The sequence below is a fragment of the Sciurus carolinensis genome, chromosome 11, assembly GCF_902686445.1.
Source record: "Sciurus carolinensis chromosome 11, mSciCar1.2, whole genome shotgun sequence".
Lineage (NCBI taxonomy): Eukaryota > Metazoa > Chordata > Mammalia > Rodentia > Sciuridae > Sciurus > Sciurus carolinensis.
This window is the reverse complement of record NC_062223.1, coordinates 16,377,251-16,441,063: the sequence shown is the minus strand read 5'-3', so window position 1 is coordinate 16,441,063 and position 63,813 is coordinate 16,377,251. Positions and strand designations below refer to the sequence as shown.

At 36.5% G+C, this 63,813-nt stretch overlaps 3 protein-coding genes and 1 pseudogene across 3 annotated transcripts; all 4 read right to left on the bottom strand.

Moving 5' to 3' along the window:
* Positions 1-18,767: 18,767 nt before the first annotated feature.
* Positions 18,768-19,841, bottom strand: LOC124959044 (DNA topoisomerase 1-like; annotated as a pseudogene).
* Positions 19,842-25,184: 5,343 nt separating this feature from the next.
* On the bottom strand, positions 25,185-26,108 carry LOC124959961 (olfactory receptor 5B3-like). Its single transcript, XM_047518465.1, has one exon. It carries the CDS (start codon positions 26,106-26,108, stop codon positions 25,185-25,187), a length of 924 nt encoding a protein of 307 aa, XP_047374421.1.
* An 8,547-nt stretch (positions 26,109-34,655) lies between these two features.
* Positions 34,656-35,579, bottom strand: LOC124959714 (olfactory receptor 5B2-like). Its single transcript, XM_047518052.1, has one exon. It carries the CDS (start codon positions 35,577-35,579, stop codon positions 34,656-34,658), a length of 924 nt encoding a protein of 307 aa, XP_047374008.1.
* A 23,050-nt stretch (positions 35,580-58,629) lies between these two features.
* LOC124958965 (olfactory receptor 5B3-like) lies at positions 58,630-59,562 on the bottom strand. Its single transcript, XM_047517587.1, has one exon. It carries the CDS (start codon positions 59,560-59,562, stop codon positions 58,630-58,632), a length of 933 nt encoding a protein of 310 aa, XP_047373543.1.
* Positions 59,563-63,813: the final 4,251 nt, after the last annotated feature.

Below are 63,813 nucleotides of genomic sequence, written 5' to 3'. Positions count from 1 at the left end.
GGGGAGATAGCTGATTTGGTAGAGTGCTTGCCTTGCAAGCACAAGGCCCTGGGTTCAATCCCCAGCACCGCAAAAAAAAAAAAAAAAAAAAAAAAAAAAGATTCACAATTAAAGCCAGGTCCCCAAGAATAAGCCTGAGACTATGGTGAAAGATCCCAAATGAAGTTCAGAGCTGTTTAATTCCTCTAGAACTTTAAAGAAGGACCATTTTATTGTTCTGGGTTGTTTGTTTTTTAACCTCTGATGAGATCCAAGTGTATAGTGATCGAGATAGTGTTACACTTAGCCTCCCAAAGCATTGTCTATCTTGCTTACCTGCATTGTGGGATATGAATTGTCCTATAAATCACTAAAATCCTTAGAATAGATATTTGACATTCATACCTGAATTCACTCACCATTTTAGATGTAGCTTGAAAGTGTGCCTTTTCATAAGTATCTCATGGCAGATAGAGTTGTCTAGTATATATAGTCGCTTACTATGTCTACTTCTTTTGCATAATTACACTTCCAACTAAAATGTTCATGTGTTGTAAAAGTTTGTCAGTTTGCTAGAAAAGTAGAAGGAGTCAATTCAGAAGAGTCAGTCTGAAAAACAATATCATCAATGGAATATTGCGTACATGCAATTAGAGGATGTGTCTCTCTCAAGTCCTGGTCCATAGGTTCTGACTTCTCTAAGGGAGGGAAAGAATGGAGAAGACATTGACATGGATCAGGTTCTGCATTTACCCTTAACTTTTTCTGCTCCTTTGGAAGGTCCACTTACCTCCTCCTTATGGGTAAAATAAACATAAAAGATTGTTTCTCCGACACAATTCATGGCTAGTATCTGTAAATAACAAGAGAAGTCTGTAACACATGCTGTGAAGGGGTCATCATTTAAAAGTCAGCAGATGTGATTTGAATCTATTTCTTTTTATTAGTGCAGGGTAGTTATTATACTCAAGAGCCGGTTCCTTTGGACCTGTTCCTAAACGCAAATAATAGTTTGCTTTATTTTCATTCCCAGCACTTCCACGTACCCTCCTTTCTTTCTTCCTGCTGATGCCCTTTCTCTTCTGTTCTTCCTTCTGTTTACTTATTGCTTTTTTTAATCTGTACACGATAATCATACATAAAAGAAGAATTCATTCTGATATATTCAGACATGCACAGAGCACAATTTGGTCAATTTACTTTCACATTTCCTTCCTTTTCCCACTCCTCCTCCCTCCCCTTCCTCTACTCCACTGTATTCCCTTCTATTTGCTAGAGATTCCCCCTTTTTAATTCCTTATTTCATTCTAGCTTCCCCATGTGAAACATTCGACCAAGTTTGGTTTATTTCACTTAATGTGACTTTTACTTTTGAGGTTTTCTCCTGACTGTGGTTGACAGTCATAGCAAATCCTCAGGTCAGAAGAAGTCCTGAGGATGATGACCAGAGGACAAAATGGTGCCCGGTGGCTATGGCATACCAAAGATGGTGTATTCCTCTTGAGTCTTTGGGATTTCACGGGCAAATACATAAAGATCTGGAAAGAAATTATGGGAATTTGGAGATCTCTGGAGATTTCTCCTGTGAGACTAACTATACCTCCTGATCCTACTTTACCAAGGAAGAAGCAATTAAACTGCCTGTAGGGACCAAGCTGGTTAGTACATTTTTATTTTGCATTTTTTTTAACTGATAAATGATAATATAAAATTTTAGATCTTAAATTAAGTACTATGAGATGTTTCTATGTGTGTATGTGTTGTATAATTTTAAAACCAGGTAAAACATACCTGTCCCTTCAAATGTTCATCATTTTCTTGTGCTAAAACTTTAGTATTTCTTTCTTCTGCCATCATGACATGCACAGTACGTGTTATCTATGTTCACTTTATTATGTAATGCACACCAGAACTTCTTGCTCCTCTGTAACTGTAAATTAATGCCCAATGGTCAAACTTTCCCCATCTCTTCTTCCTCCCTACTGTCCCCAGCTTCTGGTAACCACCATTCAATTCTCAACTTCAATGAGAACAAATTTTCAACCTTCCACCTATTGGGGAGAACATAAATATCTTTGAAGCCTGGTTTATTTCATTTAACACAATGACCCTTGGTTCAGTCACAAATGACAGGAGTCCATTCTCTTTTATGACTGACTAGTATCCTTGTTGTGTATGTGCCACGTTTTCTTTATCTATCTCATTTGATGGACACTCAGGTTGCTTCCATCCCTTAGCCACTGTCCATGGTGCTGCAGGCACAGGAGGGCAGACATCTCTTTGACATGCAGATTCCATTTCCTGGGAATTCCTTCTCAGCAGGGAGATTGCAGGATCATGTGGTCATTCTAGTCTGCATTTCATGAGGACTCTCCATACAGCTTCGCATCCTGGCTGGCTAAGTCATTCCCAGCAACATTGAACAGGAGTCCCTTCTCCAGAAACTGTGGTTTTAATTAGCATTTCCCTGATGATTAGTGATTTTGAGGATTTGTGTGTGTGTGTGCATGTGTGTGTACTGCTTGACCATTTGTATCTTCTTTTTTTCAGAAATATCAATTTAGGTCTATTTTACACTTTTTAATAAGGTTATTTGTCCTTCCTTCTTTCCTACCTTCCTCCTCTCCCCCTTTCCCTCTTTCCTCTCTTTCTTTTTTCAATTATATTTCCTTTTTCTTTCCTCTTGAAATCTGAATTTGCTTCTCACTTCTCATATCAACTCCCTTTCAAGTGTACAGTTTTCAACTATCTCCATCCATTTCCAGTGTGTCTCTTCAGTCTGTTTATTGCTTTCTTTGTGCATAGTAACATTTTTTATGATTGCATTTTAAATTTTCTAACCACTTGTACATAACAGTAGAAGGCACTTATTCATTTTTACAGATCATACAAAAATGGAGTACAATTTCTCATTTTTCTAATTATACATATTGTAGGATCACATGGGTCATGCAGTCATAGGTACATGAGGTAATAAAATCTGATTCACTCTATTATCCTTCCTACCCCAATAGCCCAAACCTTTTACTTGGATGTAATCTCCTTTGTCTATTTTGCTTATGTTTCCTGTGCATTGAGAGTCTTCTCCAATAAACATCTTCGCCCATTTCAATACATCGAAGCATTTCCCCTATTTTTTCCCAAGTAGTTTGATAGTTTCAGGAATTTCATCTAAATAGTTAATGCATTTTAAATTGATTTTGAAAACACTGAGAAGTCCTGGTCTGGCTTCACCATTGTGCATGTAGATAAGCAAATTTTCCAGTACCATGTATTGAAAAAACTGCTTTCCCCAGTGAGTGATCTGAGCACCACTGTGTCTGTAGATGTGTGGGTTTACTTCTAGACTATTTTGTTCCATCAGTATAAATGCCTGCATTTATTACCACGCTGAGTACCAAAGTTCTGCAGTTTATTTCCCAGTCAGGTAATTTAAGGTTTTCTGTTCCACTCCTTGTGGTTCTCGATGGTTTTGTCTATCTGGGGTTTTATTCTTGTTCCCTAAAACTTTTAGAATTGCTTTTCCTAGTTCTTTGAAGAATGCAATTGGTATTTTGAAAAGAATTGCATTGAATCTGTGGACTGCTTTGGGTAATACAGACATTTTAACAATACGAATTCTTCCAATCCTTCACATAAAATGTTTCTTGATTTTTCTGTCCTGTTTTTCATCAGTGTTTTATAATTTTCATTCAAAAGAAAAAATTCTTTGTTTTAATTCACTTCTGGGTATTTTATTTTGTAATTATTGTGAATGAAATTGTTTTATTTTTCCTTAACATTTCCATTTATTTTTATTTGTTCCTTTTAGTTGCACATGACATATTATGACTTATTATACATACATAGAGTACAACTTCCCTTTCTTCTGGTTGTGTACTCATATTTGATCATAGGAAAATCATATACAATTCATTCTATGCTCGTTCCTCTTCCTTTTCCTCCTCCCTTCCCTTCATTCCCTTTGTCTAATCCAATGAACTTGGATTGAGAGTTAGCATTCACATATCTGCAAGAACACTTGGCCTTTGCTTTTTTGGTGTTGGCTTATTTCACTTAGCATGATATTCTCCAGTTCCATTTATCAGCAAATGCCATAATTTCATTCTTTTTAAAGGCTGTGTAATATTCCATGGTGCATATATACCATATTTTCTTTATCCATTCATCTGTTGAAGGGCCCCTAGCCTAGTTCCATAATTCAGCTTTTGTGAATTCAGCTGCTATAAACATTAATGTAACTGCATCACTATAGTATGCTGATTTTAAGTCCTTTGGGTATAAACAGAGGAGTGGGATAGCTGGGTTGAATGGTAGTTCCATTCCAGGTTTTCTGAGGAATCTCCATATTGCTTTCCATAGTGGTTGCACCAATTTGCGACGTGTGAGTATACCTTTGTCCGTACATCTTCACCAACATTTATTGTTATTTGTATTCTTCATAATTGCCATTCTGACCAGAGTGAGATGGAATCTGTATGTCAATTATTTGGAATAATGAGTCTCACTGGGCACATTCATACATGCACAGAACATATTTTGATCATTTCAAATCCAATTATCTTCTTTAGCTTCCATTCTACTATGGCCCTGATCCCCTTCCTATTTTACAATTGTCTCCCTCTACTTTCTACTTTTTTTTTTTTTCTGTCTAGGTCTGACATATGGGGGAAAACACACTATAACTGTCTTTCTGACTCTGGTTTACTTTTACTTGACAGGACAATCTCCACTTCCATCCATTTTCCTGAAAATGTCATGATTGAATTCTTCTATATAGCAAAGGAATCTTTTGTATGTGTGTATGTATGTGTGTATACATGTGTGTGTATGTATGTGTGTATACATGTGTGTATGTATGTGTGTATACATGTGTGTATGTATGTGTGTATGTATGTGTGTATACATGTGTGTATACATGTGTGTATACATGTGTGTATCATGTGTGTATGTATGTGTGTATACGTGTGTGTATACATCTGTGTGTATGTGTGTATACATATGTGTGTCTGTGTGTGTGTATACACACAATATTTTATATCTTTAGACATAGTCTCACTGAGTTGCCCAGGCTCACCTTGAACTTGTGATCTTCTCACCTTAGACTCCCAAGTAGCTGGGATCAGGAGTATGTGCTACCACACCTGGCATGTCATTTTGATGGAAGATGCTCTGAATCTGGACATGGATTTCTGTGATATGGCCTATTAACAGAATCAGTTCTGCTACCTACAAACATGGGAGGCCATCCCATTTGCTAGTCTCTTCTTCAATTTCTTTCTTCATTGTTCTGTAATCTCACTATAGAAGTCTTTTAGCTCCTTGGTTAGGTTTGTTTCTGTAAACTATTGTCAAAGGAATTATTTTCTTGATTTATCTCTCATCAGGTTCATTATTGGTGTATAGAAAACCTATTTTTGGATGAAATATTCTGCAGATGCTTATTCCATTCATTGATCTGGAGTATAGATGAAATCAGAAGTAACTTTGTTGACTTTATGTCTGCATGATCTATCTACTAAAGAGAATGATGTATTACAGTCACTATTATTATATAATGATTTTGTATTCTGCTTTGCTCAATTTGTTTATCAGATCGAAATGTCTCTCACTGAAGTCCTTAAGGTCTTGTAAGTTTAAGATCACATCATCTACAAACTGGGTTTTAGCTTTCTTCCTTTCCTATTTGTATCCCTTTTACTTCTTTCTGTTTCTAATTTCTCTGGCTAAAATTTCAAATACCATGTTGAATAGAACTGGTGAGAGTAGGTAACCTTGTCTTCTACCTGAGTTTAGAGGAAAAGCTTTCAGTTTTTCCCCTATACAGAAGAATTGTTTTGTTATATACACTTTATTGCTTCAAGGTAGGTTCTTCCAAACCTAGTTTCTTCAAAATTTTATCATAAAGGATGTTGAATTTTGTTGAAGATTTTTGTATATCTTTTAAGATGATCATGTGATTTTTATCCTTGATTCTATTTCTGTGGTATATATGCTTACTGGGTTGCATATATGCCATCCTTGTGGTCCTAGAATGAAACCAAATTTAATGTGTTGTTGAATTCACATTGAAAGTATTTTACTGAGGATTTTTGCATGCATGTTCATTAATCATGTTGATCTTCAATTTTCTCTTTTGTTTTACCCTTACCAGTTTTGGTATCAGGCTGATTCAGAATTTTTAGAATGAGTGTTGAAACGTCCCTTACCTTTCTATTTCTTCAAATAGCTTGAGAACATTGGTATTAGTTCTGTTTTAAAGATCTTGTAAAATTTAGCTGTAAGTCCATCTAATCCTGGATTTATCTTGTTGGGAGACTATTTATTACTCATCCAACTTCATTGCTTGATATTACTCTATTTAGGTTTTCTTATATCTTGTTGGTTCTATTTTAGTAGATCATGTGTTTCTACAATTTTAATCATATCCTCTAGATTTTCTCATTTATTGGAATACAAGTTTTGAAAATAGTCTTCATGATCATTAGCATTTCAGAACTATCCGTTTTAATATCATTTTTTCCTCAAAAATTTTATTAGTTTGAATGTTTTCTGATTCTTTTTATTAAATTGTCTAAGTTTATATCAATTTTGTTTCTTTTAAAGGAAAAAACTCTTTGCTTCATTAATCCTATGCGTCATTCTTTTTTTAAACTAATTTTTTATTTTTACAGACTGCATTTCAATTCATTGTACACAAATGGGCTACATCTTTTCATTTTATGGTTGTGAATGATGTAGATTCATACCATTTGTGTAATCATACATGTACATAGTGTAATGATGTCTGTCTCATTCCACAATTTTTCATACCCCACTCCTCCCTCTCATTTCCCTTTATGTAATCTAAAGTTCCTCCATTCTTCTCTCACCCCCAGCTCCCCAACCCTCATTATATATCATCATCCACTTATCAGGGAAAACATATGTCTTTGGTTTTTTGGGATTGGTTTATTTCACTTAGCATGATATTCTTCAATTCCATCCATTTATCTACAAATGCCATAATATTACTCTTCTTTATGGCCAAATACTATTCCATTGTGCATATATACCACAGTTTCTTTATCCATTCATCGGTTGATGGGCACCTAGGTTGGTTCCACAATCTAACTTTTCCTCAAGCACTTCAGATAGAGCGCTAATCTCCAAAATTTATAAAGAACTTACAAAACTTTACACCAAAAATACAAAGAACCCAATCATTAAGTTGGCCAAGGAATTGGACAGACACTTTACAGAACAAGATAAACAGGCAATTAGTAAATACATGAAATAGTGTTCAACATCCTTAGTAATTAGAGAAATGAAAATTAAAACAACTCTACGATTTCATCTTACTCTAATTAGAATGGCTATTATCAAGACACAAACAATAATAGATGTTGACATGGATGTGGGGAAAAAGGCACACTTTTACATTGCTGGTGGAGTTGAAGATTAGCACAGCCACTCTGGAAAGCAGTGTGGAGAATCCTCAGAAAACTTAGAACAACCCACCTTTGGATCCAGTTATCCCACTCCTTGGTTTATACCCAAAGGACTTAAAATTAGCATACTGTAGTAACACAGCCACATCAATGTCCATGCATCATTCTTTTAGTCTTTATTTCATTAAATGCAGCTCCAATCTTTATTACTTCTTTACTTCTCTTGGTTTAGGGTTCTTGTTTTTCTAAGATATTGAACTATATCATTAGGTTATTTATCTCTAATTTTAATGTATGCACTCACAACTATAAAATTCCCTCTTAGAACAGCCTTTGCTATATCCCACAGATCCTGACATATAATGCTTCCGTTTATATTTTACCTTCTATTTATATTTAAAAACCCCCTATGACCCACTGATCATTCAAAAATGTATTATTCAATCTCCATATTTGTATAGTATTTCTAATTTCATTCTGTTGTAATATGATCAGATGTAAGAAATTGGTTTTTTTTTATATTTGTTATGACTTATTCTATGGCCTAAAATAAGATGTATTTTGAAGACAATTCCATGAGTTGCTGAAAAGAATGTGTATTCTGATGTTGAATGGAATTCCTGTAATCACCTGCTCAGTCTATTTGATCTGTAATACTATAGTTTATCTTGCTGTTTCTGCTTTCTACCTTTGGTCCCACTACCAGTCAGTGGGCCTGTTTTGATATTTATTTAATATTTTATTCAATATTTTTATTACTGATCCCATATCATTCCTTTTATTGAATGCTTCAGATTTTCTGTTTTTTCACATTTGGCTTGTGTATATATCTAGGAGTGTGTCCATTTCTCTATGTTATGAGATTTGTTTGCAAATAATTGTTCCTGATACTCTCTGTCTTTGTATTTCTGTGGTGTCAATTGTGATATCACCCTTTTCCCTTCTTTCTTATTTATTTGAATCTTCTCACTCTTTTTATTAGTTATTCTAGCTAAAGATTTGTCGAAGAACCAGCTTTTCATTCTGCTGATCTTTTGCATTGTATTTTTGTATTGATTTCATGTATTTCTGCTCTGATCCTCATTGGTTCTTTCTTCTGTTTTCTCTTTCAGTTTGTCATCATTTTTCAAATTTCTTTAAATTTGAAAGCTTGGTTATTTGAGGTCCTTTTTAGTGTAAAAAATTTTTTTTATTACAAACATTCCTCTAAATTCTACTTTTGTTGTATCCCATAGGTTTTGGTATTGCGATGCTCCATTTTCATTTATTTCAAAAATTTGTCAAATTTCCACCTTGATTTCTTTCTTCACCTCACTGTTAGTCAAAAGTAGGCTGTTTAACCTTCATATATTTGTATCATCTTCAAAGATTTTGTTGATTTTCATTTCCTTTTCATTGCATTGTGGTCAGAAAAGATATTTAATGTGACTTCAATTTTAAAAAAATTGGTAATTCTTGGTTCTGTGGCATACGATATGATCTATCCAGGAGAATATTTCTTAAGATTGCTCTGTAGCTGCTTGATGTAGCTTTTGGATGGCATGTTCTGCATCCATATATTTAATTTATTTGGTCTAGAGTGTGTTTAAGTCTGTTGTGTTTTTTGCTTATAATCTGTCTGGATGACCTGACTATTGTTGAAAGTAGGCTGCTAAAGTCCCCAAGTATTACTCTATGGGAGTCTATATTTCCCTTAAGGTCAATAGGTTTATTTTAATATACAAAAGCAAGAAAACTGATGAAAGTAAACACATAGGTAAATTTAAAAATGAGTATTATTGTATTTTTGTTTGTAACATCTTCATTTTTCCTACACAGCATGGAAAAATGCATAAAATTAATTACAAACTCATGTTAGTAATCAAAAATACATAAACATTTTTGTGGCAAAAGCATTAATTATTTTCAGGATATAACTATATAAGAGTAAAGAAATTATGTACCATTGAAACTTCTTTGGAAATACTAAAACTGGGCAATGATCATCTCTCCCAGGGCTTGAGCATAATTCCCAGTTGCAGATTTGAACTTCTGTGACTTCATAATCACATGATCAAATTCCTTATAGTATACATGTATCATGTACATATGTGTAGAAAGTGTGTGTGTGTGTGTGTGTGTGTGTGTGTTGTGTGGGTGTATTCTATTAGTTCTGATCATCGTGGGAATCTGGCCCAACCGAATTTTAGTAGTAAAATTGTTTCTAGAAGAATAAACTCTTAAGAATTAGCTTTCCAATCTGGTTTGTAGGTTTCTAGCATTGGGTCTCTAACTGCTGAACCCAAATGTCAGTATAGTCCATAGTAAAGAGAGCCTGGGAGTTTATATTATCTAGCAATAAAGATACACAAGTATCACCCATAAAACACTAAAATTAAGAATCTAAATAGAATGGGCTCTTTGAATGTGTGTATCCACCCAAATTCTGTGACTAAAAGTTCGATGTTATGATATTAAGATGTGAATCCTTTAAGAAGTGACTACGTAAATATTGGGTGATTAAGCCTCATCCCTAGGATAAGGTACAGTGCCCTGTGAAAGGGAACGAGGGAAGTGCTCGACCTTTTCAGCTTCTTTGCCTTCCACAGAGAGAACGTAGGCCTCTGCTATCTTGTCTTGTGAGAATGCAGCTGCCTTCCTCTCTTACCTTCTGTGTCAGTCTTCTTCACATAACCGTGAGTGAAACACCTGACAAGAACAACCGAGAAGAGGGAAGGTTTATTTTGGTTCATGACTCCAGAGTTTAAATCCATGGTGGACTGACTCTATTATTCTGGCAGCACATCATGGTGGAAGGGCTTGGCAGAGGGGAGCTACTCAGGACACAATGGCCAGGAAACAGAAGAGAGAAAGGGTTTTAGGGAGATGAACCCATCCAGGGTCTCCCCCAGTGGTCGCCCTCTTCTAATCATGCCCCCCCACATCCCTGCCTACAGGTACCACCTGGTCCATTCAGACTAGGATGAAATGAGGAGACTACAGCTCTCACAACCCCGTCATTTCACCAGTGAACATTCCTGTCTTAACACAGGAGTTTCTGGGGGAAACTTCATATCCAAACCATAACATCTTCACACCATGTAAAATTTTAGCAAAAGTTTGCCTTATGAGGAACCAGACCTCTCCAGGAATTAAATTTCTTTGCAACTAGATTACAGATTTTCCACCCTTCAAAAATGTAGATGAAAGAATTCCAATTCCTTGTAAAAGATCACATCAAAGGCATTTTGTGAGAGCAGTACAAACAAACTAAGATACCATCTCTATGATTCTTTTGAAATTTTTGTCAAACTGTTGAATATGATGAAATTGAATAGTTATTCCTCATGTTACTGGAGAAAGTACAGGAAAAATATGAAGAGTTCATGTATTTAAATTATGACCTTGACTGAACAAATAGTCTGTGATCTTCCTTGTATGTCCTGAAAGACACCCTTATGCCCTGTAGCTGGAGTGCTGAGATCTTTGAAGCCAAGGCAATTCTGTGAGTGGTTGACACAAGAAACAAATTGAACTTCTGGAAAAGCAGTTTATCTGCGATAATGGTGATGGTATGGATTGTGAAGAAATGGGATCCTGAAATCTGGAATGGAGATATGTGGGAGGACCCTAGTGATGCTGGAGACATTGACTCCCTACCTTCTCATAGTCTTTTTTTTTTTTTTTTTTTGCGGTGCTGGGGATTGAACCCAGGGCCTTGTGCTTGCGAGGCAGGCACTCTACCAACTGAGCCATATCCCCAGCCCTCATAGTCTTTATTATAGGAGAATGAGTCTTCTTTCTAGAGTAGAATTAACCTCTACATGTTGTCTGAGGGGATTAAGCCTACACTAAGGGACGTTTAAGGGAAACATACATTGTCCAGGGAAATTTTAAAAGGCTACCCTGAATCAGTAGCCCTCAAAGACAGGATGATTCTCTTCAGAACCCATATCACTACTTTTTGCTCTGAATCTCTAATTAGTACCAAGTCCCACAAGGTCATTCAATGGTATATTGTAAATGAAGAGTTATACAATTTCCAGAAGAGGTATTGTGTTTTATAATTACACAGAAGGAAATCTTGGCCATCTGTATGGGATTAGATACCAAAATTATGGACTTTGTGAAGGGGAGAGAAAGCTGGATTGGGTACAGTTGAACTCAAAGCTTTATTCATTTTTGATTTATTTGATAAATATTTGTTGAGAATCTACAATGAAATAGACATCTATTCAATTACTGATGATCATGTTTCAACACAAAAAATAAAGTCATTGCCATCATGGAAATTACATTCTAGTTGGGCAAGGTAAATAGAAATGAGTTAACAAATACAGCCGGCAAGGGTTCACAAAGTCTGTGAAGAATGATGCAGGATAAGGGGACAGTCCATGTGGTGAGTGGAAAATGAGTATTTTAAACAAGTGGGCAGGTGAGGAGACACGAGGTGCTAACATTTCAGAAAAAATTGGAATGAATTAAGGGCATTTCTCATGGGAATGCAAAGTTCAAAGCACTGAGGCATGAACATAATTGAAGTTGTGAAAAGTGAGCAAGGAGATAAGTGAGTGCAGACTGGGGTAAAAGATTAGGGAAGTTGCAACAGACAGTAGAACTCAGAATAAAGAATGTATGGGAAACAAATAATTTCAAGGCATTTGCATAAAGAAAAATGTATGGTATTATTGGTTCTGCATAGTAATTTTTAACTAATCTGAAAATTGTATTTATAAATATAGTAAATCTGCTTTTATTTGTCTTCCATATTTTTAGTAATCTGGTTATTTCATCCCTTTGAAAATTAGTACATGAGAATGTTGGTTGTACAAAATGTCTTAGTCCAACAGGCATATTAATTCATTTGAGGTGCAAGATTTATGTATCTCTAAAACCTTCAATGAAAACGCATACTCTGATTTAATAGTACATCATTGTTTTATGAGGAATCTTAGAAGAGTAGAGAAATGAAAAAAATATGATATAAATTTTTATTTTAATATCCAAATTGAACATTAAATTATTATTACTAAATTCTGCTCTATTATTCAGGGCTATCCTGAAACAGAGTCAACAGCATATATTGATAGATAAGAGATTTGTTATGGATATGGGCTCATGTGTTTATGGAAGCCAAGAAGAACTTTGTTGTTCTGTCTGCAAGCTGGAGAACCAGAAGGGCTGAGAAGATGGGGTCAAGGTGTCACTAGTGAATGTCTGGGAGACCAAGGTCCTGAGAACCAGTATCTCTGAAGTACAAAGTGAGAGACATGGATGCCTCAGTTTAAGGGAAAAGAGAAACAGAGAGAGAGAAATTGATTTTCCTTTTCCTATCTTTCTATGGGATATCCCTGATTGAAAATGGTTAAGGAACTTCCACTCAGTGGTCAGTTCTTTGGGCAGTACATATAGTACATTTTGTTTGGAAGAAGAAATAGCCAAGTACAAAATAATATACCAATTCCCAGGCTTTAGGATGTGGTTTGTTAGTGGAGTAAGAGATGAGAGAAATATGATTGAAATATTGATAAGAAAGAAACTTGGAGGTGAGTTCTGTGGACAGACCTTCCAAATACATGAAAACCTGGAACAGGGTAGGCCTACTGCCAATGTCCATGAAAAGGGTATTTACAGACTGGGCAAGTTTAATAATCAAGTGGGTAGGATAATTCATTCTGTGGATACCTGTCAGCCTCTCAGCCATCACTTCTGCTATTGTACCATGGGATAATGATGAAAGTTCTCTCAGTGGTAGAGTTGGATCTTTATGAATAGGAAGTATATACAAGCATTTGGTTTGACTTCCTCAAACCAAAGATGGCCTGACAGCCATTGCTGAATGCTGAATCTACCAGCAGCTGAGAGCAACCCTGAGTACATGACACAGCACCATGCTTGAAGTGATCGGCCAGTTATCTGATAGAAAGTTAATTACTTGAATCATGTCCATCATCAGAGGCTAGCATTTTGTTATCACTAGAAAAGACACCGTGTATTAAACTTTGCCTTTTGTACTTAATACTTCTATCAGAACTACCATTCGTGAATTATAGAAAGTCATACAAACACCACCATGGTATTCCACACAGTAATGATTTTGACCAAATAATTCATTTAACAGAAAAGAAGTGGGGAAATGGCTGCAGGATCCTGGACTTTACTAGTGAATTATGTCTCCCATCATCTTGAAGCAGTTGACTTGAAACAATGGCTTCAAGGCTTTTGAAGTCTCAGTTATAATTTCAACTGGTGCAATATTTTGAAGTACAGCAAAGTTCTCCAGGAGGCTGTATAAACTCTGAATCAGTCAAAACATGGTTCTTTTTTCTCTAATTGCCAGGATTTATGGTTCCAGGACTCAATGGGTGGAAATGGGAGTGATATCAATGATTGGAGGAATGTTTGACCAGGAGATACACAAGGCGGCTGTTGAATTATAAGTTTGCTGCATATCACCTCTGGGTCAGCCACCAAAGAAAAGCAATATGAAAAACCAAGGGAACACACCATCCCAAACAAACAAGAATGACTCAACAGATTTACAGTTCTGGTTTACAGTTCTGGTTTCAATTTATCCTGGCTAATGTGCAGACACTAGACTAGTATTTAATAATAGAAGATAATATCGCAAATACAAGAGATACTTTGGAGTCTATTATTATTATTCTCAATGAATAAGTGCAATGAAAGACTATAGCAACTCAATCCATGATGGGTTATGAATGTCGCAGACCCTTTCAGAGAAAAGATTTAGATTAACCCATCAAGTAGAGACCCATGGCCAACAAAATTTCTTGCTGAATACAAAGGGAGTAAAAAAAGTGGGTAGTGGAAATAGGTACTATGACTAATAGTTATGGAAACATAACCAGTGGACGAAATGAAAATTGTCATTATCATGAGTAATTTCCACATTTTTAATGAATGTACACGTTTATCAAAATGTATTCTCTTCCCTCACTTATGACATTATCATGAACCATTGAATGTGTTGGCTCCAGATCACAGAATTTGTTATAGTTTTTATCTAGGAATGGCCTCATGTGTTATGCAATGCCTCAGTGTTCAGTGGTGAAAAGACTGGATTACGTGGGCTATAACCTCATCAGTGGATTAATCCATTTAGTAGATTAATAATTTGAATGAACTTTTAGTTGGTAATTGTGGGTAGATGGACACAGCTGGAAGAGGCAGATTTTGGGGACGTGCCCTTGGGGACTATGTCATGACCTGGTACCGTTCCTGTCACTCTTTCTCTACTTCCCAACTGTTGTAAACTTTGAAAATTTCCTCTGTCACACCTGCCATGGTATTCTGACTCACTTCAATCCCAGAGCAATAAAGTTGACTGACCATGGACTGAACCTCTGAAACCATAAGCCTAAAATCTTGTTAGGTGTTTTAGTCACAGCTACAAAAAGCTAACACATTATTGAAGTACTATATTGTTTACTTTAGATATGGGATGTGAAGAATAGGAGTGAACGTTATCCAATTGCTTTGTATCCTCTAATATGGAAAGATCCATATGTTTGGGGTTGTACTCAGGACAGTAATATTTTACATTAATACAATTAATTAATTAAAATTAATATTTTACATTAATTTTACATTAGATTAAGGCCTTTGATATTATTTTTCAGGTTAAGTATATTGTAAAGTGATGTGTGTAAGTACTAAAGGAATAAAGGATAGATGATTGTTGTATAATTTTTATTTGCCAATTTGGTAGGCAATTCGGTAGAAAGATCTGGATTGTATCCCACAGGCAGGTTTGAAGGTTTGATTCCCAGTTGATGGAGATATTGGGCGGTGGTGGAAACTTTAGGAGGTGGGGCCTACTTTGAAGAGGTGGGTCACTTGGCGAATCCTTTGAATCATTTATTCTTCCACAGTCTCTTCCCCGTCTTTGCACCCTGGCTGCCATGGGGTGAGCAGCTTTGCTCCACCGAGTCCTTCCACCATGATGCACTGTCTCTCCACAGGACCAGAAACACTAGAGAGAGCCACACATGGACCAAAACCCTGAAACCATGAGCCAAAAAAATCTTTCCTTCTTTAAGTTGATTTTCTCAGGTATTATGTCGCAAAGAAAAGAAAGCTGGAAAAAAACGTAGGTGTTTTTACAAAATACTAACATTTAAACAAGTGAGCACTGGGTGAGGCAAATTGACTTCAATAATACAGATGAGCTTCACCCCATACACTGATGACCTGAACATAGCACCAACACCAGTTCTCTGCATGGCAGAGGACTCTCCAATAGAGCACCTTTGGACTGATTGCACAGTTTGCTCTTGGGTCCCATGCTGTGACCCCAGACTTGTGAAATATTGCACTGTCAGTCATTCCTGGATCTTTGCCAGGAGGTCACACTACCTACTACATTCACCAGACTCCATGGTGGCTAGATTCAATTTCTGATAGTAGAACTTTCTGTCTCTTGGTCTCTGTCTCTCCTGTCTCATCCTCTGTATTATATTTACACAAGCACACACAGACACACAGAACTTAGTAGTTCTGTTCCTATGGAGAACCCTGAATAATAAACCACTAAGAAAATTAATTGTAAAGGAGATAAGAATAAAATTCATACAACAAACACATAATAAGTTAACACAAATGGAAGATGTAAAAGAAGAATCAAGGAACAAAATTCACAAGACATACAAAAGCAAATGTCAAAATTACCAAAGTAAGTTCTTTTCTATAATTAATTGCTTAATTATTTGTGAATTAAACCCTAAAAACATGCACAAAATGAAATTAATGTTAAGAAAACATGATTAAGCTGTTTAATGTTTACAAAAGACCAATGTTCACTCAAAGCCACAATTAGGATGAAAGTGAAAGTATGCAAAACATTCTATATTCTATACTACTTATAACCAAATGAGATTATTATTAGACAAGTGAACGGTGAGTCAAAAATTGTTAAAAGAGGAAATAAAGATATATATTGATAGAAGGGTCAATTGAAAAAGATAATATACTTTTTAAAAGATGGTGTATTCTCACAACAGAAACTCAAAAATTTATGAAGATAACACTACCAAAATTAAAGGTAGAAATGAAAGTTCTACGTGAGAGGAATTCCTCAATATAATAAGGAGCAGAAAAGTTGGAGAAAAATTAGTAAGAAAAAGAGAATGTGAATCACATAATCCAACAAGTGTTAACAAGAATAGTGAATTCTCAGTTGTGGATGAAACATTCCCTAGAATAAACCACATATTAGACCAAGCAGTGGTCTCAATAAATTTACAAGATCAAAATCATATGAAGTATTTTTGCCAACCACAATGCAATTGTTATAGAAGTCAATAACAAGGAATCTTTGAATATTCATATATATGAAGAACAAAAAAAGTCAGTGGGTAAAAATAGATTAATGGAGCTATTCTGAAATAGTTTGAGAAAAATAAAATAAAATCACAACATAATAAAATATTTAGTAGTTAACAACAGTACTGGTTATAGGAAATCTATAACTGTAAATGTGAATATTAGAAAAACACAAATTATCCCAAGGGAATAATCTAACTTCAAACCTTAAGGACATAATATTAAAAATTGAGACTTAAACTGAAAGTGTCAGAAGGAAGAAAATAAAAATTAAAATAGTGATTCTCTTTTAAAAAGAAAGAAGAAGAAGAAGATAGAAGAAGAATGGAGAAAACTAATGAGCAAAAGCTGAAACTGTGGAAAGTTTATCCTAAAAGACAAAATTTTCTAGACCATAATAAAAAGTAGAGAAAATACAATTACTAAATCACAAATGAATGTGAGGACAGAGCTACTTACCTTATGGAAATAAGAATGATTATAGCTGAATTGAACACTGTACACTAATATATTGGATAATATAAGTAAAATAAAAATTACTGGATGATATGCACTACCAAAACTGACTCCAAAGAAAGAGATAATCTAAATACACCTATCACTGGGAAGAAATTGAATTAATAACAAGTAATCTTCCAAAAGTGAAAATTCCCAGAAATAGATGGTTTCATTTTTCGTGTCTCCCCAATTCACATACAATAGTAATTTGTGATTATGATGAGAAGAAGCCAGGTGTGAGTTTGTATAAGTTTCAAGTAGCTGCTGTAACAAACGACTGCAAATGTTGAGTCTTACAACAACTCATATTGATTCTTCTACAGTCCTGGAAATTAGAAGTCTGAGATCAATCTCATGGAACTCAAATCAAAAGTGTCAGAGTCATTGTCCCTTATGATCTCTAGAGCACATTCTATTTCTTGCCCCTTTCATCCTCTCGTGCCTACTACATCCCATGACTTCCAGTTCCACTATATCATTCTTGCTTGAGCGGTCACATTGCTGACTCCACTTTTGTATGTAATGAAATCCTTCAGACTTCCATTTATGAAGATATATGGGATTGACTTGGAGGTCCAAGGACATTCCCGATGATCTCTCACTTTTGAAATCCTTTACCTAATCATATCTGCAGTCTGTGTAGGCCCCAGAGATTAATATTGAAAATTTTTGGAAATTAGCATGTGAATATTTTGGGGCCACTATTGCCTGTCAGAGTTTGATATATAAATTAGACATTGTGCTACCTGTGAAATTTTTCCATAACCCCGATATTATTCTATTATTAAATAGTCATTAAAACAATAATTTGAAGTGCATTCAATGGGATAAATATCACTATATATGCAGAAATGAATGTTTGTCTCCTCCGGTACCAGCATGACCAACTTTGTACATTCAGTCCCAGTGATGTTGAGGACCCTACTGCATTGTGATAAGAAATTACTTATGCAGGCACATTCCTTTGCTTAAGTTTGAATAATATTGAACTCCCTGAGAGTCAAAGCTAAAAGCATGAACAGAGTACTTGTACTAAAATTTTGATTGTATCTTATGTGGTGAACAGAAAGTGACATTTTATAAAGTGATCAGGGATGGACAGTATGACAGGTAACATTTCTACAAAGACCTGAAACAAAAGAGCATTTCACACAGAAAATAACAAGTACAAAGGCCCTGAGGCTTGAGAATGCTTGGAGTTGTAAAGAGAAAACAGAGAGAAAAAAGTGAAGAAAGGCTGGGGAGCAACAAGAAAGTAGAAGTCAACTAAAGGAAAGAATGGACCACATTACAAATTTCAAAGTACGTACAAGCATGCACATTATTGGCTACCAGTGTAATTATCAAATAGTGAATAAGTGGAATTAATATATAAATACACATACAGCAAAATATTATTACTTTTCCTACATTTTCTGATATTTGACTACTTTATCCCTAAAAAATAGAAACATGAACTAATTGGTTGTATATTAATTTATATGAGGTGACTGAATTATGTCCCTTGCTAAAATATGTAATTAAAAGGACATACTTTCATTCAATAATATCATCTATAATGCAGAAGCCATATTCTTTTGGTAATTTTTCATTTTCCTCTTTGATTTTCAATTTCTCTTCCTTGCTCATCTGCTTCAGAGCTTCTGAGTCTTGAAATACTGGCTCATATGAGTAAAATCACATTTGCTTAGATTGGCGATTACATTCTTCTCTTCATTAGACATTTCCTTTCTCCTGTCATTAAAGAAATTTTTTCCTAAATATTTCCTTAGTAGTATATTCATGGTTGAGCCTTTTTGCAAAGAACGTAGCTACTTCTTCAGCTTCACGACTTCATCATAGTAAGATGTGACGCTCTCTGGAAGAGGCTCATGTGGTGGAGCAAACACAGGACCCTCATGTTCTAGGAATTCCCACTCGATGCCTTCAGGCCAACATTCTCCTTCCCACCATTTCTGCTTCTGCTCCTCTTCTTTCCTCGGCTTCTTTTTCTTGTTCTCTGGATCGGGAACTTTTACCTTTATCCTTTTTCTCAGGGTTTTTCAATTTATCATCCTCTTCTTCCTCTAGATTTCCTTTCCTCTCCTTGATATCTTCCATTTTGACTTTCTTAGGTTTGTAATCAGCATCAGCCTCATCTCGAGCTCTCTTTAATGGTTTGATGTCCTCTTTAGAAGCAAAATAGCCATCCTCCTCAGACTTGTCTTTAATTCGTGACAAGTTAGTAAAGAAGCCATTTTCCTTCTTTATTTTCTAATAATAGGTTCTAATCTTTTCCTCCTTTCCTTTTTCCCTGTCTCTGTCTCTGTGTTTATCCTTCAGCTTTTCTGAGCTCCCATCTTTACCTTTGGTTTTCTCCTTAGTGTTTCTTTTCAGAATCTCTTTATGTTCACGGTTTCTATGCTTGGATTTTTCCTGGTCTCCTTCTCCTTCTTTTGTTTGTTTGTTTGTTTGTTTTTGTTTTGTTTTGTTTTGTTTCTCATGTGTGTTTTTTGTTTGTTTTTTATGCTGGTGTTCTTGATTTTTGTGTTTGTCTTTGTGTTTATGAGAATCATTCAATTAGAAATGTGCTTCCATCTGGGAATCTCTGCAGAGGTGGTTCCCATTCATGTTGGCTGGAGCAGCGGGCTGTGCCTGGGAGACTCAGACAGCCAGGCAGGAGGCGGCTCACGGAGGCTCGCGGAGGCTCGCGGAGGCTCGGGGAGGCTCGCGGAGGCGCGGGTAAGCTGCGCTGGCAGGGCCCAGATTCCCAGAACCACTGCGGCAACCTCTGCTGGGCAGGCAGGGAGAACAGACTCCTGCAGTTGTGTAACAGCTAAAGTTCACATTTCCAAAATCCTTTTTCAATAATGAATGAAAATGAGTAGAGAGATGATCAATAAGAAAGAGAGGATAGGAACACCACCACAATCCAACATATACAGAATTATACTGAACGCCCTGGCCAAGGAACAATGGAATTCTCAATTGCAAATGAAGCACTCCTAAGACAACCACATAGTAGGTCCAAGGCCTAGTCGCAATAGGCTAACACATTTAAATCATATAAAACTTCTTCACCAACTACAATACAGTTGACCTGGAAATCATGTCTATATACATGAAAAGAACACACTTCACGCAGTAGATAAAAACAGATGACAAGAGACATTATAAAATAGTTTGCAATAAATTAAAATGAAAGCACATCCTACCAGAGTTTTGGTAGGCAACGAATGCATTTGTCAGAGGAAATTTTAAGTCTATGTGACTACATTAAAACTAAGTCTAATCTCAAAAGAAATAGTTGAACTTTAAACCCTAGGGAAGTAACACTTAAAAATCAAATTGTAAGTAGCAAAAGAAAAAAAGGCAAATATTAGAGCACAGTAAGCAAAGTAAAATATAGAGTAGAGAAAATGGCAAAACTGAAAACTGATTGTGTAGATGATCATCCAAAATGACACAACTTGACAGACCTATTAGGAAACAGAGATACAACCCACATTACTAAAATTATAAATGGAAATAGGGATATAACTACTCACCTTACAGAAATAAGAATGTTTCTGAGGAATCTCCACACTGCTTTCCAGATTGGCTGCACTAATGTGCAGCCCCACCAGCAATGTATGAGTGTACCTTTTTCCCCACATCCTTGCCAACACCTATTTTTGCTTGTGTTCTTGATAATCGCCATTCTAATTGGGGTGAGATGGAAACAGGGTGGTTTTGATTTGCACTTCTCTTATTACTAGAGATGCTGAACACTTTTTCATATATGTGTTGATTGCTTATAGATCTTCTTCTGTGAAGTGTCTGTTCATTTCATTAGCCCACTTGTTGATTGAATTATTTGTATTCTTGGTGTAGAGTTTTTTGAGTTCTTCATAGATTCTGCAGATTAGTGCTCTGTCTGAAGTATGAGTGGCAAAGATTTTCTCCCACTTTGTGGGCTCTCTCTTCACATTGCTGATAGTTTCCTTTGCTGAGAGAAAGCTATTTAGTTTGAATCTATCCCAGTTGTTGATACTTGCTTTTATTTTTTGTGCTATGGGAGTCCTGTTAAGGAAGTCTGATCCTAAGCCAACAAGGTGAAGATTTGGACCTACTTTTTCTTCTATAACATGAAGGGTCTCTGGTCTGATTCCGAGGTCCTTGATCCATTTTGAGTTCAGTTTTGTGCAGGGTGAGAGATAGGGGTTTAGTTTCATTGTGCTGCATATGGATTTCCAGTTTTCCCAGCACGATTTGTAGCTATCCCACTCCTTGGCCTATACCCAAAGGACTTAAAATCAGCATACTACAAAGATGCAGCCACATCAATTTTCATAGCTGCTCAATTCACAATAGCCAGATTGTGGAACCAACCTAGATGCCCTTCAATTGATGAATGGATAAAGAAACTGTGGTATATTTATACAATGGAATATCACTCAGTCATAAAGAATAAGAAAAGTATGGCATTTGCAGGCACATGGATGAAATTGAAGAATATCATGCTAAGTGAGATAAGCCAATCTCAAAAAACCAAAGCATGAATGATCTCGCTGATAAGTGCATTCACATAATGGGGAGGGGAGGGGGCAAGAATTGGAGTAAAGAGGGACTGTATAGAGGGAAAAGAGGGGTAGAAGGGGTGGGGGGGAAGGGAAAAGTAACAGAATGAATCAAACAACATTACCCTATGTAAATGTATGATTACACAAATGGTATGCCTTACTCCATGTACAGAGAAACAACATGTATCCCATTTGTTTACAATAAAAATAAATTTAAAAAGAAGAATGTTAATATTAATAGTGGAGTACTAATATTATTGTAACAATATTAAGAATAGCATTGGATAACAGATGATACCTGAATTCCTGAAAAGTCACACATTACCAAAAATGACTTCAGAGAAAGAGAAAATATGACTCTATTTATCAAAAGTATAAACATTAAATTAATAGTGTCAGAGCAGATGGCTTCTCTTGTGAATTCTCCCACACAAACATGTTCACAGAGCTGGAATCAATGGTCCATGAGAGGTGTGGTCGCTCCATAGATTCGAGAGGACCCTCCATCTCTTGCCCCTTCTTCTCTTGCCACCCTCCTGTGGTGGTAACTGAAATTCCATGGCCTGTGTAATTTTATTTCAATGTTGCTTACACAGTCACACCGCCAACTCCTCTTTGTCTATGGTTAAATCTTTCTAACTCCCTTTCAAAGCATACATTGCCTTTCCGGCACACAACGATAACTCCAGTGTTTCCTCATTCTTAAAATGATTGATCTGATCCACTTTTCATAGTCTTCTTATGGGCCTCAAAGACAGACATTGTAAGATTTCAGAAATCAACCTGTAAATCTTTGATCCTTTATTGACCCTGCCAGAGTGGTACATGTAAATCATACTATGGACTATCTTTCAAATTTTTCCACAAGTGCAAAATAATTGCAAAATTAAATAATTGTTGGAACACTAATTTAAAGAGGAGAAATATGATAAATGGAGAAGTGAATATTAGCGCTATACTACACTGTTCCACAAGCATACATGACCATCTCAGCACACTCGGTCCTCATGATGTTTAAGACGCCTATTATGTTAGTGACAACAAATTACATATGAAGGGTTGGATTTTGCATAATACCAAGCTCTCTGAGGATCAAAATTAAAAAGTTGAATATAATATGTTACACTAACATATTGGGTGTACCTTAGTTTTACTGGTGAGAAATACCATCAGGTGTATATTCCACACACATTTAGAATCATTTCAGTTAAATGTACAATTTTCATTCCTAAAGTAATGTTTAAAATATAACCAGGAATGAAGCATTTAAAATGTCGCATTACTTGCCATTTAATGAGATATCACTTTCAAGGCAACATTGCAAGAGTTTTGAAATGATCTACTCCACAATGAAATTTGCAGAAAATCACTTTGTCTAAAAGTGTAACGTGTGAGAACTGACAGAAAATGTGGGGAAAAAAGTCTCAGAAAAGCAGAAAACTAATTGTCCCTGTGAATGCACTGCTTATTTATCTTTTGGAAGGTTTATCCAATGCAAAACTCACCATCACCATCCATGATTCAAAGGTCAACATGTTGATTCAATTAAGCAAAGAACTTTATTCTTATATTCATTTAATAAACATCTGTTGAGACTCTACTATACATAGACATTTATTCAATTAGCAATGATCACGCTTGAACAAAACAGACAAAGTCACTGTTCTCTTTGAGTTTATATTCTCATCGGGGAAGATAGTAAGGAACAAGCTAGCAAATACACAGAAGGTAAAGGTTCATGGGATTGGTGAAGATTGGCGTAGGATAAGGGGAGAGTTTCTGTGGTGCCATAAAAGTGAATATTTTATAAAGGAGCCACAGGAGAGGACTTGTGACAGGGTCCTCTTTCAGAAAAGGTCTGAATGATTGGGGGTTATTCCTCACAGGGAACAGAGAGTGCAAAGCCCTGAGGCAGAAGCATGATTGAAATTGTGAAAAAGTAGCAAAGAAATAAGTGAGTGCGGAACGGGGTACGAGACTGCGGAAGTGCCAGTAGAGAGTAGAGCTCAAATATGTAAAGATCGAATGTGCAGCAATAGCGATCGCTAAGCTTTGGCAGAAAGAAAAATGACAGCAATAATAGTAATATTGTTTTCTCAGGTTGCATTTTAAGTAGTCTGAAAACTGGTAGTAATACATGGATATATTAAAGTTGCTTTTATTTTTTTGTCAACACTTTTGGTAATCTAGTTACTTTATGCCTTTGAAAATCAAAACATGAGCATGATAATTGTATAAAGTGTCTGAAACAGAAATGCTTATTCATACAAAGTACCAGCTTTATTTAGCTCTCATTAAGTGTTCAAAGAAGCACGTGCTTCTTTTAATAGCAATTTTTCCCCCTTAGATGAATAGATACTCTTAGAGGAGTTTAGAAAGAAAAGAGTATAAGATATAAATTTACAATCAGCATGCAAATTAAATGTTACACTCTGACTATTAAGTCATAATCTTTCATTCAATGAAAGAGAATCACTAGTATATGTATGGACAAATGAGAATGAGATTTATTATAAATATAGGCTCATGTGATTATAGAAGTCAAGAAGATCCATGATGTGCTGTTTGCCATTCCACGATGGCAGGCTGAGAAGGAGCGTGGGGTGGGGTGAGATGTGTCTAGTGTATTATCAGAGACCAAGAATCTGAGGTCCAGAGTGAGAGACAAGGATGGCTGAATGCAAGGAGAGAGGGAAAAAAGGAGAGGGAGGGAGAGAGAATCTGTCCTTTCCACACCTTTCTCTTCTATTCAGTTGAACTCTGGAGGTGGTGGATAAGGATCACACACTGTGATGAGCACACAGCTTCTTCACTAGGTCTACTGATTCAGGCAGTAGTCTCCTTTGGAAACCTCCTCGCAGACACACACACACACACACAGAGAGAGAGAAAATGGTTTACTAGCTATCTAGATGTCCCTAATCTGATCATACCAACACATGAAAGTAGCCACCACTGTAGTCACATTACATATATGCTGGAAAATTTGCCACACGCGTGTATGTGTGTCCTCACAGACGCCCACATGCACACTTCCTGGTTTTGAACTTCTCCTGCACAGTTGTACACACATTCATAGGGACATGGGTAAAAAAGTTACCTGGATATAATTGAATAATCCATAGTCCTCCTAAAGATTTTCATAAACAATGACAACAAATCAGGCACATTGTGTTTCCAGACATAATATTTCCCTTTTTCCTGACAACAGAGTTATGCAGAAGTAAATCTATCACTTCAAGAACCCAAATTTAGTGTGGGTTTAAATATGTCACTCATTACCTGGGTTAAGCCTAAGAGGTAAGAATATAGGGTTGGTTTTTGGTTTTGGTATTGGTTTTTTTGTTTTTTGGTTTTTTTGTTTTTGTTTTTGTTTTTGTTTGCCTCCCATTTAAAATCAAATTCCTAAAGATTATTCTGCCTCCCAAATGAACTTGGTGAATGCACACTTGACCTCCTTGTTCCTTAGGCTGTAGACCATAGGGTTCAGCATGGGGATGACCATAGTATAGAACACAGAAACAATTTTATCAGTGTCCATGGAGAGACTGGACCTGGGCTGTAAGTACATGAAGATTAGAGTCCCATAGAAAATGAAGACAGCCGTGAAGTGGGAGGCACAGGTGGACAGAGCCTTCCTGTGTCCTGAACCTGAGCGCATCTTTAAGATTGTGCTAAAAATAAGTATATAGGACATTAAGATAATAAGAAGAGCAAAAAACACATTGAAGGCATACAAAGGAAGAAGAATCAGCTCATTAACATGTCTATCAGAGCAAGAAAGAGCCATGACTGCTGGAATATCACAGAAGAAATGATGGACAACATTGGACTTGCAGAAGGAGAGACTGAAGGTGTCCCCAATGTAGAAGGAGGAACTCAAGAAACCACAGAAATAGGAGCCTATGACCAGATATGCACACACCCTGGTTGTCATCGTGGTGGTGTAGTGCAGGGGCTTGCACACTGCTGCATAGCGATCATAGGCCATTGAGGCCAACAGGTAATTTTCCACAGTACCAAGGGCTCCAAAAAAGAACATCTGAGCAGCACAAGAATTGTAGGAAATTATCTCATTGCCTACAAGGAGCCCAGCCATGACTGTGGGAGTGACAGCTGAAGAGTAGCAAACGTCCACCAGAGACAGGTTGCCAAGGAAGAAGTACATGGGAGTGTGGAGACGAGAGTCTAAGACAATCAGCAGGATCATCCCCAGGTTCCCAACCAGAGTGATGGTGTAGATGAGCAGGAACGTCAGAAAGAGGGGAAGCTGCAGACCTGGGTCACTGGTCAGTCCCAGCAGGATGAACTCCGTCACTTCTGTCCTGTTCTCCATCAATGTTGTCTGAGAATCTCTAGATTCTTTGGAACAGAATGATTTTAAAAGATGAATTGAAATTGAAATTATAAATACTATATGTAACCTTTCTTGTTCCAATAACTTAAACTTCAAGATACTCCAGAAAACATGAGGGCTTAAAAATTAATTTTTTATATTACTTACCTAGAAGGTTAAATGGCATGATTCTGAGTAATTTTAACATATCATCTACCCAATATTGGATTTTATATGATATTTCATGTATTTAACTGAGATGTAGACTATTTGATATCCTGAGCAAAATTATTTTTCTCTTTAAAGTTTTGTATCGATTCATTTCTTCTGAACACACTAAAAGCTGACACTTCTATGTTGCTTGTCTGCCAAGAAATGCTGTGAACATGTTAGATATGTGTCTACTATTCTCTCAACAATATTAGGAGCTTGATTGATTGCTGAATTCTAGTGCTTGAGAATTTATTAATATTTACACAGGTATTATTGTCGATTGCTGCTCTAAACTCATGCCAACCTTAACTCATGCCTAGTGGTTACTCAGTCTAATGGTTTATAACGAATTCATAATTTACCATTATCAAATTTAGTCCTTGTCTGCTTGGTTTGAACTCAGTATTTGGGGTTTCACAGTGAACTCAGTGATTAGGTAGTAATTTCATTTGTTTACTATGTTTGTCTCTCTTTAGGGAAAAAAATAACCACGAAAACAAACATAAGGTTGAAATAATCCATTTATCTTCAAGAGTCCTAAGTGAATTAACAAGTGCAGTCTGACCTGCTTTTTAACTTTTCCCAACAATCTCAAGCTTGCTATCACCAAGACATATGCACGGTGACACTGGTGTGGTCGAAAGCAACTTTGGATAATTTGAGACAAGTTTAATTCTTGGCTCATCATGGCACATCTCTGTATGCCTATTAGGCTTTGTGGAATGATTGGTGTGGTGGGAGTGTATTCCAACTGCAGAGGCAGTTGAGAGCAGGCACGTCACCAAACGTCGCAGATACAGAGCTTAAGTGCATGGAAAGCATGCGTATCAATCTGACCGTTGACTTCCTAGCAGTCATCGGTCCTAACCTAACTCCCCTCCCTGAACATCATATTTCTACCTGCTGAATGAATATATTACTGATGGCTACTGTCAGGTATCTTTGTGAGAACAGAATATGATGATTCACAACAAGGGAAGAACTACAGTATTATTATTAGGGTGGGTGGAATGTCTCTAAGTTGGTTCCTCAAGGCGGACACTGACCTGCAGACATTTAGATTCACATGAGGTTTTAGAGTGTTGAAGCGTCTCTCCCCAAATTTGTCTTTTCTCCCTCTCTAGGGTCACTGAAATTTTCTGTGCTCTCTGTGTGTCTCAGACAGTCCTTACTCGAAGCACATGATTACTGCACTTAAATTCCACTTGAGTCATTCCTTTTAAAAATTTCTTCCTTGAAATCCATATTTTAGTGTGAAAGAATTCATTTTTTAAAACATTCTTTCTCTCATTCATGTCATGCCATAACCAAATCACAGAGATAAGCTTTGGAACTTCCCATTTTATGGACTGTTTTTAGCACAAAGATCTATTTTGTTGGCAAACTTCTCATTGTAAAATATTTTGAGTTTGTTCTCGTGTACTAACAATATTTTACATTTCTTCTTGGAACTGAAACTTTTGGAAGGATATCCATCCAATACTAACCACTGTTCCCTGCCATCTTTCTCCTAAGCCTCTGTCAACTTCATGTTTCAAGTCAGCTCCTGAACACATTTGTTGCAACCTTTACCATCTAGGTCCACCTTTAACAAATACCATGTTCTACAACCAGTGAAAAGGACTTTGCATATATGTGGGGGGATAGGAAAGTAGCATTATTATTCTTACATCATCCTAGTGAATTCAGGGTTTGGAAAGTTATAAGGTACCCTAAAATTGCACAGTTTGGTAGGAGAAAGACTCCAGATTCAATAATAAAATGACATTTAACCTAACTGAAAGTCTCCACTTTTATCCACATCACTGTCCACATGTGTAGAGGTGGTAGCAATAGCAAGCATGAGATTTTGAGAAAAAGGTTACAATGCAATTCACAGCCTAGTGATTCATTCAGAACCCTTTTATAGCTTAAATCAGATCAATTCATTCTTCTGTTATTTGTCTTGTTTGTTTAACTCCAGTGAGAAGTACAGACATAGTGAACAAAATTGAAATTATTATTTAATCAATCACAGCATCCCGGCTCTTCATTTTTGTTCAGATTTTTGGACCTATAAGTAGAAATTGTCATCAGAGTCTCCAGATTACCTTCTATGAAAAATTTCTCATTTATACCCCAAACTCATCTCACTATGTTTAGAAACGTGTTGAAATTATCAATTCCTCTTTTCAAAAATAACTTATGGTTGGTTTAGGTGCCCTCCTTCTCACTGAAATGTTTATGGAATAAAAAAGCTTACCAGTTTCCTTGAAGACAAAGAACAATCAATCCAGAATAGGGATTCTGAAATGATTATCAATCGTGGAATGTGCACAAGATTATTAGAGTAGCTCTGTATCAGTAGTGGTCCCTACGTTCCCTTTCTTTAGGGCTTGGAAAATGGAGAAAAAGAACCTTGACATGGATCACACTCTGAGCTATGGTGACTTACCTCTGTGGTCTTGGAAGAGTCATTTACCTCCTCCTTAAATAAACATAATAAGATGACTTCTTTCATGTAATTCTCAGAATTGAGTCTATAAATAGCAAATAAAGGAGGACTATGAAACATCATATCCAGAGGTTCTCATTTAAAAGTCTGTGTGATTTATCTTTGAGTGTTTGCCTGATCATGGTTGAAGCATCACAGCAAATCCTCAGATTGGAAGGTCCCTATGTGCTACCGATGGTTGTCATGCAGATGAAAAAAGGATGTCCAAGGAAGACCTTGAGTGTGTTCCTTCTAAAACAGGTCATTTTGAGTCGTGTTGGGATTTGAAATGCTAGCACATGGAGATCTGGAGAGAATCATGCAGACTTGAGACCTCGGGAGATTGTTCTCAGGAGACTATCTACAGCTCCTGATCTGACTGTCCTAGGGAAGAAGCAATTAAACTATTTGTGGAGATCAAACTGATTAGCTTGAAGACCACATTATACATAGAGCCTTTGGTTATTTTTCACATAAACATAAAAGTATAATTAAATCAAGTAAATTAATTATTAAAAAGGAAATAAGGAAAGGTTATAAAAGGAACCTCAAAAATAAATTTAAAAGCAAGTATAATTGAATTTTTTCATAACCTCAGTACTTTCACTACACAGTTTTCAAAATGCATAAAATATTAATTATATCACTATGTTTATGGACACAAAATATATAAAGATGCAATTTGTGACAAAAATTTCATAAGGCAGCAAGGTGCAGCTGTAGAGAAGGTATTTGAATACCGCTAGAGATTCTTTGGCATAACCCAGACACAAGCTCCAACACTCTCTTAGGTTTTGAACATGCATGCCCCCCTGCATATTTGTACTTATCTACCCCTATAATCCCTTAATCCTATTTCCTATAGTGTGTGTGTGAACACATAATTTTTTCAATTAGTTTGATTGTATGGATTTGTATTATTCCTTCTATTATTCTGATTGGAGAGTACCAAATTTTTGGTACTAAAATTTGTTCTAAAGAAACAGGATTTTAAGGATGAGTTTTCTGGTTTGGTTCTGGAGTCTCTGGAATGGACTCCTAAAGTGATCACTTTCAAAACACAAGTCTATTTTGGGTGGTAAAGAGAGCATGGTAATCCACGTTATGTTCTCACCATAGAGATACACAAAATGTGACCCTTGACACTTCTAATAAAATACTGAAAGCAAAGATCTGAGTAACTATGTGCTATCATTCAAATGTGTATGTCCACTCAAAATTCATTATGGTGGAACCAAAGATCCAGTGTGCTCACATAAGTCACAGGGCACTTAGGAGGAGACTAAGTCTGTTTGGAAGTGAATAAGCTTTGTTCCCAAGGTTGGATTAGTATGCTTATAGAAAGACTTGACAAAAACTTCTAGGACTCTTCCTTTCTGAATCACTATATGAGGACACAGCATTTTCCTGTTCCATCACTTGAGATGGTAACTGAATACTTTGCTCCCTCTCACCATGGGAAATGATAGCAAAGAGGTGACTTATGAGGAACAGGACATCACCAGACTCCAAATCTCCTGACATCCTCATCTAGGACCTCCCATCCATGAGAGTTATACAATAATAGATTTTCATTTCTTATAAATGATCACATTTAAGTAATGTTGCTATAGCAACACAAATGGTCTAAGACACCAGGTTTGTGATACTTTTGAACTAAAGAGAATACTGAAATTGCTAGTTATTCCTAATGTTGATAGAGAAAGTGGAAGAAAATCACATGAGCTCAGGATTTTGAATTACCATTCTTAACACTAAATAAAATACCTGGATGCTTCTAAACCTGTCCTAAAAGAGGCTCATGTCCTGCATCCACTGTGCTGAGACTACAGGGACAAATTCAATCCTGTGCGTAGCTAATTGAAATAAAAGCAAAATTCCTTGCCTAGCAGTTTGTCTACCATAAAAGTTGAAATATTATTTGTGAGAGTATATTATCTTGAAAACTGGCAGGGAGATATTCAGAATGACCCTGATGAAGCTGGAGATATCGACCCCCTAAATTCTGATGAGTCCACTTTGTAAGTAGAATTAACTTTTCTAACCCTAACAGAAACAACTCTATACTCCGTCTGAGGGAACTAATCCTGCATTGCTCACAGAAATTTTAATAGGCTGCTCTGATGCAGTAGACCTGCCAGACAAGAATGAGTCTCCTTAGGACCCATCCCCATTTCTCTTTACTTCTAGTTCTCAAGTCCTAGAAATCTACTAAACATATAATATTATACATATATTATATATAAGGAGGTGTGTTCACCCGCAAATAAACTACCACAATTTTCTAGTTCATACACTAAGAAATCTTGTGCACACACATGGGAAGATAAATAAATGATGTGGACTTTGTAAAAGAAGAGAAAGCTAAATCAGGCCAAAATAACTAATATAGGCCCACAAATAATAGATCCTGCATTAAATTTTGTGTTTCAAGAAATTAGAAGGGTCTCATACAAGCTGTTTATTTGACTGATGCATTAACAAAATGTATTGAACCCTATGTGATCTAAAAATTCCTGGCACACTTTGACTTAGTGTACATGAAGGAATTAAAAGCCTACTGGAAACTGGACTTAGAGTGGACTTATTATTTTAAATCTACTTAACCACCATGGATGGTGAGAACAACATTCTTTTTACCACAACTGAGAGAAATAATTTTTTGAGGGGAGCCCAAGAGGCTTTGGAGAACTCTATGATTACACTTCTCTGCAGGACAAATCAAAAACTAGGAAACGATGTTACCGAATTGGGAGACTTTAAAATAACGCGAGTGATTGAATCCTGGTGTGGCTGGGGCCAACTGCCAGCTCTCAACAGGCAAAAGAAAGATGGGCGTGATTTCCATAATGAACAGCAGATTCAAAACGGAAGTAAGAATAACATGACTTAGGCAATCATAGCATTGACTAGATCACCACAGAGTTTAGGGAAGTGAAATGAAAACTAAGCTTATAAATTCTAATTAGATATGTATGGGCAGAAATTTTAGGTGAAGTGAAAAAATCTTCCTGCACTGTAAGACACACAGTCAGAGGCTGTATATCAACTTCTACAGTCCAGTGAGTTTATATGCAAAGGTCCCAAAGTAGTCAAATATTGCCCTGCTGATCTATCTGCTAGCTGTCTCCCAAAGATCATTGTCTTCAATGATCTTTTACCAAGATAACTGGTAATCTTGTAGAAAGTACAAAATTTTTGAACTCCTCGACAATGTGTATTAACTACCCCTACTGGAAGACCACACACAAAAACCGCAGTGTGGCATACCAGTAAGAGTAAAGCTACCTGGAGGTCAGGTTATCACTGGAATTTAAGGTCAGGTCCCACTCACACTTGGCCCAGTGGAACTGCAATTCCATTCTGTGGTTTTTGCCACAGTTCCAAAGTTCATCTTTGGAATAGTTATACTCTGTAGCCTCATAATCTCTGACTGTGAAGTGATGGCTATTAGGAGGATAAAGATCAAGTAGAAACCATTGGAATGGCCTCTCTTTTGGAAATAGTAAACCAGAAACAATACTAGATTTCTTGAAGGATTACAGAGAGCAGGGTCTCCATCAAGGACGTATAAGATGTGTGAGTGCTAAATCACACACAGACCCAGCAACTTAGCTACTGATCATTAAAGAATAAGAGTGAGTAGACAGATGGACAATGGAGAATAACAGTGAATTAGAGTGAGATTAATCAGATTTGGAAGCCAATTGCAACTACCATTCCTGATGTGCATTCATAGTTACTCAATCTAGGATGCAACTATTTGATTCATCATTTTTTCTTTTACTCCTGCAAATGAAGACCACCAGAAACAATTAGGTTTTACGTGCAAAGAACAGATCTATTCCATCAATGCTCTACATCAGTGGTATTTCATCTCCTCAGGCAGATGTGGTAATTTAAACCTCAGGGATCTTGAGAAGATTTCCTTTCTAAACATTCCATTAACCTTATTTTGTGTTTGGACCTAGTGAGCAAGAAATATCAAACATGCTAGGATTATTAGGAAGGCATTTCCAAGCCAAAAAGAGGGATTAAATGTAAGAAATTCAGAAACGTTTTATCTCAAAGGGCATGCTAGGGATTCAGTGCTGGGGATATATAGAGATATCCCTTGTAAGTAAAGCAAGAGCAATGTGTCTGCTTGTCTTCACACCAAGCAAGGGCATCTCACCTGCTGATCCTCTTTGAATTTTGTAAAAAATCTACTCTTTCTTTTTGTATGTAACACATAGTAGGTAAAGATTCACAGGGTCTGTGAAAAATGAAGGGATAAAGAGACAGTTTCTATAGTGTAATGAAAGTAAATACTTTATAAAGGAGCACAGGAGAGGGCACATGACAGGGTCCTGTTTCAGAAAAGTTCTGAATGGATCGAGTATTCCTCACAGGGAACAGAGAGTGCAAAGCCCTGAGGCAGATGCATGATCGGACTTGTGAAAAAGCAGCAAAGGAATAAATGAATATGGAATGTGGGACAAGACTAGAGAAGTGCCATCCATCAGAGAATATAACTTCAATTAATAAAGAATGGATGGGCAGCATTAAGTATCTCTAAGCTTCTGCAGAAAAATGACAATAATATTGGTTCCCAGGATACATTTTAAGTAATTTGAAAACTCATAGTAATACATGAACATATTAAAAGTGCTTATATTTTTCCTCTATATTTTTGGTAATTAGGTTATTTTTTCATTTTGAAAATTAGCTTGTGTTGGCTGTACAAAATGTCTCAAACAGAAATGCTAATTCGCTTGAGGTGCCTGATTCATGTTTGTTTAGTTATGAGTTTAAAGAATTACGTTTTCACTTTATAAGAGATCATGTTTTTTCTCAAATGAGGACTCTTAGTGTAGTCTAGAAAGAAAAAATATTAGATACGTATTTGCATTTAATATTCTAATTAAATATTAAATTATGATTTTTAAACCTCGTTTTTTAGTCAGGGTTCTCCAGTGAAACAGGATCAATTGTGTGTGTGTGTGTGTGTATATATATATGTATATGCATATATATATATATATATATGAATAAGAGGAGATTTATTATGATTATAAACTCATGTGATTATAGAAGTTAAGACTCCCCCATGAGGTTCTGTCTGAAAGCTGGAGAACCAGGAACACTGAGGAGAGGGAGACAAGATACATCCACTCTGTGTCTGGGAGACCAGGAACCTGAGAGCCAGTAGCTCTGAGGTCCAGAGTGAGAAATATGAGGCCTAAATGCAAGGAGACAAGGAGAGCAAGAGAGAGAGAATCCGTCCTTTAATGCCATTCTCTTGTATTCAAGTGAGCTCTTCATGTATTGAATGATGGTCACTCATACTGAGGATGAAGTCCTTCATTAACTCTGCTGATTCAGACAGTACTTCCTTTTTGGAAACATCCTCACAAACAACTAGAAAATGTTTTACTGGTGATCTGGATATTCCTAATCCAGTCAGATAAATACAAAAATGTAATCACCCTCCCAGACACACAACAATTAATTCTGGCAAATTCATCACAGACATGTGACACATGCACGCGTATTTCCATTCACTGACTTTTTATGCAGTTATTTTACACACATTCATAGGGAAATGGGTGGAAATAATCAGATGGAAAATGACTGAATAATCAATATCTCCAAAAAGGTTCTCACAAGAAAATGCCAAGATATCATGCACATTCTCATGTAGGGATTGTGTTTCTAGATGTGTTTCCTTTTCTCCAGATAGAAGACTTTTGCAGATGTAAAGGTATCATTGCAGTAATTTGAATTTAGTGTGAGTTTTCATATATGACAAATTACATGAAAAAGATCTGAATTGATACAGGTATTATAAATCCCAAAATTTAAAATCGAAATCCTAAAAATTATTTTCCTTCCAAAATGATCTTTGTGAATGCACTCTTGACCTCCTTGTTCCTCAGGCTATAGACCACAGGGTTCAACATGGGAATCACAATAGTATAGAACACAGAGGCAATTTTGTCTGTGTCCATGGAGTGGCTGGAGCTGGGCTGTAGATACATGAAGATTAGAGTCCCATAGAAAATGGAGACTGCAGTGAAGTGGGAGGCACAGGTGGACAGAGCCTTCTGATGTCCTGCACCAGAGTGCATCTTTAGGATGCTGATAAAAATGAATGCATAAGATATCCAGATTACTAGGAGAGCAAAAAAGATATTGAAGGTGGCTGCATAAATTAGAACCAGTTCACTAACATGTCTATCAGAGCAAGAGAGAGTCATGACTGCTGGAATATCACAGAAAAAATGATGGACCACATTGGATAGACAGAAGGAGAGACTGAATATGTTCCCAGTGTAGATGGAGGCATTCAGGAAACCACAGACATAGCAGGTTATGACCAGATATGCACACACGTTTGTTGTCATGGTGGTGGTGTAGTGCAGGGGCTTGCACACTGCCGCATAGCGATCATAGGCCATTGAGGTTAAGAGGTAATTTTCTGCAGTAACGAAACCTGTAATAAAGAACATCTGAGCATCACAAGAATTGTAGGAGATGACCTCATTTCCAAGAAGGAGTCCTCCCATGACCATGGGAGTGACAGCTGAAGAGTAACCAAAGTCCACCAGAGACAGGTTGCCAAGGAAGAAGTACATGGCAGTGTGGAGATGGGAGTCCAAGATGATCAACAGGATCATCCCCAGGTTCCCAACCAGAGTGATGGTGTAGATGAGCAGGAACATCAGAAAGAGGGGAAGCTGCAGACCTGGGTCACTGGTCAGTCCCAGCAGGATGAACTCTGTCACTTCTGTCCTGTTCTCCATCAGTGTTGTTTGAGAATCACTAGATCATCTATAGTCACAAGAAAGAAAGAAAGAAAAAAAAAAAAAGAACAAAATGACAAAGGAATTCAACTGAATGGGAAAATGTCAGTGCAAGATATTCTTTCATTGTGGCAACAACTTGTACTTCAAGATTCTCCAGAAAAATAATGGACTTGACAACCAAATTTAGTACTTTAAACATGTACAGTGCTATATACTTTTTAATATAAGAAATAATAATGGATCATGTACCTAATTCTAAATTGGTGTAAATGAATCTATCTTCTAGTTCACTTTTCCTGAGCTCAGTGAAAGCTGACACTTGCATGTTGCTCACCTGTCAAGAACTGCTGTAGGCACTTCATATGTGTGGACACACTCTCCTCTCAAGAATGAGTTTGCTTGTTATATTCATGTAAATTATTCACCAAAAGAAGTTGAGTCATTATTCGTAGTACAAGTATTAATTGACAATCTCTGCTCTGGACCTATGCCAACATTTAACCCATGCCAAGTGATTCCTCTATCTAATAGTCTAAACTGAATTTAAATAAAAAATTTTACTAAATTTACAATTGCCTTTTTTTTTTCTCTTCTGGTTCAAACTCAGGGTTTGAGATTTCACAGTGAACTGAGTCGTTGATTCAGTGGTTATTTCATCTTATTCATTTAGTGTTTCTCTCTCCTCACTGGGGGCAAAAGAAACAAGAAAAAAAAAATCCAAAGCAAAAACAAACAAACGAACCAAAAACCTAGAATAGTGAAATGATCCCTTTTTCAATGAAAAATGACCTGAAATGAATTAACAAGATCTGAATTCCATTTCCACCTTTTCCCCATAGTCTCAGTCTCATGCTTATTATCACCAGCCCTTCTACACACATTGACTGTGATGGCAGAAAATAGACTTTTGACTATGTTGAAGAAGGGTTTGTCTCTTAAACTAGCCTCTCTATGAATGGTAGATGTGGTGGGGCAACCGGCATGGTGGGAGCATGTTTGACCTGCAGAGGGAATTGTGAGAGAAGTCATATCATCTCCTGGAGCAGAGAGAGAGCTTAGATTTCTGAAGAGATTCACATCAGACTTACCACCGATCACACAGAAGTCACTGGGCCCAGATCAGCTCACCTGAGATCCTGTTTCCATCTGCAAGGTGGCAGTAATGAGACTTGCTTTGTGAAAGTAATGTTAGAAGAAAGTCATGAGACCTACCTGTGAGGATTATAGAAGGTAATAATGAAAGGACAATAAATCACTGAGTTGGCAGCACAGCCTCATGGGTGCTAGCCATTGTGTTGTTTTTGGGTTGGGATCATGTCTTTATATGGGTTTGACCAGCATGCATGATGAGTCTGGAGTTTGGGTTGAAACTTCTCTCCACAAATGGCCCTTCCTTCTGTACTGGACCAGTGAGATTCTCTGCCCTCCAGTGTTTCTCAGGCTGTCTTTACTCCAACCATATAAATATTGCTACTACAATATCATGTGGGCCGATCTTACTAGAAATTTCTTCCTTGAAATACATATTTTAGCTATTTAGTCTATTATCTTTTTTAATTGCCAAACTTGTTTTTTTTATTTTTCATGTGTTCTAATTTGTTGTACATGATAGTAGAATACATTTAGACATTTTTAAAAATATTTATTTACTTAATTAATTTTTTTTGTAGGTGAACACGATTTCTTCATTTTATGTTTTTGTGGTGCTGAGAATCAAACTCAGGGCCTCATGTATGCTAGGAGAGCACACTACCACTGAGTCACAACCCCAGCTCCCGTATTTACACATTTCAATAGATCATACATAAATGGGATGTAATCTCTCATTTTTCTGATTATACATATTGAAGGATCACATCAGTCATGCAGTCATATATGTATATGAGGTAATAATGTCTGTTTCACTTTACTAGCATTCCTACCCCCAAACCCCTTCCCTCCCTTCACTCCCCTTTACCTAATATAAAGTAACTCTATTCTTCCCTATCTCCCCCTTATTGTGAATTAGCATCTGCATACCAGAGAAAACATTCAGCAATGAAAAATGGTGTAGCCATTATGGAAAGCAGTGTGGAGATTCCTCAGAAAATTTGGAATAGAACCACCATTTGACCCAGTTATCCCACTCCTTGGCTTATACCCAAAGAGTCTATGATTCTTTTATTTATTTATTTATTTATTTATTGCGGTACTGGGGATTGAACTCAGGGCCTTGTGCTTGCGAGGCAAGCACTCTACCAACTGAGCTATCTCCCCAGCCCCGAGTCTATGATTCTTAAAACTCATTCTTTCTCTCACACTGTCATTCCATAGCCACAGACCCAGGGTTGAAAATTCCCAGTTTATGTACTGTCTCTAGCTCACTTAATGATCTCTTTTGGTAGCAAGATCAATGCTGTACAATATTTTAATGGAATATATACTTGTATAGTAACCATATTTTCAATTTCTTTACATGAATTAAAATCTTTTAAAGGATATTCATCCAAAACTAACTAGTATTACCATTTTTCTCCTCAGACTTTGATAGCTTCAGTTTATAAGTCTGCTCCATGAAGATATTTTGTTTGAAAATGTTAACAAACACTATCACTTCTATAATGTGCTATATTCTACAGCAAATGATAAGAGATTTACTGTCGGGGTTTCCAGGACCCCCAGCCTTGGGCATGGTCAAGATAGCGCCTGACGCTGAGCCAAAAGTGGCCAGCTATACAGTAAACAACCAGCGAATTCCAATGATTGGCTAGTTAACGATGTGACTAGAGCATGCCCCCCTCGTGTACCTATCCTATGCTTGCAGCTGTCCGTGTTTACCTCGTGTACTCTCCCCTGATTGGTTGAAGTGTATATAAGCCTAGTGGGTGGGAGAGTAGAGAGGCAGAAGCGGAAGAAGCGGCGGAGGCGGAGGCTGAAGCTGAGCTGGAAGCTGAGAGTGCGCGGAAGCTGGGAGAAGCTGAGAGAAGAGAAGCCGGGAGTGCGCGGAAGCTAGGAGTAAGGGAAGTGTAGGAAAGGGACTGTACATAATAAACTTCCAAAGCTTCAGACGTTTGTCGTGTCTCTCTCTGCGGGCAGAGGGAGCGCGATAATTTACATATAAATTATGCTTGTGTGCACAAGTGCAAGGTAGTTAGCATATAATACAATTCTTATTTTTTCAATAAGTACACTGAAGGTTTGAGAAGTTACGTGATGCTCTAAAATTTTGTGCCTGTTATGACACTCAAGATTCACAGTTAGGGGCTGGGGAGATAGCTTAGTTGGTAGAGTGCTTGCCTTGCAAGCACAAGGCCCTGAGTTCAATCCCCAGCACTGCAAAAAAAAAAAAAAACAAAAAAAAAAAACTTTTTTTCACAATTAAGCCAGGTCCCCAAGAATAAGACTGATTCTATGGTGAAAGAACTCAAATGAAGTTCAGAGCTGTTTAATTCCTCTAGAACTTTAAAGAAGGACCATTTTATTGTGCTGGGTTGTTTGTTTTTTAACCTCTGATGAGATCCAAGTGTATAGTGATCGAGATAGTGTTACACTTAGCCTCCCAAAGCATTGTCTATCTTGCTTGCTTGCATTGTGGGATATGAATTGTCCTATAAATCACTAAAATCCTTAGGACAGATATTTGACATTCATACCTGAATTCACTCACCATTTTAGATGTAGCTTGAAAGTGTTCCTTTTTCGTAAGTATCTCATGGTAGATAGAGTTGTCTAGTCGCTTACTATGTCTACTTCTTTTGCATAATTACACTTCCAACTAAAATGTTCATGTGTTGTAAAAGTTTGTCAGTTTGGTAGAAAAGTAGAAGCAGTCAATTCAGAAGAGTCAGTCTGAAAAACAATAGCATCAATGGAATATCGCATACAGGCAATTAGAGGATGTGTCTCTCTCAAGTCCTGGTCCATAGGTTCTGACTTCTCTAAGGGAGGGAAAAAATGGAGAAGACATTGACATGGATCAGGTTCTGCATTTACCCTTAACTTTTTCTGCTCCTTTGGAAGGTCCACTTACCTCCTCCTTATGGGTAAAATAAACATAAAAGATTGTTTCTCCGACACAATTCATGGCTAGTATCTGTAAATAACAAGAGAAGTCTGTAACACATGCTGTGAAGGGGTCATCATTTAAAAGTCAGCAGATGTGATTTGAATCTGTTTGTTTCTTTTTATTAGTGCAGGGTAGTTATTATACTCAAGAGTCGGTTCCTTTGGACCTGTTCATAAACGCAATTAATAGTTTGCTTTATTTTCATTCCCAGCACTTCCACGTACCCTCCTTTCTTTCTTCCTGCTGATGCCCTTTCTCTTCTGTTCTTCCTTCTGTTTACTTATTGCTTTTTTAATCTGTACATGATAATCATACATAAAAGAAGAATTCATTCTGATATATTCAGACATGCACAGAGCACAATTTGGTCAATTTCCTTTCACATTTCCTTCCTTTTCCCACTCCTCCTCCCTCCCCTTCCTCTACTCCACTGTTCTCCCTTCTATTTGCTAGAGATTCCCCCTTTTTAATTCCTTCTTTCATTCTTGCTTCCCCATGTGAAACATTCAACCAAGTTTGGTTTATTTCACTTAATGTGACTTTTACTTTTGAGTTTTTCTCCTGACTGTGGTTGACGGTCATAGCAAATCCTCAGGTCAGAAGTCGTCCTGAAGATGATGACCAGAGGACAAAATGGTGCCCGGTGGCCGTGGCATACCAAAGATGGTGTATTCCTCTTGAGTCTTTGGGATTTCACGGGCAAATACATAAAGATCTGGAAAGAAATTATGGGAATTTGGAGATCTCTGGAGATTTCTCCTGTGAGACTAACTATACCTCCTGATCCTACTTTACCAAGGAAGAAGCAATTAAACTGCCCATAGGGACCAAGCTGGTTAGTACATTTTTATTTTGTATTTATTTTTAACTGATAAATGATAATATAAAATTTTAGATCTTAAATTAAGTACTATGAGATGTTTCTATGTGTGTATGTGTTGTATAATTTTAAAACCAGGTAAAACATACCTGTCTCTTCAAACGTTCATCATTTTCTTGTGCTAAAACTTTAGTATTTCTTTCTTCTGCCATCATGACATGCACAGTACGTGTTATCTATGTTCACTTTATTATGTAATGCACACCAGAACTTCTTGCTCTCTGTAACTGTAAATTAATGCCCAATGGTCAAACTTTCCCCATCTCTTCTTCCTCCCTACTGTCCCCAGCTTCTGGTAACCACTATTCAATTCTCAATTTCAATGAGATCAAATTTTCAACCTTCCACATATGGGGAAGAACATAAATATCTTTGAAGCCTGGTTTATTTCATTTAACAAAATGACCCTTGGTTCAGTCACAAATGACAGGAGTCCATTCTCTTTTATGACTGACTAGTATCCTTGTTGTGTATGTGCCACGTTTTCTTTATCTGTCTCATCTGATGGACACTCAGGTTGCTTCCATCCCTTAGCCACTGTCCATGGTGCTGCAGGCACAGGAGGGCAGACATCTCTTTGACATGCAGATTCCATTTCCTGGGGATTCCTTCTCAGCAGGGAGATTGCAGGATCATGTGGTCATTCTAGTCTGCATTTCATAAGGACTCTCCATACAGCTTCGCATCCTGGCTGGCTAATGTCATTCCCAGCAACAGTGAACAGGAGTCCCTTCTCCAGAACCTGTGGTTTTAATTAGCATTTCCCTGATGATTAGTGATTTTGAGGATTTGTGTGTGTGTGTGCGTGTGTGTGTACTGCTTGACCATTTGTATCTTCTTTCTTTCAGAAATGTCAATTTAGGTCTATTTTACACTTTTTAATAAGGTTATTTGTCCTTCCTTCTTTCCTACCTTCCTCCTCTCCCCCTTTCCCTCTTTCCTCTCTTTCTTTTTTCAATTATATTTCCTTTTTCTTTCCTCTTGAAATCTGAATTTGCTTCTCACTTCTCATATCAACTCCCTTTCAAGTGTACAGTTTTCAACTATCTCCATCCATTCCCAGTGTGTCTCTTCAGTCTGTTTATTGCTTTCTTCGTGCATAGTAACTTTTTTTATGATTGCATTTTAATTTTCTAACTACTTGTACATGACAGTAGAAGGCACTTATTCATTTTTACAGATCATACAAAAATGGAGTACAATTTCTCATTTTTCTGATTATACATATTGTAGGATCACATGGGTCATGCAGTCATAGGTACATGAGGTAATAAAATCTGTTTCACTCTATTATCCTTCCTACCCCAATAGCCCAAACCTTTTACTTGGATGTAATCTCCTTTGTCTATTTTGCTTATGTTTCCTGTGATTGAGAGTCTTCTCCAATAAACATCTTTGCCCATTTCAATATATCGAAGCATTTCCCCTATTTTTTCCCAAGTAGTTTGATAGTTTCAGGAATTTCATCTAAATAGTTAATGCATTTTAAATTGATTTTGAAAACACTGAGAAGTCCTGGTCTGGCTTCACCATTGTGCATGTAGATAAGCAAATTTTCCAGTACCATGTATTGAAAAAACTGCTTTCCCCAGTGAGTGATCTAGGCACCACTGTGTCTGTAGATGTGTGGGTTTACTTCTAGACTATTTTGTTCCATCAGTATACATGCCTGCATTTATTACCACGCTGAGTACCAAAGTTCTGCAGTTTATTTCCCAGTCAGGTAATTTAAGGTTTTCTGTTCCACTCCTTGTGGTTCTCGATGGTTTTGTCTATCTGGGGTTTTATTCTGGTTCCCTAAAACTTTTAGAATTGCTTTTCCTAGTTCTTTGAAGAATGCAATTGGTATTTTGAAAAGAATTGCATTGAATCTGTGGACTGCTTTGGGTAATACAGACATTTTAACAATACGATTTCTTCCAATCCTTCACATAAAATGTTTCCTGAATTTTCTGTCCTGTTTTTCATCAGTGTTTTATAATTTTCATTCAAAAGAAAAAATTCTTTGTTTTAATTTACTTCTGGGTATTTTATTTTGTAATTATTGTGAATGAAATTGTTTTATTTTTCCTTAACATTTCCATTTATTTTTATTTGTTCCTTTTAGCTCCATATGACATATTATGACTTATTATACATACAGAGAGTACAACTTCCCTTTCTTCTGGTTGTGTACTCATATTTGATCATAGGAAAGTCATATACAATTCATTCTATGCTCGTTCCTCTTCCTTTTCCTCCTCCCTTCCCTTCATTCCCTTTGTCTAATCCAATGAACTTGGATTGAGAGTTAGCATTCACATATCTGCAAGAACACTTGGCCTTTGCTTTTTTGGTGTTGACTTATTTCACTTAGCATGATATTCTCCAGTTCCATTTATCAGCAAATGCCATAATTTCATTCTTTTTAAAGACTGTGTAATATTCCATGGTGTATATATACCACATTTTCTTTATCCATTCATCTGTTGAAGGGCCCCTAGCCTAGTTCCATAATTCAGCTTTTGTGAATTGAGCTGCTATAAACATTAATGTAACTGCATCACTATAGTATGCTGATTTTAAGTCCTTTGTATAAACAGAGGAGTGGGATAGCTGGGTTGTATGGTAGTTCCATTCCAGGTTTTCTGAGGAATCTCCATACTGCTTTCCATAGTGGTTGCACCAATTTGCAATGTGTGAGTGTACATTTGTCCATACATCTTCACCAACATTTATTGTTATTTGTATTCTTCATAGTTGCCATTCTGACCAGAGTGAGATGGAATCTGTATGTCAATTATTTGGAATAATGAGTCTCACTGGGCACATTCATACATGCACAGAACATATTTTGATCATTTCAAATCCAATTATCTTCTTTAGCTTCCATTCCACTATGGCCCTGATCCCCTTCCTATTTTACAATTGTCTCCCTCTACTTTCTACTTTTTTTTTTTTCTGTCTAGGTCTGACATATGGGAGAAAACACACTATAACTGTCTTTCTGACTCTGGTTTACTTTTACTTGACAGGACAATCTCCAGTTCCATCCATTTTCCTGAAAATGTCATGATTGAATTCTTCTATATAGCAAAGGAATCTTTTGTATGTGTGTATGTATGTGTGTATACATGTGTGTGTATGTATGTGTGTATACATGTGTGTATGTATGTGTATACATGTGTGTATGTATGTGTGGATACATGTGTGTATCATGTGTGTATGTATGTGTGTATACATGTGTGTATATACATGTGTGTGTATGTGTGTATACATATGTGTGTCTGTGTGTTTGTATACACACAATATTTTATATCTTTAGACATAGTCTCACTGTTGCCCAGGCTCACCTTGAACTTGTGATCTTCTCACCTTAGACTCCCACGTAGCTGGGATCATGAGTATGTGCTACCACACCTGGCATGTCATTTTGATGGAAGATGCTCTGAATCTGGACATGGATTTCTGTGATATGGCCTATTAACAGAATCAGTTCTGCTACCTACAAACATGGGAGACCATCCCATTTTCTAGTCTCTTCTTCAATTTCTTTCTTCATTGTTCTGTAATCTCACTATAGAAGTCTTTTAGCTCCTTGGTTAGGTTTGTTTCTGTAAACTATTGTCAAAGGAATTATTTTCTTGATTTATCTCTCATCAGGTTCATTATTGGTGTATAGAAAACCTATTTTTGGATGAAATATTGTGCAGATGCTTATCCCATTCATTGATCTGGAGTATAGATGAACTCAGAAGTAACTTTGTTGACTTTATGTCTGCATGATCTATCTACTAAAGAGAATGATGTATTACAGTCACTATTATTATATAATGATTTTGTATTCTGCTTTGCTCAATTTGTTTATCAGATCGAAATGTCTCTCACTGAAGTCCTTAAGGTCTTGTAAGTTTAAGATCACATCATCTACAAACTGGGTTTTAGCTTTCTTCCTTTCCTATTTGTATCCCTTTTACTTCTTTCTGTTTCTAATTTCTCTGGCTAAAATTTCAAATACCATGTTGAATAGAACTGGTGAGAGTAGGTAACCTTGTCTTCTACCTGATTTTAGAGGCAAAACTTTCAGTTTTTCCCCTATACAGAAGAATTGTTTTGTTATATACACTTTATTGCTTCAGGGTAGATTCTTCCAAACCTAGTTTCTTCAAAATTTTATCATAAAGGATGTTGAATTTTGTTGAAGATTTTTGTATATCTTTTAAGATGATCATGTGATTTTTATCCTTGATTCTATTTCTGTGGTATATATGCTTACTGGGTTGCATATATGCCATCCTTGTGGTCCTAGAATGAAACCAAATTTAATGTGTTGTTGAATTCACATTGAAAGTATTTTACTGAGGATTTTTGCATGCATGTTCATTAATCATGTTGATCTTCAATTTTCTCTTTTGTTTTACCCTTACCAGTTTTGGTATCAGGCTGATTCAGACTTTTTAGAATGAGTGTTGAAACGTCCCTTACCTTTCTATTTCTTCAAATAGCTTGAGAACATTGGTATTAGTTCTGTTTTAAAGATCTTGTAAAATTTAGCTGTAAGTCCATCTAATCCTGGATTTACCTTGTTGGGAGACTATTTATTACTCATCCAACTTCATTGCTTGATATTACTCTATTTAGGTTTTCTTATATCTTGTTGGTTCTATTTTAGTAGATCATGTGTTTCTACAATTTTAATCATATCCTCTAGATTTTCTCATTTATTGGAATACAAGTTTTGAAAATAGTCCTCATGATCATTAGCATTTCAGAACTATCCGTTTTAATATCATTTTTTCCTCAAAAATTTTATTAGTTTGAATGTTTTCTGATTCTTTTTATTAAATTGTCTAAGTTTATATCAATTTTGTTTCTTTTAAAGGAAAAAACTCTTTGCTTCATTAATCCTATGCGTCATTCTTTTTTTAAACTAATTTTTTATTTTTACAGACTGCATTTCAATTCATTGTACACAAATGGGCTACATCTTTTCATTTTATGGTTGTGAATGATGTAGATTCATACCATTTGTGTAATCATACATGTACATAGTGTAATGATGTCTGTCTCATTCCACAATTTTTCATACCCCACTCCTCCCTCTCATTTCCCTTTATGTAATCTAAAGTTCCTCCATTCTTCTCTCACCCCCAGCTCCCCAACCCTCATTATATATCATCATCCACTTATCAGGGAAAACATATGTCTTTGGTTTTTTGGGATTGGTTTATTTCACTTAGCATGATATTCTTCAATTCCATCCATTTATCTACAAATGCCATAATATTACTCTTCTTTATGGCCAAATACTATTCCATTGTGCATATATACCACAGTTTCTTTATCCATTCATCGGTTGATGGGCACCTAGGTTGGTTCCACAATCTAACTTTTCCTCAAGCACTTCAGATAGAGCGCTAATCTCCAAAATTTATAAAGAACTTACAAAACTTTACACCAAAAATACAAAGAACCCAATCATTAAGTTGGCCAAGGAATTGGACAGACACTTTACAGAACAAGATAAACAGGCAATTAGTAAATACATGAAATAGTGTTCAACATCCCTAGTAATTAGAGAAATGAAAATTAAAACAACTCTACGATTTCATCTTACTCTAATTAGAATGGCTATTATCAAGACACAAACAATAATAGATGTTGGCATGGATGTGGGGAAAAAGGCACACTTTTACATTGCTGGTGGAGTTGAAGATTAGCACAGCCACTCTGGAAAGCAGTGTGGAGAATCCTCAGAAAACTTAGAACAACCCACCTTTGGATCCAGTTATCCCACTCCTTGGTTTATACCCAAAGGAATTAAAATTAGCATACTGTAGTAACACAGCCACATCAATGTCCATGCATCATTCTTTTAGTCTTTATTTCATTAAATGCAGCTCCAATCTTTATTACTTCTTTACTTCTCTTGGTTTAGGGTTCTTGTTTTTCTAAGATATTGAACTATATCATTAGGTTATTTATCTCTAATTTTAATGTATGCACTCACAACTATAAAATTCCCTCTTAGAACAACCTTTGCTATATCCCACAGATCCTGACATATAATGCTTCCGTTTATATTTTACCTTCTATTTATATTTAAAAACCCCCTATGACCCACTGATCATTCAAAAATGTATTATTCAATCTCCATATTTGTATAGTATTTCTAATTTCATTCTGTTGTAATATGATCAGATGTAAGAAATTGGTTTTTTTTTATATTTGTTATGACTTATTCTATGGCCTAAAATAAGATGTATTTTGAAGACAATTCCATGAGTTGCTGAAAAGAATGTGTATTCTGATGTTGAATGGAATTCCTGTAATCACCTGCTCAGTCTATTTGATCTGTAATACTATAGTTTATCTTGCTGTTTCTGCTTTCTACCTTTGGTCCCACTACCAGTCAGTGGGCCTGTTTTGATATTTATTTAATATTTTATTCAATATTTTTATTACTGATCCCATATCATTCCTTTTATTGAATGCTTCAGATTTTCTGTTTTTTCACATTTGGCTTGTGTATATATCTAGGAGTGTGTCCATTTCTCTATGTTATGAGATTTGTTTGCAAGTAATTGTTCCTGAAACTCTCTGTCTTTGTATTTCTGTGGTGTCAATTGCGATATCACCCTTTTCCCTTCTTTCTTATTTATTTGAATCTTCTCACTCTTTTTATTAGTTATTCTGGCTAAAGATTTGTCGAAGAACCAGCTTTTCATTCTGCTGATCTTTTGCATTGTATTTTTGTATTGATTTCATGTATTTCTGCTCCGATCCTCATTGGTTCTTTCTTCTGTTTTCTGTTTCAGTTTGTCATCATTTTTCAAATTTCTTTAAATTCGAAAGGTTGGTTATTTGAGGTCCTTTTTAGTGTAAAAAAAATTTTTTTATTACAAACATTCCTCTAAATTCTATTTTTATTGTATCCCATAGGTTTTGGTATTGCGATGCTCCATTTTCATTTATTTCAAAAATTTGTCAAATTTCCACCTTGATTTCTTTCATCTCCCTGTTAGTCAAAAGTAGGCTGTTTAACCTTCATATATTTGTATCATCTTCAAAGATTTTGTTGATTTTCATTTCCTTTTCATTGCATTGTGGTCAGAAAAGATATTTAATGTGACTTCAATTTAAAAAAAATTGGTAAGTCTTGGTTCTGTGGCATACGATATGATCTATCCAGGAGAATGTTTCTTAAGATTGCTCTGTAGCTGCTTGATGTAGCTTTTGGATGGCATGTTCTGCATCCATATATTTAATTTATTTGGTCTAGAGTGTGTTTAAGTCTGTTGTGTTTTTTGCTTATAATCTGTCTGGATGACATGACTATTGTTGAAAGTAGGCTGCTAAAGTCCCCACGTATTACTCTATGGGAGTCTATATTTCCCTTAAGGTCAATAGGTTTATTTTAATATACAAAAGCAAGAAAACTGATGAAAGTAAACACATAGGTAAATTTAAAAATGAGTATTATTGTATTTTTGTTTGTAACATCTTCATTTTTCCTACACAGCATGGAAAAATGCATAAAATTAATTACAGACTCATGTTAGTAATCAAAAATACATAAACATTTTTGTGGCAAAAGCATTATTATTTTCAGGATATAACTATATAAGAATAAAGAAATTATGTACCATTGAAGCCTCTTTGGAAATACTAAAACTGGGCAATGATCATCTCTCCCAGGGCTTCAGCATAATTCCCAGTTGCAGATTTGAACTTCTGTGATTCATAATCACATGATCAAATTCCTTATAGTATACATGTATCATGTACATATGTGTAGAAAGTGTGTGTGTGTGTGTGTGTGTGTGTGTGTATTCTATTAGTTCTGATCATCGTGGGAATCTGGCCCAACCGAATTTTAGTGGTAAAATTGTTTCTAGAAGAATAAACTCTTAAGAATTACCTTTCCAATCTGGTTTGTAGGTTTCTAGAATTGGGTCTCTAACTGCTGAGCCCAAATGTCGGTATAGTCCATAGTAAAGAGAGCCTAGGAGTTTATATTATCTAGCAATAAAGATACACAAGTATCACCAATAAAACACTAAAATTAAGAATCTAAATAGGATGGGCTCTTCGAATGTGTGTATCCACCCAAATTCTGTGGCTAAAAGTTCAATGTTATGATATTAAGATGTGAATCCTTTAAGAAGTGACTAGGTAAATATTGGGTGATTAAGCCACATCTCTGGGATAAGTGCAGTGCCCTGTGAAAGGGAACTAGGGAACTGCTCGACCTTTTCAGCTTCTTTGCCTTCCACAGAGAGAACGTAGGCCTCTGCTATCTTGTCTTGTGAGAATGCAGCTGCCTTCCTCTCTTACCTTCTGTGTTAGTCTTCTTCACATAACCGTGAGTGAAACACCTGACAAGAACAACCGAGAAGAGGGAAGGTTTATTTTGGTTCATGACTCCAGAGGTTGAGTCCATGGTGGACTGACTCTATTGTTCTGGCAGCACATCATGGTGGAAGGGCTTGGCAGAGGGGAGCTACTCAGGACACAATGGCCAGGAAACAGAAGAGAGAAAGGGTTTTAGGGAGATGAACCCATCCAGGGTCTACCCCAGTGGTCGCCCTCTTCTAATCATGCCCCCCCACATCCCTGCCTACAGGTACCACCTGGTCCATTCAGACTAGGATGAAATGAGGAGACTACAGCTCTCACAACCCCGTCATTTCACCAGTGAACATTCCTGTCTTAACACAGGAGTTTCTGGGGGAAACTTCATATCCAAACCATAACATCTTCACACCATGTAAAATTTTAGCAAAAGTTTGCCTTATGAGGAACCAGACCTCTCCAGGAATTAAATTTCTTTGCAACTAGATTACAGATTTTCCACTCTTCAAAAATGTAGATGAAAGAATTCCAATTCCTTGTAAAAGATCACATCAAAGGCATTTTGTGAGAGCAGTACAAACTAAGATACCATCTCTATGATTCTTTTGAAATTTTTGTCAAACTGTTGAATATGATGAAATTGAATAGTTATTCCTCATGTTACTGGAGAAAGTACAGGAAAAATAGGAAGAGTTCATGTATTTAAATTATGACCTTGACTGAACAAATAGTCTGTGATCTTCCTTGTATGTCCTGAAAGACACCCTTATGCCCTGTAGCTGGAATGCTGAGATCTTTGAAGCCAAGGCAATTCTGTGAGTGGTTGACACAAGAAACAAATTGAACTTCTGGAAAAGCAGTTTATCTACGATAATGGTGATGGTATGGATTGTGAAGAAATGGGATCCTGAAATCTGGAATGGAGATATGTGGGAGGATCCTAGTGATGCTGGAGGCATTGACTCCCTACCTTCTCATAGTCTTTATTATAGGAGAATGAGTCTTCTTTCTAGAGTAGAATTAACCTCTACATGTTGTCTGAGGGGATTAAGCCTACACTAAGGGACGTTTAACGGAAACATACATTGTCCAGGGAAATTTTAAAAGGCTACCTTGAATCAGTAGCCCTGAAAGACAGGATGATTCTCTTCAGAACCCATATCACTATTTTTTGCTCTGAATCTCTAATTAGTACTAAGTCCCACAAGGTCATTCAATGGTATATTGTAAATGAAGAGTTATACAATTTCCAGAAGAGGTATTGTGTTTTATAATTACACAGAAGGAAATCTTGGCCATCTGGATGGAATTAGATACCAAAATTATGGACTTTGTGAAGGGGAGAGAAAGCTGGATTGGGTACAGTTGAACTCAAAGCTTTATTCATTTTTTGATTCATTTGATAAATATTTGTTGAGAATCTACAATGAAATAGACTTCTATTCAATTACTGATGATCATGTTTCAACACAAAAAATAAAGTCATTGCCATCATGGAAATTACATTCTAGTTGGGCAAGGTAAACAAGAAATGAGTAAACAAATACAGCCGGCAAGGGTTCACAAAGACTGTGAAGAATGATGCAGGATAAGGGGACAGTCCATGTGGTGAGTGGAAAATGAGTGTTTTAAACAAGTGGGCAGGTGAGGAGACACGAGGTGCTAACATTTCAGAAAAAAATTGGAATGGATTAAGGGCATTTCTCATGGGAATGGAAAGTTCAAAGCACTGAGGCATGAACATAATTGAAGTTGTGAAAAGTGAGCAAGGAGATAAGTGAGTGCAGACTGGGGTAAAAGATTAGGGAAGTTGCAACAGACAGTAGAACTCAGAATAAAGAATGTATGGGAAACAAATAATTTCAAGGCATTTGCATAAAGAAAAGTGTATGGTATTATTGGTTCTGCATAGTAATTTTTAACTAATCTGAAAATTGTATTTATAAATATAGTAAAACTGCTTTTATTTGTCTTCCATATTTTTAGTAATCTGGTTATTTCATCCCTTTGAAAATTAGTACATGAGAATGTTGGTTGTACAAAATGTCTTAGTCCAACAGGCATATTAATTCATTTGAGGTGCAAGATTTATGTATCTCTAAAACCTTCAATGAAAACGCATACTCTGATTTAATAGTACATCATTGTTTTATGAGGAATCTTAGAAGAGTAGAGAAATGAAAAAAACATGATATAAATTTTTATTTTAATATCCAAATTGAACATTAAATTATTATTACTAAATTCTGCTCTATTATTCAGGGCTATCCTGAAACAGAGTCAACAGCATATATTGATAGATAAGAGATTTGTTATGGATATGGGCTCATGTGTTTATGGAAGCCAAGAAGAACTTTGTTGTTCTGTTTGCAAGCTGGAGAACCAGAAGGGCTGAGAAGATGGGGTCAAGGTGTCTCTAGTGAATGTCTGGGAGACCAAGGTCCTGAGAACCAGTATCTCTGAAGTACAAAGTGAGAGACATGGATGCCTCAGTTTAAGGGAAAAGAGAAACAGAGAGAGAGAGAGAAATCGATTATCCTTTTCATATCTTTCTATGGGATATCCCTGATTGAAAATGGTTAAGGAACTTCCACTCAGTGGTCAGTTCTTTGGGCAGTACATATAGTACATTTTGTTTGGAAGAAGAAATAGCCAAGTACAAAATAATATACCTATTCCCAGTCTTTAGGATGTGGTTTGTTAGTGGAGTAAGAGATGAGAGAAATATGATTGAAATATTGATAAGAAAGAAACTTGGAGGTGAGTTCTGTGGACAGACCTTCCAAATACATGAAAACCTGGAACAGGGTAGGCCTACTGCCAATGTCCATGAAAAGGGTATTTACAGACTGGGCAGATTTAATAATCAAGTGGGTAGGATAATTCATTCTGTGGATACCTGTCAGCCTCTCAGCCATCACTTCTGCTATTGTACCATGGGATAATGATGAAAGTTCTCTCAGTGGTAGAGTTGGATCTTTATGAATAGGAAGTATATACAAGCATTTGGTTTGACTTCCTCAAACCAAAGATGGCCTGACAGCCATTGCTGAATGCTGAATCTACCAGCAGCTGAGAGCAACCCTGAGTACATGACACAGCACCATGCTTGAAGTGATCGGCCAGTTATCTGGTAGAAAGTTAATTTCTTGAATCATGTCCATCATCAGAGGCTAGCATTTTGTTATCACTAGAAAAGACACCGTGTATTAAACTTTGCCTTTTGTACTTAATACTTCTATCAGAACTACCATTCGTGAATTATAGAAAGTCATACAAACACCACCATGGTATTCCACACAGTAATGATTTTGACCAAATAATTCATTTAACAGAAAAGAAGTGGGGAAATGGCTGCAGGATCCTGGACTTTACTAGTGAATTATGTCTCCCATCATCTTGAAGCAGTTGACTTGAAACAATGGCTTCAAGGCTTTTGAAGTCTCAGTTATAATTTCAACTGGTGCAATATTTTGAAGTACAGCAAAGTTCTCCAGGAGACTGTATAAACTCTGAATCAGTCAAAACATGTTTCTTTTTTCTCTAATTGCCAGGATTTATGGTTCCAGGAATCAATGGGTGGAAATGGGAGTGATATCAATGATTGGAGGAATGTTTGACCAGGAGATACACAAGGTGGCTGTTGAATTATAAGTTTGCTGCATATCACCTCTGGGTCAGCCACCAAAGAAAAGCAATATGAAAAACCAAGGGAACACACCATCTCAAACAAACAAGAATGACTCAACAGATTTACAGTTCTGGTTTACAGTTCTGGTTTCAATTTATCCTGGCTAATGTGCAGACACTAGACTACTATTTAATAATAGAAGATAATATCTCAAATACAAGAGATACTTTGGAGTCTATTATTATTATTCTCAATGAATAAGTGCAATGAAAGACTATAGCAACTCAATCCATGATGGGTTATGAATGTCGCAGACCCTTTCAGAGAAAAGATTTAGATTAACCCATCAAGTAGAGACCCATGGCCAACAAAATTTCTTGCTGAATACAAAGGGAGTAAAAAAAGTGGGTAGTGGAAATAGGTACTATGACTAATAGTTATGGAAACATAACCAGTGGAAGAAATAAACATTGTCATTATCATGAGTAATTTCCTCATTTTTAATGAATGTACATGTTTATCAAAATGTATTCTCTTCCCTCACTTATGACATTATCATGAACCATTGAATGTGTTGGCTCCAGATCACAGAATTTGTTATAGTTTTTATCTAGGAATGGCCTCATGTGTTATGCAATGCCTCAGTGTTCAGTGGTGAAAAGACTGGATTACATGGGCTATAACCTCATCAGTGGATTAATCCATTTAGTAGATTAATAATTTGAATGAACTTTTAGTTGGTAACTGTGGGTAGATGGACACAGCTGGAGGAGGCAGATTTTGGGGACGTGCCCTTGGGGACTATGTCATGACAAGGTACCATTCCTGTCACTCTTTCTCTACTTCCCAACTGTTGTAAACTTTGAAACTTTCCTCTGTCACACCTGCCATGGTATTCTGTCTCACTTCAATCCCAGAGCAATAAAGTTGACTGACCATGGACTGAACCTCTGAAACCATAAGCCTAAAATCTTGTTAGGTGTTTTAGTCACAGCTACAAAAAGCTAACACATTATTGAAGTACTATATTGTTTACTTTAGATATGGGATGTGAAGAATAGGAGTGAACGTTATCCAATTGCTTTGTATCCTCTAATATGGAAAGATCCATATGTTTGGGGTTGTACTCAGGACAGTAATATTTTACATTAATACAATTAATTAATTAAAATTAATATTTTACATTAATTTTACATTAGATTAATGCCTTTGATATTATTTTTCAGGTTAAGTATGTTGTAAAGTGATGTGTGTAAGTACTAAAGGAATAAAGGATAGATGATTGTTGTATAATTTTTATTTGCCAATTTGGTAGGCAATTTGGTAGAAAGATCTGGATTGTATCCCACAGGCAGGTATGTTGAAGGTTTGATTCCCAGTTGATGGAGATATTGGGCGGTGGTGGAAACTTTAGGAGGTGGGGCCTACTTTGAAGAGGTGGGTCACTTGGCGAATCCTTTGAATCATTTATTCTTCCACAGTCTCTTCCCCGTCTTTGCACCCTGGCTGCCATACTGTGAGCAGCTTTGCTCCACCGAGCCCTTCCACCATGATGCACTGCCTCTCCACAGGACCAGAAACACTAGAGAGAGCCACATATGGACCAAAAACCTGAAACCATGAGCCAAAAAAATTCTTTCCTTCTTTAAGTTGATTTTCTCAGGTATTATGTCGCAAAGAAAAGAAAGCTGGAAAAAAAGTAGGTGTTTTTACAAAATACTAACATTTAAACAAGTGAGCCCTGGGTGAGGCAAATTGACTTCAATAATACAGATGAGCTTCACCCCATACACTGATGACCTGAACATAGCACCAACACCAGCTCTCTGCATGACAGAGGACTCTCCAATAGAGCACCTTTGGACTGATTGCACAGTATGCTCTTGGGTCTCATGCTGTGACCCCAGACTTGTGAACTATTGCACTGTCAGTCATTCCTGGCTCTTTACCAGGAGGTCACACTACCTATTACATTCGCTAGTCTCCATGGTGGCTAGATTCAATTTCTGATAGTAGAACTTTCTGTCTCTTGGTCTCTGTCTCTCCTGTCTCATCCTCTGTATTAAATTTACACAAGCACACACAGACACATGCAACTTAGTAGTTCTGTTTCTATGGAGAACCCTGAATAATAAACCACTAAGAAAATTAACTGTAAAGCACATAAGAATAAAATTCATACAACAAACAAATAATAAGTTAACACAAAAGGAAGATGTAAAAGAAGAATCAAGGAACAAAATTCACAAGACATACAAAAGCAAATGTCAAAATTACCAAAGTAAGTTCTTTTCCATAATTAATTGCTTAATTATTTGTGAATTAACCCCTAAAAACATGCACAAAATGAAATTAATGTTAAGAAAACATGATTAAGCTGTTTAATGTTTACAAAAGACCAATGTTCATTCAAAGCCACAATTAGGATGAAAGTGAAAGTATGCAAAACATTCTATATTCTATACTACTTATAACCAAATGAGATTATTATTAGACAAGTGAGTGGTGAGTCAAAAATTGTTAAAAGAGGAAATAAAGATATATATTGATAGAAGGGTCAATTAAAAAAGACAATATAATTTTTAAAAGATGGTGTATTCTCACAACAGAAACTCAAAAATTTATGAAGATAATGCTACCAAAATTAAAGGTAGAAATGAAAGTTCAACGTGAGAGGAATTCCTCAATATAACAAGGAACAGAAAAGTTAGAGAGAAAATTAGTAAGAAGAAGAGAATGTGAATCACATAATCCAACAAGTGTTAACAAGAATTGTGAATTCTCAGTTGTGGATGAAACATTCCCTAGAATAAACCACATATTAGACCAAGCAGTGGTCTCAATAAATTTACAAATTTCAAAATCATATAAAGTATTTTTGCCAACCACAATGCAATTGTTATAGAAGTCAATAACAAGGAATCTTTGAATATTCATATATATGAAGAACAAAAAAAGTCAATGGGTAAAAATAGATTAATGGAGATATTCTGAAATAGTTTGAGAAAAATAAAATAAAATCACAACATAACAAAATATTTAGTAGTTAGCAACAGTACTGGTTATAGGAAATCTATAACTGTAAATGTGAATATTAGAAAAACACAAATTATCCCAAGGGAATAATCTAACTTTAAACTTTAAGGACATAATATTAAAAATTGAGACTTAAACTGAAAGTGTCAGAAGGAAGAAAATAAAAATTAAAATAGTGATTCTCTTTTAAAAAGAAAGAAGAAGAAGAAGCTAGAAAAAGAAGGGAAAAAACTAATGAGCAAAAGCTGAAACTGTGGAAAGGTTATCCTAAAAGACAAAATTTTCTAGACCATAATAAAAAGTAGAGAAAATACAATTACTAAATCACAAATGAATGTGAGGACAGAGCTACTTACCTTATGGAAATAAGAATGATTATAGCTGAATTGAATACTGTACACTAATATATTGGATAATATAGGTAAAATAAAAATTACTGGAACGATATGCACTACCAAAACTGACTCCAAAGAAAGAGATAATCTAAATACACCTATCACTGGGAAGAAATTGAATTAATAACAAGTAATCTTCCAAAAGTGAAAATTCCCAGAAATAGATGGTTTCATTTTTCGTGTCTCCCCAATTCACATACAATAGTAATTTGTGATTATGATGAGAAGAAGCCAGGTGTGAGTTTGTATAAGTTTCAAGTAGCTGCTGTAACAAACGACTGCAAATGTTGAGTCTTACAACAACTCATATTGATTCTTCTACAGTCCTGGAAATTAGAAGTCTGAGATCAATCTCATGGAACTCAAATCAAAAGTGTCAGAGTCATTGTCCCTTATGATCTCTAGAGCACATTCTATTTCTTGCCCCTTTCATCCTCTCGTGCCTACTACATCCCATGACTTCCAGTTCCACTATATCATTCTTGCTTGAGCGGTCACATTGCTGACTCCACTTTTGTATGTAATGAAATCCTTCAGACTTCCATTTATGAAGATATATGGGATTGACTTGGAGGTCCAAGGACATTCCCGATGATCTCTCACTTTTGAAATCCTTTACCTAATCATATCTGCAGTCTGTGTAGGCCCCAGAGAATAATATTGAAAATTTTTGGAAATTAGCATGTGAATATTTTGGGGCCACTATTGCCTGTCAGAGTTTGATATATAAGTTAGACATTGTGCTACCTGTGAAATTTTTCCATAACCCCAATATTATTCTATTATTCAATAGTCATTAAAACAATAATTTGAAGTGCATTCAATGGGATAAATATCACTATATATGCAGAAATGAATGTTTGTCTCCACCGGTACCAGCATGACCAACTTTATACATTCAGTCCCAGTGATGTTGAGGACCCTACTGCATTGTGATAAGAAATTACTTATGCAGGCACATTCCTTTGCTTAAGTTTTAATAATATTGAACTCCCTCAGAGTCAAAGCTAAAAGCATGAACAGAGTGCTTTGTACTCAAATTTTGATTGTATCTTATGTGGTGAACAGAAAGTGACATTTTATAAAGTGATCAGGGATGGACAGTATGACAGGTAACATTTCTACAAAGACCTGAAACAAAAGAGCATTTCACACAGAAAATAACAAGTACAAAGGCCCTGAGGCTTGAGAATGCTTGGAGTTGTAAAGAGAAAACAGAGAGAAAAAAGTGAAGAAAGGCTGGGGAGCAACAAGAAAGTAGAAGTCAACTAAAGGAAAGAATGGACCACATTACAAATTTCAAAGTACATACAAGCATGCACATTATTGGCTACCAGTGTAATTATCAAATAATGAATAAGTGGAATTAATATATAAATACACATACAGCAAAATATTATTACTTTTCCTACATTTTCTGCTATTTGACTACTTTATCCCTAAAAAATAGAAACATGAACTGATTGATTGTATATTAATTTATATGACGTGACTGAATTATGTCCCTTGCTAAAATATGTAATTAAAAGGACATACTTTCATTCAATAATATATCATGGTTTCTTATCTCAAATTAGGATGCTGGGGATTATAAAGAAAGAAATTTTTAACTATTTTATATGAATTTACATTTTAGTTCACAATTAAATATTGAATTGTGTCATTGTCCTGTCTAGTCAGAGAAAGGATTAAAAATATGCATGTACAAATAGGAGTATAAATTTACTATGACCATAGGACCTTGTGCTCCTGGAATCGAAGAAGTGCCATGCTCTGCTATCTGCAGCTGGAGACACACAAAGTCTGGGGGTTCAATTTACACTGCGTCCCAAGCCCTGAGAAAGAGGAGATGTGGTGTGGACTGTGTGATTCTGGGAGATAAGTTTCTGAGAGCAAGTAACTCTGATGCCCAAGAAAAAGAGCATGCATATGCATAGCAAAGAAAAGCAACACAAACACACACACACACACACATACACACACACGCGCACACACACACACACATGCTCTGATGTCTAAGAGTGAGAGCATGCACATACAGTTAAAGAAGAGCAACATACACACACACACACACGCACACACATGCACACACACATGCACAGAGAGAGAGAGAGAGAGAGACAGAGACAGAGACAGAGACAGAGACAGAGAAAAACAAATTGTTTCATTGTTTCCTTTCTTCACCTATTAGTTCTACTCAGGGAAGCCTTCACAAGTGGGATGGTGGCTATCCAAATTAATGAGAGAAGATATTCTTAGATAAGTTTATGGCCTCAAAAGTACTCTTTTTGGAAATACCCCATAGAAAAATGTTTCTCTAGCTATCTGGATATTCCTTTATCCAGAAAAATTAACAAATAAATAAGTAGTCATGTTGCATTTAATTTCAACAAATTTACCAAATATACTTGTGCATGTCCTCATCTACAGCCCCTGGGCATTTAGAACCTGGGGTAGAAAAACTTACATGGAAAAACTGGACTAATCAATATATCGTAAGAGTTTTGACTTGCAGAACCAAGACATCATAAATATTTTTATTCAAGTACTAAATTCTGAATATAATATTTCCTTCCATCTAGATTACAGAATTTTGAAGACAAAGGTATCATTTCAAGAACTTTACTTACTATATTTTTAAAGATGTGACTCAATAAATGGAAAGCTCTAGAAGGACTCACTAACAGTACTGTGGATCACAAAAAGTGATATCACAGTCCTAAAGGCTACTTTCCCTGCAGAACCATCTTTGTGAATGCATTCTTCACCTCTTTGTTCCGTAGGCTGTAGACCATAGGGTTCAACATAGGAATGACCAAAGTATAGAATACAGATGTGATTTTGGCAGTATCCAAGGAATGACTGGATCTGGGCTGTAAATACATAAAGATAATCGTACCATAGAAAATAGAAATGGCAGTGAAGTGGGAGGCACAGGTGGAGATAGCCTTCCGATGTCCTGCACCTGAGCGCATCTTTAGGATGGTGAGAAAAATCAATACGTAGGATATTAAAATAACAAGAAGAGCAAAAAAGATAGTAAAGCTGGCTACATATATAAGAACTAGCTCATTAATATGTGTATTAGAGCAAGATACAGCCATAACTGCTGGGATATCACAGAAGAAATGATGGACAACATTATACTTGCAGAAGGTGAGACTGAATGTGTTCCCAGTGTAGACTGAGGCACTCAAAAACCCACAGACATAGCAACCTATGACCAGGCATGCACACACCCTGGTTGTCATGGTGGTGGTGTAGTGCAGGGGCTTACACACTGCTGCATAGCGATCATAGGCCATTGAGGCCAGGAGGTAGTTTTCCACAGTGGCAAAGCTTGTAAAAAGGAACATCTGAGCAACACAAGCATTGTAGGAGATGATTTCATCTCCAGGAAGAAGCCCCGCCATGACAGTGGGAGTGACAGCTGAGGAGTAACCAAAGTCCACCAGAGATAGGTTACCAAGGAAGAAGTACATGGGAGTGTGGAGCCGGGAGTCCAAGACAATCAACAGGATCATCCCCAGGTTCCCAACCAGAGTGATGATGTAGATGAGCAGGAATGTCAGAAAGAGGGGAAGCTGCAGACCTGGGTCACTGGTCAGTCCCAGCAGGATGAACTCCGTCACTTCTGTTCTGTTCTCCATCAGTGTCATCTTACAATCACTAGATGTTTTACAGCCCTGAGAAAAAGGGGAATAAAATGTTAAAGATATTGAAATGAATCTGAAATTCTAAGATATATTCTTTCTTCATGGCAACAACTCATACTTCAGGAGCTCCAGAAAATGCATGGACTTGTAACCAAATTCAGCTTGTCAGTTATATGCAGATTATATACTGCTGAATCTGAGGAATTGTAATGAATAGGTTTCCCTAATTTACTGTACATTTATACATTTGTAAACTGACACATCCACAATTTAATAACTTGACTAAAAGGACTTGTCACAATGGGTCTGTCTGCTGCTGCTCTTCCCCTGAGCACAGTTGGAGTAAACCATTTTTGTGGATCACCTGCCAAGAACTGCTGGAGGTACGTTATATGTCTCCTCATCATCTCCTCTCATCAATAGTTTGAGTTTGGTTGGTGGTTAAACTCATCTGAACTACGAAGCCCACAAAGTCAAGAAATTTCCTCTTATTCACACAAGTATTATTTGCTCATCTCTGCTCTGGACCCAGACCAACCTGTAACCATCATAAGTGGATCCTGTGTGTAATGGTCTAAGCAGAATTTAAATCCAACTGATTTTACTGAATTTGCAACACCCCTGGTCTGCTTGGTTCAACTTCAGTGTTTGAGTTTCATCAGTGAACTAAGAAAGTGAAACATGAGGTGAAAAATTCATCTTCTCCTCCATGTTTGCTTCTCAGTGGAGGGACACCAACAAAAATCCATAAGAGTGTAGGAAAATTCTTTGGTGACTGAAAATTGGTTCAACCACAAAATGGTCCTGAATGAATCAGGTTCTGAATTGCACATCAGCCTCCTCTGACACCCTCCTGCTTGTTGTCTGCTCCTCACCTGCAGGTGCTGGCTGAAATGCAGCTAAAATCAGAAATTCTGATTTGGTTGAAGTTGAGGTTCATTCCTGACCCAACACAATATCTCTATACATGAGAGCTGAGAAGGAATCCCCCAGATGGAGGGAGCATGCCTGGCCTGCAGAGGCATCGGTTCTGAATACAGACCTGTCATCAGATGACAGACATAGCCTTGGTTCCTGGAGAGACAAATCAGACCCACTGTTTACAACCCAACAGCAACTGTCCTAATCCACCTCCTCTGAACATCGAATTTCCATTTGCAAATTGAAGACAGCAAGGAGACCGAATTTGAGTTCCTTATGAGAGTTAAATAAGGAAATGCACAGAAGCAACAAGATGCAGGTTGCTGAGCACAGCCTGAGGAGTGTTAGCTACTACATTAGTATTAGGGAGGAATAATGGTGCATGATTCAAGTATTATTTTTTCTTTTTCTTTCTTTTTTTTTTAATCAAGGCAAATGCTCACTTCTAGACCTTCAGTTGTATGAGTTGAAGTCTTTAAGCTTTTTACCCCATTTTCTGTTCTCCCACTGTCACCATGAGATTTTCTGTGCTCTTGAGTGCTTCTTAGTCTGTCCTTATTGCTGCCATGTGAATAGTAGTCCATTGTTCTGAAAACTCATTTTTTTCTCTAATGAGTGTCATACCATAACCAAATCAGAGAGACCCAGTGTTGAAAGTCTCAGTTTATGAGCTTTCATTAGCTCACAGATATGTTTTAATGGCAGGATTCATGTTGTAACATTTTATTTGAAATTGTTCTTTTGTAGAAATAGTATTCAATTGTATTTTTAGAACTGGAACCTTTAGAAATACATCCATCAAAAACCATCTACATATAATCCCCTACCATCTTTCTCGTAAATACTTGGCTAATTCAGTTTAGAAACCTGCCCCATGAAGACAACATGCTTGATCAAATTTGGCTTATGGCATGTTCAGCAACAAATGATAGGGATTTACATGGAAGAGTTGCATGTGTACACTTGTAAAGTAGGTTGAATTATTATTACTTCATCAGTAAGGAAACTGAGGATATGAAACTTACCTAATGCTCTAAAATCAAGCTAGTAGAATGAGAAAGACTCAAGATTCATGAGTTAGAACCACCTCCAAGAATAAGCCTGAGCTTATGGTGAAAGATCTAAATGCAATTCAGAGTCTGTTAATTCATTTAAGACCATTTTATAGTTCAAAGAAGGATCATTTCACTTCTGAGATTGTGTGTGTGTGTGTGTGTGTGTGTGTGTGTGTGTGTTTGCGTTTTAAACTTTGATGGCATCTGGATATAGAGTGAACGAGATAAGGCCATTAGTCAATCAAAGCTTCATGTCTTATTTTATTCATATTTTCTTGAGAAAGAATCAAGATTTGTTCACTAACGTCTCCATGACAGACGTTTTGGCATTTATACATAAACTCACCTCAGTTTTTAGAAACATTCTGAAAACATTTCTTTCTGTTTTCAAATAATTCATAGCAGGCACAGGTAGCCCCCCGCCCTGCTTTGGCATGGCTTACACTTCTCACTGGAATGTAGAGCTTACCACTTTGTTGGAAGTGAAAGAACAGGAAGTCCAGAGTAGTGGGTTTGAAATTATAAAATCAGCAATGGAAAATTTCACAAGTGCTATCACAGGAAGTCTCTTTCCAGCAGTGAACAAAGGTCCCAAATTTTCTAAGGCAGGAAAAAATGAGGAGAGATAAGTAAGGAGGAGCTGTGTGTTTTTTAAAATATAAAAATAAACAGAAGGAAGACCAGCAGAGTAGAGGTGAGGGAACAGGGGGAGGGAGGGGAAAGTGCTGGGGACATAATTGGAAAGAACTATATTCCATGTTTGTATTATTATGCCAAAATCAACCCCAATACTATATGCAACTGTAATGAACTAATTAAAAAATTAAAATGTTAATTAAGAAGGATGAAGTTCTAAATCTACCATGAATTCTTTGTGTTCCCTAAGAACAACCCTTCCCTTCCTTCTCCTGTATAGAATAGATATAAGATTACTTCTCCTCCACAGTTTATAGCTAGTACCTTAAAGAAGAATTAAATCAGGTTTACAAATGTCTCACAGAGCGATTATTATTTAAAGGTTGATCAGAGTTCCTGTTATGTTTGAGTATTTTCCCTGATCATGGATGAGGGGTCATAGCAAATCCTCAGGCCCACAAGAATAATGAGGATTACCCTTCAGACGAATAAGTGATGACCAATGGGCAGGGCACACAGGTGTACCCTCTGAAACAAGGTGCTGTTGATCCCTGGAGTTTCAGAGGCTCAGGCATGCAGATCTGGGGAGTCTTATACAGACTCGGAGACCTCTGAAGATCTTTCCCATGAGATTTTCAACAGCTCCTCATCCTGCTTTCCTAAGAAGCAATTAACATGCCTCTAGGAATCAAGCTGGTTATTTTATTTTAAAAATGAAATTTGGTTCAAACTTATAAGTGAAAACCTGAAAATTGTACATATTGATTAGACATCACGAGATTTTTCTACACATGCACATATTGTGTGATATTTAAATCAGGTTAAACATGATGAACTCCTCAAACATCATTTCTTTGTGATGAAAACATTCAAAATCCTTTCTTCTGGCTTTTTAAAGTGACAAGTATGAAGGCATTATGTGTAGTCACCTTACAGTGAAATGGCACTCGGAACTTCTTACTGTACATAACTATAAATTAGTACCCAATGGTTAACCTCTCTCTCTCCCTCCCTCTTACCCCCTACTCTCTCCAGTCTCTGGTAACCACTGTTCAATTCTCAACTTCATTGAAATTGACTTATCGAGATTCACAGAGGGATGATTGTTGGGGTTTTTGTTGTTGTTGCTTTTTGTTTTTCTTTGCTTTTTGTTGTATTTTAGTCTGGCTTCATTCACTTGACAACTTGACATAACGATCTTCAGCTCAGTCAATGTTGATGCAGATGACAGGGTTTTATTCTCTTTATGACTGAGTTGTATTCCATGCTATTTATGTAGCACATTTTCTATATCAGCAGTTCATGTATGCTTAGGTGTTTTCCATCCCTTAGCGTCTGTGAATGATGTCTCTGACAGAGTGATTCCATTTCCTTTGAATTTATCCTCAGTAGGGGAATTGCTGGATCATATGGTAGTACTATTCTCAATTTTATGAGAAACCTCCATACAGTCTTCTACAATGGCTGTGCTAACATGCATCCTCACCAGAAGTGTGCCAGGATTCCCTTCTCTGCACATTCTTGTAAAGCACATTAAGTGTCTCCTTTATTTCTGCTCTGATCCTTAACATGTATTTCCTTTATTATCTTTGATTTGGTTGGTCTTATTCTTTTAGTTCCTCGAGTTGCAGAAATAAGTTGT

Excerpts from the sequence above, each read along its gene's own strand:
- LOC124959714 (XM_047518052.1), bottom strand. The coding sequence starts at position 35,579 with ATGGAGAACAGGACAGAAGTGACAGAGTTCATCCTGCTGGGACTGACC.
- LOC124959961 (XM_047518465.1), bottom strand. The coding sequence starts at position 26,108 with ATGGAGAACAGGACAGAAGTGACGGAGTTCATCCTGCTGGGACTGACC.
- LOC124958965 (XM_047517587.1), bottom strand. The coding sequence starts at position 59,562 with ATGACACTGATGGAGAACAGAACAGAAGTGACGGAGTTCATCCTGCTG.